The sequence below is a fragment of the Cibotium barometz genome, chromosome 51 (genome assembly GCF_041138505.1).
Source record: "Cibotium barometz isolate CiBa-2024 chromosome 51, ASM4113850v1, whole genome shotgun sequence".
Taxonomy (NCBI): Eukaryota; Viridiplantae; Streptophyta; class Polypodiopsida; order Cyatheales; family Cibotiaceae; genus Cibotium; species Cibotium barometz.
This window is the reverse complement of record NC_141096.1, coordinates 21,086,495-21,158,583: the sequence shown is the minus strand read 5'-3', so window position 1 is coordinate 21,158,583 and position 72,089 is coordinate 21,086,495. Positions and strand designations below refer to the sequence as shown.

At 43.2% G+C, this 72,089-nt stretch overlaps 2 protein-coding genes across 4 annotated transcripts; one reads left to right on the top strand and one right to left on the bottom strand.

Moving 5' to 3' along the window:
• Nucleotides 1-1,071: 1,071 nt before the first annotated feature.
• LOC147609415 (pentatricopeptide repeat-containing protein At5g27110-like) lies at nt 1,072-5,163 on the top strand. Its single transcript, XM_086787961.1, has 8 exons — nt 1,072-1,662; nt 1,828-2,294; nt 2,484-3,466; nt 3,602-4,049; nt 4,412-4,419; nt 4,515-4,643; nt 4,895-4,984; nt 5,126-5,163. The coding sequence occupies exons 1-8, from the start codon at nt 1,072-1,074 to the stop codon at nt 5,161-5,163; spliced, it is 2,754 nt and encodes a 917-aa protein (XP_086644087.1).
• Nucleotides 5,164-46,473: 41,310 nt separating this feature from the next.
• Nucleotides 46,474-60,516, bottom strand: LOC147609414 (uncharacterized). 3 transcript variants are annotated; one of them, XM_086787593.1, is made up of 10 exons: nt 60,369-60,516; nt 59,602-60,293; nt 59,455-59,498; nt 59,036-59,144; nt 58,810-58,862; nt 58,661-58,698; nt 48,188-48,292; nt 47,503-47,806; nt 47,099-47,409; nt 46,474-46,995 (listed from the first exon to the last, which is right to left on the bottom strand). In XM_086787593.1, the coding sequence occupies exons 1-10, from the start codon at nt 60,416-60,418 to the stop codon at nt 46,818-46,820; spliced, it is 1,884 nt and encodes a 627-aa protein (XP_086643719.1). In that variant the 5' UTR covers nt 60,419-60,516; the 3' UTR covers nt 46,474-46,817. The 3 variants fall into 3 exon arrangements, with proteins under 3 accessions (XP_086643719.1, XP_086643720.1, XP_086643721.1); XM_086787594.1 differs by having other exon boundaries at nt 48,215-48,292; XM_086787595.1 differs by lacking the exon at nt 48,188-48,292.
• Nucleotides 60,517-72,089: the final 11,573 nt, after the last annotated feature.

The window sequence follows — 72,089 nt, the reverse complement described above, 5'->3', positions numbered from 1 at the left end:
AGTGACAATGAGGAGAACATCCTCAAGCTACTAGACCCTTAAGGATTGGATTTCACGAGCATCCTATACCCATGCTAGGTGTAACTCTTGTGCTTGTCTCATTAACTAGCTCCTTCTTGTACTAATAAAGGTTAGACCTTTTGAAGTATGCACCAACATCTCAATTTCATTATCAGAAGCTCCCATAGACCCACCTAATCCTCCCTTATCTACACTGAACTATTTGAAGTACTTGGCATAATACACAGCCCATCAATTAGAGATGCAAGTATATTTACATTTAACTATATATATATATATATATCCTCCCCTGTGCAAAAAAAAAACATCCACAAGCTACAATATAATCCTTTGTGCAAAAAGAAAAATATTGGTATTGCAACCACATGAATATTGAATAAACGACTTTTTTCAAAATTGTATCCACGATTGGTTTGCTCCCCCTTACACGATCTCAATGAGAACCATTTAGGTGAATAAAAAAAAAGAATAGCCACTCTGGTTTTCTCTTCAGAGGTACCACAGCCTTTGCCCGAGGGCATGTGCTGCATAGGCAGTGGAGATGTCTTCTTGTCTGAGAGAGGGCGCTAATGGAAGCACTACTTGTTCAGGATCCTTGCCAGTGGTGGGACAACGGAAAAGAGCAAAATATGTGGTGGGTGCCATTTCATTTCAATTGTACAGAGAGAGAAAGATCCTCAGCTGTTGGTCGCTCGCCTCTGCTGCCGAAACTGAGCCAAGCCTCGGTTTCCTGCAAACATACCCACATCGACTGACGATGGACATGCTAAGACTCTATAAAGCAGACGAGCCTTATGGCACGAGGGCAGCGAACCGGTTGTGATGTTGGTTGTTTTAGTGTTCTCTGGGAGATACTTGGCTTAGGGGAGCCACTCCCTTCTTTCCAAAGAAGGGATGCCTCCCCTCCACCCTTCGAAGTTTGAGAACTTTGTATGCCTCTTGCACAAGTGCAGAAAGGAGAAAAACCTAGCCCATGCGCAACACTTGCATGCCTACATTCGTGAAAGTGGCTTGGAAGCCCATCCATCACTGGGGAACCACCTTGTCTCGATGTTGGTGGAAGTTGGAAGCATGTGCCATGCCCAGCAAGTCTTCAATGGGCTGGTGTGTCGGGATGTATGCTCATGGAATGCCCTCATCACAGGTTATGTTAAACATGGGGAATCAGAGCATGCCCTCACCCTCTACAATAAAATGCAGCAGGATGTTTCTCTACATCCAAATGGGTACACTTTTGTGGCCTTACTGAAGGCTTGTGCTACACTGAAAGATCTTGAAAGAGGTCGCAAAATACATACTGAGATTGCCACAAAGGGATTGCTGGAAACGAACGTTTTTGTTGGCAGCACCTTGGTTGATATGTATGCAAGATGTGGCTCCCTTGCAAAAGCACAAGAAGTGTTTGATAAACTCCCAGTTAGAAATGTTGTCTCATGGAATACACTACTCACAGGGTACGTGGAACATGGGCATGCTGAGGAAGCACTCAGCTGTTTCAAGCAGATGCAATCTTGTGGCATCTCTCCAAATGCTGTTACACTTCTTTGCAGCTTGAAAGCTTGTGGTAGCATTGGAGCCACAGACCAGGGCCGTGAATTACATGCTGAAATTTCCAGACAAGGCTTGGAAAGGGACCTTGTGGTTGGCAGCACCTTGGTCGATATGTATGCCAAATGTGGCTCCCTTGAAAAAGCACAGGAAGTGTTTGACAAGCTTCCGATTCGAAATGTAGTGTCATGGACGGCAATAATTGCAGGATATGCTGAACATGGGTGTGGTGAGGAGGCCCTGTGTTGTTTTGAACAGATGAAACACGAGGGAGTCTCTCCGGGTTCTGTCACATTTGTTTACAGCTTGAAAGCCTGTTGCAACATAGGGTTTGTAGAAAAGGGCCAAGAAATATATGCTGAAGTTGTGCAAAAAGGGTTGGAAAGAGACCTGGTGGTTGGCAGCACCTTGGTTGATATGTATGCTAAATGTGGCTCACTTGCAACAGCACATGAAGTGTTTGACAAGCTGCCAGTTCGGGATGTGGTCTCTTGGACTGCACTCATGGCAGGATATGCAGAGCATGGGCATGGTGAGGAAGCACTCTACTTTTGTGAACAAATGCAACGCGAGGGCATCTCTCCAAGTGCTATCACTTTTGTTTGCAGCTTGAAAGCTTGTGGCAGTATAGGAGACACAAACAAGGGCCGAGAGATTCATGCTGGCATTGTTAGAAAAGGGCTGTTGGAAAGAGACATTTACATTGGCAGCACCTTGGTTGATATGTATGCCAGATGTGGCTTGCTTGCAGAAGCACAGGAAGTGTTTGACCAGCTCCCAGTTCGAATTGTAGTCTCGTGGAATGCACTAATTAAAGGATATTCCGAATGTGGGCATGGCATTGAAGCACTAAACTATTTTCAACGGATGCAACATGAGGGCATCTCTCCAGATGCTGTCACACTTGTTTGCAGCTTGAAAGCTTGTGGCAGCATAGGAGCCACAGACAAAGGCGAAGAACTATATGCCGAAATTGCTAGAAAAGGGTTGGAAACAGACATTGTTGTTTCCAGCAACTTGATCAATATGTATGCAAAATGTGGCTTATTGTCAAAAGCGGAGGAAGTATTTGAGAATCTCCCATTTCGAAATGTTGTCTTGTGGACCGCACTAATTGCTGTATATGTAGAACATGGGCATGGCAAGGAGGCACTCTACTGTTTCAAACAGATGCAACATGAGGGTGCCTCTCCAGATGCTACCACATTTGTTTGCAGCTTGAAAGCTTGTGGCAACATAGGAGCCACAGTCAAGGGGCAAGAAATACATGCCGAGATTGCAAGAAAAGGGTTGGAAAGAGAGCTCCTCATTGGTAATGCCTTGGTTGATATGTATGCAAAATGTGGCTTTCTTGTGGCAGCACAAGAAGTGTTTGGAAAGCTTCCTGTTCGAAGCACAGTCTCTTGGACTGCACTAATTGCAGGATACAGTGATCATGGGCGTGGTAAGGATGCAATCTATTCTTTCGAACAGATGCAACATGAGTGCATCTCTTTGGATGTTGTCACTGTTGTTTGCATCTTGAAAGCTTGTGGCAGCATAGGAGCCCGAGACAAGGGCAAGGAAATACATGCTGAGATTGTCAGAAAAGGGTTGCTGGAAAGAGACATTTTTGTTGGCAGCACCTTGGTCGATATGTACTCTAAATGTGGGTTACTTGGCGAAGCACAAGAAGAGTTAGACAAGCTTCCAGTGAGAGACATGGTCTCATGGACGGCACTAGTTGCAGGATATGCTGAACATGGGCGTGCTGAGCAGGCACTCTTTTGTTTCGAACAGATGCAATCTGATGGCATCTCTCCAGGTGTTGCCACATTTGTTTGCAGCTTGAAAGCTTGTGGCAGCATAAGAGCAACAGACAAGGGCCGAGACATACATGCTAGTATTGCCAAAAAAGGTTTGGAAGAAGACCTTGTGATTGGCAGCACCTTGGTTGATATGTATGTTAAATGTGGCTCCCTTGCAACAGCACAGGAAGTGTTTGACAAGCTTCCAATTCAAGATGTGGTCTTATGGAATGCACTGATTGCAGGGTATGCACAGCTTGGAGATAGTGAAAATGTTTTCCTTATCTTTGACAGAATGATAGGAGTAGGTATAAAGCCAGATCTGGCTACATTTCTTATTGTTCTTAATGCATGCAGTCATGCAGGTCTAGTAGATAAGGGCCAGATGTACTTTGAGGCCATTAGCAATCACTATGGTTTCATCCCAACTCTTGAGCATTACACTTGCATGGTCGATTTGCTTGGCCGTGCAGGCTGTATTGATAAGGCAATTGCGATGATAAAGAAGATGCCATTGCATCCTGGTATTTTGGTGTGGCACACTGTGTTGGGAGCTTGTCGAAAGTGGGGCAATGTGGAGCTTGGAAGACATGCCTTCGAACATGCAATAAGATTGGATGAAAAGGACGTTGCATCTTATGTCTGTATGTCTAACATCTATGTGGATGCTGCCATGCAGGAGGTGGTGAACAAGTTTGAAGCAATGAGTGTGGAAAATATAGCATAAAAGAAGCCAGGACATGGTTGCTGCCAGGACACTAGTGTAATTGCGCATTCCTTCTTGATGCCATAATGGAGAGACAGATGAGGTGTAGGAAGTGAGTCAGATTTTGTGTTCGCCTATGTAAGGTGCTTCTTTTTCAAGATAATGATAAGATCTATCACGTATCAAACAAGAACCTTGCATGGAGGAAAGTGCAGTACTGTACATAAGGAATTTCATGCATAAGCAGCACTGCCATAAACAGTCCCTGGGTGGATAGACTATTCGCTGGACTCATTGAGTTGTATAGTATGTTTGCATTAGTCTGCTCTTTGTTACTGTGGTTCCACAGGCTGGGAGGTTTTTGCTCCTGCCCTTTGCAGAATATAGTGATAATGTCGGTTGCTTATGCAGTCAACCTTTTTTGTCATTATCGTGTTGACCCAACTGCTTAGGTTCCACACAGCTCTATCTTTATCAGGAATTTAATAGGGTGAACACTGAACAGGCAATTGTATTGGCAATTCAATGGATTGAGCAGGTTGACAGATTACAAGTTAGTACAGATCCAGATGGGAAAGGTGGTAGGTATTATTGGCTGCTGAAGTGTAAGTGTAATTGCCATTTCAATTCTTCCTCCTTTCCATTAAAAGTTGGCAACACCATTTGTTCTGCAATTTAAGGAGTGTAAGAAGCTCCAAATTGCCATTTCAATTCTTCCTCCTTTCCATTAAAAGTTGGCAACACCATTTGTTCTGCAATTTGAGGAGTGTAAGAAGCTCCAAATTCATATTGTCGTTTTATTCTCATATTGTGTGATATTGGGCATTTACAGAAAATTACAGGTTGCTGGAATTTCTGAGATTTCATTTTTTAGTGGCTCTCACACTCACATTTGGCATGCTTATTATGGTGGGATGGTTGGGTATGATGGATAGTTGGTACATATGCAGTTTTCAGCCCTTCACAGTCATATTTTCCAGCCATGTTTTGGGGTTTGTACGTATGGATATCATGAGTATGTTCTATGGCTTTTACTGGGGTGTTGTTTTGGCGTTATGTGCAGGAAATTACAATGAAGAGTTTATGGATGGTTACATATGAAGCCTGGAAAGACATGCTCATGGATTTTAAGGTGGGAAGGGATGGAATGTAATGAAGGGTTATTTTAATACCCAAAGTTGAAAAAATTAGAATAATACGCAATATTAGGTAGCACATATAAATACGGCTAAGGGCTTATAGAAGAAAAATTCTGAATCATTTGTATTTTCGACCTATGGTCATTTCTTGGATTATATTGGTACCACCATTTGGGCTTTCATGGGAGCTGGTGTCAGATGCACAGCGGAAATGAAGACAACTGCTGTAGAGAGCCATACACAGATGAAAGAGAGAGAGAAGCTAGTGTAACTCTGCTATATACACCAATAAAATCCCGGAATACAGAATACAGAAAGTGTGAGGGCAAGGGGCCATTTTATATGGCCCTTGGCTGCTGGTCGGCCAGCCCAAAGTCAGCCGATTGCTGCCCTGGTTGCCCACGACATGTAGAAATACCCAGTCGGCCAGCAGTATGGTACAGTCGGGCAGCACAGACTCAGTCGGCCAGACACCTGGGGGCAACCGACAGCCCACACAGCTCCAAAAAGAAAGGGGAAAAATACGGAGAGTGAGGAAAAAATTTCCGTCGAACAATAAAGAAGCAAGATGTCACCAGCCAAGATCTTCTCACGAACAAAGTGATATTGTATCTCTATGTGCTTGGTCCGGACATGGAAGACCGGTTTCCGAGCAATAGCGATACAGCTCTGGTTATCACACTGGATGACCGTGGGCTCCTTCTGTGGAAACCTAATCTCGCCAAGCAACCTCCACAGCCACAACCTCGCAAGCAGCACCACAAGCAGCCCGGTACTTTGCCTCTGTCGATGACAAGGCAATAGTTGGTTGCCTCTTGCTGCTCCATGAAACTGCTCCTGAGCCGAGGGTAAAACTGTAGCCTGATGTAGATCTCCTCGTGTCTAGATCCCCTCCCCAATCTGAGTCACTCCAACCTTGGAGTCGAACTCGTTCCTTCGTTTCACCTCTAGTGGTGTAGAAGAGTCTAAGATCCTTTGTACCCTGCAGATACCGCAAGATCCACAGTCTTGCGTCCCAATGAGACTTCAACGGCGTCTGCATAAATGAGCTCAACAGCCCCACAGGAAAGCTCAAGTCCAATGTGGTGTTCAGCAACCAGATCAATGAACCAACCAGTTTTCGGTATAGAGAGGCATGAATTGGCTCACAAGGATCATTCACCGTAAGTTTTGTGTTCGGGTCCATCGGTGACGTGATAGGCTTGCAGTTCTCCATCCCAAAGGCCTCAAGCAACTCATGAATATACCGTTTTAACATCGATCTGAAATACAAGCCACCGCTGAGAAGAAGCAAGGACAAGAACAGTCCGAATCGTGGTCATCCTTGCTGTCGGTGCAAAGGTATCCTCATAGTCGATGCCAGGCCGCTGAGCATAACCCTTAGCCACAAGTCTGGCTTTGTGTTTGTCCACCGACCCATCGGACGTATACTTGGTCTTAAAGACTTGACACCAATGATGGACCGTTTTGACGGCCTCGGAACCAACTCCCAAGTGTTATTTTTCTCAATGGCATCCAGTTTCACTTGCATGGCTTTCCTCCAAGTATCCTGTGCAAGGGCTTCCTTGACAGAAGTGGGCTCTTTGTCCCGCATGATACGAGACATCAAAACATAGTTTACCTGTAAAAGCTCCGCTGAATGACTTTTATCACAAACTCTATGCGATCTTCGAGGTCCGTCCTCTGTGGTCCATTCGGAGGGAAGCTTCGTGACACCTGACTCCCGAAGGGTGTCTACCAACCACTTGGGTACTCGAATAGAACGTGGAGCCTCCTGTTGCTGCGGAGGCTCATCCCCAGCTGCGGGCTCAACCTCCCCAATTGACTAAGGTTGTCCTGCTGGAACAATCGACTGGGAATCATCATTAGAATCATTTGGGTCTCCAAGAAGTGGTGGCTCATCAACAGTGGAAACCGGAACATGTTCATCAAAAACCACATCCCTGCTGACGACAACCTTGTTCCTCACTGGATCATACAACCTGTATCCCTTGGAAAGAGAGTTATATCCCACAAAGACAAGCTTTTGGGACTTTGAGTCGATCTTCCCCCTCTGCTTCTTTGGAATGTGAACATATGCATCACTCCCAAACACATGGAAATGGGAGACATCAGGTTTCCTACCAAAATATGCCTCAAAGTGAGTCATGTTTGGTACTAAAGTCGTCGGAGAACGATTGAGGATATAGACAGCCGTAGCCACAGCCTCTCCCCAAAGTGGACGAGGAAGATCACGATGCTCCAGCATCGTCCTCGCCATCTCCACCACAGTCCTATTCTTACGCTCAACTGTTCCATTCTCTGACGGCAAACCTGTATTGACCAGCTCCCGCTTGATGCCATGTTCCGCACAAAACCGCACGAAAGCATTGGAAGAAAATTATCCTCCTTTTTTTTTTCCCGAGAAAAGATCCTTTCATTAGTTATATAAAAACGCCTGTAGGGCTACAAAAGATCTCTCCTGCTCATAAGAGAAACAGAGCAGTGAATACAGCAAGGCAGCTCGGGAGACTCTCCCTAGGTGCTGCAAAATACAAGCATCAGTACTCAGGACTGAGGCGCTAAATCATACAATAGGGGGGGGGGATAGCCAAACAGGTGGCCTGTAATGCCAACGGGGGGATCCCGTGTGTAAGGTGTAGAAGGGGCCGCTGCGCCAGGTGGTGTGAAAGGCCTGGCGCCGCAAGATCGCCTCGTCCGAGTCACCCCGGATGCGGTCATACTGTCCTCGCAGGGTGTGGATCAACTCCTGCCAAATCCCCCGTACAGTCTCTGCTGGTGGCTCCAGTCTCCCCTCAAAAGCCGTGAAACACCGGGCCCTCCAGGTGAACCAGATGGTGAGGCTGCTGAGGAGCTCCCATCGTAAATCCCTCTCCTGTGTCCAGCTGGCGGACGAGAAATCCGGTGTCGGAACCAGGCGAGGCTGGCCCCTAATGAATCTGATGGCCTGACTGTCCTGCTCCATCTCTTAGCCCATAGCAGGCCCTAACGAAGTCGACCAAGCAGCTGCACCCCACGTAAACATACCCTCTGGAGAGAGGGGGGCCAGAATACGCAGCATCCGCAGCCAAATCTGCTGCGCTTGAGGGCAATCCCAAAGGCAATGTCTCTGTGTCTCCATAGGGTGGCCGCATCGGACACAGGCCGCCGGAAGACCGCTGTAAACAAGCCAGGTGCCAACTGCTAAGCCCCTGTGGGCGACCAGCCACCACTGGAAAGTCGAGATCCTGCGGGCCTGTCGACTAGCCCAGAGCCGAGCCCAGAAATCCTCCAGGAACTCCTGTGAGAGTCCCTATAGCTGCCAATGCCCCGCTATGCAGCTGGAGAGACCATCCTCCTCGCCGTCAAAATATGCCTCCCCAGCCGAACAGTATACTGGAAAAAGGTGATCTCTGTGGCCTCAAGGGATGCATAAGGATCATGCCACTCGTACTCCCCAGGGTCCCACTGTAACCGGGCCAAGGGGCGCGCTGCATATGCCCATATGCGCCAATCCGGGAGCACATCAGCAGGGTCGGGGTCAATATGCCACTTCCGAGAAGCGGCAGCCACTACCCGTATCCTTTGAAAGGTGCACTCTGCAACCAAGGGCGACTCCACCTCCACTCTCTGAAGTCTACCCTCATCCTGAATCTCATAGTAGAGGCATCTGCCATCCTCAATGCAAGCTCTGACAGCAATCAGGATCTCCAACTGAGTGGAATAAGAACCTCATCAAGTTCCTCCGCTTCCGTCTGAGCCTCACCACTGGCTCGAAAGGCGTGAACCACTCCTCTGTGAGTGCCTCCTGAATATCCTCGCTCATAATCAACCCCCCTCTGAAGTGACTCAGCCTCTCCACCTGGATCTCCTCTGGGAGACTGCAGAAGGCCTGCCAGACTCCAAAACTGCATGCTGGGCCTGCCGCTAAAGGTCCCCAGGCTAGACAAGGCCGAGAACCCAGCATATGACCCTGCTCTGTGCGAACCGCTGGGCTCCAGATGAGCGGCTGTCTCGCCCGCTCCTCAACACAAGAAGGAGGTCGCTGAGAGAGCCCCGGTCTCAGCAACTCCCAAGCTCTCAGGATACTCAAAGCAAATCTGTCCTCCCATCCTCTACTGAGGCCTGTCCTCCTCATCTCTATGAAGATCCAGCGAATCTCTGGTGCCCAAGTGCACCCTGTTGGGGGAGCCCGAGCCTGCAGCCGTTGCAAGAGAAGCTCTTTCCAAGGCTCAGCGCCTGGAAGCAGCCCCCGAACAATAAGCTTCCCCAATAAGGCTCTACTCTGATCGACTGGATCTATAATGCCCAAGCCTCCCTGAGCCAGCGGAAGTGTAATAACTGCCCATGCAACCTTTGCCCGGGCTGGCTGACCGTCCCGCCCAGACCAAAGAAAGTTCCTGATCAGCCTCTGTACCTGGCTGATGCAAGAGCTCGAGAAGATCCAGCAAGACGTAATGCACCACATGGTTGCTAACAGCACCTGATTTGCCACCACCACCCTCCCAGCCAAGGATAGTCGATCTGTACTCCAATACAAAAGCTTCTTCCGAATGCTCAGAAGAAGCGGGGCAATCTGCTGCTCAGGTGACAAATCTAGTCCAATCTGGCATCCCAAATACCGCACTGCTGTGCCAGGAGGAATCCATCTAAAACCGGGGTCCGGGCTCCATGCCGGAGTGGGAGCACTACTGATCCAAGAGGCCACTGTCTTGCGCCAATTGATCAATGCTCCCGAAGCTGCACTAAAAACCTGGAGCGACTGCTCTGCCCGAAGAAGATTGGCCTCTTGGCCATGCAAAAATAAGCCCGTGTCGTCTGCAAACTCAGCATCAAGCAGGTCCTCCCCCCGGACTGGGAGCTGGAGTCCTCTCAAACCAACCTCCTCTGCCGTCAAATACATGCTCATAGCCTCCGCAAAGAAGAGAAAAAGAAAAGGGGCGAGGGGACACCCCTGTCGGACTGATCTGGTCAGCTCAAAACTCGGCCCCCGTCCTCCTGCAATCAACACCTGGCTACGAGCTGTGGAGTATAGAGCCGCCACCCCTCTGATCCATCCTGGCTCAAAGCCCAGGCGAAGCATAGTGCCCTCTAAGAAACCCCAATCAACTCTATCGTATGCCTTCTCAAAATCGAGAAGCATCACGACCAAGTCCTCGCCAAGAAATCTAGCTCAGGCCGTCGCCTCCTAGAAAGTAAAGATGTTGTCAAGGATACTGCGCTCCTTGACGAATCCTGTCTGGGTAGCATGAATCAACTCCCCCAAAAAGGGCTGGATCCTCAAACTCAAGGCCTTTGCTAAGACCTTGTAGACAGTGTTGAGAATCGTAATAGGCCTCCAATGCCAAATATCATCTGATACTCCCTCCCCCTTGGGGATAAGAAAGATCAAGCCCTCTGAAAAGCTCTGTGGCATCACCCCAGTGTCCAAAACATACTGAAAGCCCCTACGGAGGCCTGGCCCCAAAAGGTCCCAATAGCGCATAAAAAAGGCCGGCGTCAGTCCGTCCTCCCCTGGGCAACTATGTCGCGGCAGGACCCTCAAGGCCTCGGCAAGCTCAATCTCTGAAAGAGGCACACCAAGAACTGTACGCATACGATCTGTGACCCTCCTCTGCACATGGGCCCACACAGTCTGTCTGCAAGCATCTCTATCCTCAGTGGCTGGCTCCGCTGAAAGCAGGTCTCTATAAAATGCAGTGGCAATGGCTTTGATCTCCCCGGGCTCAGTAGCTACCGATCCATCCGGTCTACCAAGCTGACGGACTCCTGCCCGAGCATGGCGGGGTCCAGTGATCTCAAAAAACTCCCCAGTCACTCTATCACCAAGCTGCGTCCACTAAGAGGCCTGACGCAGCTTGTTAGCCCTAAGAGTCTTTATCTGCAAGCCAGACTCTTTCTCCACCATCACATGCCACTCCTTGAAAAGAGCAAAGGCTTGGTCCTTTTGGGAAAGAAAATAAACCCATGTGAATCTGCTACAATCATCAAGAAGCAGCATAAAGTACAAAGAACCTCCCAAGGATGTTGTCTGCATAGGCCCACACAAGTCAGTTTGTACCAACTCCAAAGGTTTCGAAGCCCGCTTGGAAGCCTACTTCGGAAAAGATTCCCTATGTTGCTTACCAACGAATGCAAGAACTACAACGTCCTTGCTTGTTGACAACATCTGGCAAGCCAACCACCATTTGGTCTCGGAAAGCTCGCCGCAGTGCATCCACATTCAAGTGGCCAAACCGAAAGTGCCACAAATCACCAATCTGAGAATCTGTCAAAGAGGAGAGTGCGGAGAGTTTGTATATACCATTCTCCAGGCCGCCTTCCAAAACAACCTGGCTAGTCTCATGGTCCCATAGAGCAACAAAATGCTCCTCAAACTCCACCCGGAAGCCAGTCTTGCACACCTCATGCACTGACAACAAATGAAAATCAAGTGCGGGGACGTAAAGAACACGAGAGGAATGCTTTTCCCCTCTACCATCGAAAATGATATCCATCCGGCCCTCATTGTGAATCGGTATGGTGGAATTGTCACCAATGAAAATGCTACCTGATTGCCGTTTCAGATCCTGAAAGAAGTCATGGGAAGGAGTCATGTGCCTGGAAGCACCACTATCAAGAATCCATTCCCGAGTATTCTTGGCGGTGAAGCCAACTGCCTCCTCGCTCGAAGAAGATGAAGCATCGGTGTCGAACATCTCCAAGTGCACAAAGGCTGGAGTCTTTGCCAGTTGAAGCTGAAGAATCAGCACTCTTCCCAGTCCGCTTGGGACACTTCCTCCAATACTGGCCTTTCTCGCCACAATCATTACAGGTCCTCTCGGCCTTCAGTGTCTCTTGGTCTGAATTGGGCTTCTTCTCAGAAGACTTTCCTTTGCCCTTGTTGTTGTTGTTGTTGTTGTTGTTACGGCCTTTCGACCGTTGGCCAGTCAAGGCCTCAGAACCTCCGCCCTGTGGAGAGTTCGTGAATCGCTCTTCCTGGTACAAGACCATGGGCACAAGCTCCTCCCATGTGATGGTGCTGAGCCTGCCATTGGTGATCAAAGAGGAGTAAAAGGCTGAGTACTGAGAGGGCAAATGTGACAACAGCGTTATGGCCGTATCCTCTGTCGATATATCTTTCCCTACCTGGAGAACTTCCTGCTGAAGAGCCTGCAGCTTGTTGATGTGCTCCCGCATCGTTGACGACTTTGTAGGATTCATCACCCGCATTTGAACTTCCAAGGAGATTCTCTTCATGGGTGATACCCTGTTGTAGAGAGAAGCCAAATGTTGCCAAATCCCTCTGGCCAGCGTCATATGCTTTATGTGATTGATCACCTGTGGTGTGCAATTGAGGAAGATGAAAGAACGGACTTAGGCATTCACACGATCCCATAACTGTGCTTGCACCTCCCGTTCCTTCCGAATAGAGGGTAACTCCCCTCCTTCCAACTCCGGCCGTGGAACCCCAACAACAATGAAATCAGCCAAGTCATAGGACTCCAAAACAGATTCCATCATTACCTTCCATATGCCGTAGTTGTTCCCGTCCAACTGGCGGTCCACCGGGAACGTGGGGAGTGTTGGGATCTTCACGTGCTTCTCAGCCATCTCAAGCAAATCTGCCATCTCAAGGGTTCACAAGGTCTTGTCAAGGGAGGGTGGGTGGTGAAAAAGAAGAAGAGGCTGCAAATAGAATGCAAGGTGGCTGTCCAACGGTGATGGCCGCCTTCTACCTGATCTCCCAAGTCCCGTAGAGCCCAAATAGTCTCCAATCAGCACCTCAATCAGCAAACCCTCGACGTCCCACTATCTCCAAGCTTCAAGCCACCTGGGGCTCTGATGCCATGTCAGAATGCACAGCGGAAACGAAGACAACTGCTGTAGAGAGCAATACACAGATGAAAGAGAGAGAGAAGCTAGTGTAACTCTGCTATATACACCAATAAAATCCCGGAATACAGAATACAGAAGTGTGAGGGCAAGGGGCCATTTTATATGGCCCCTGGCTGCTGGTTGGCCATCCCAAAGTCAGTGGACTGCTACACTGGTGCCCACTACGACATGTAGAAATTGTCAAAATATGCAGCGGAAATGATAACCAAACTTGGGTCCACAAGAGCAAGTAGAGTGCAGAAAATAGACAGAACAAGAAACACTGAGAGATAGGCGTGTAAACTCTTCTCTATACACAAGATCCCGTACAAAACTGAATGAGAAAATGGTGAGGAGCATGGGGCCTATTTATATGCCCCATGGATGCAGTCGGCCAGCGCATGAGGGCTCTCCACGACTGCATAAAGCAGTCGGCCAGCAGAGAATATCTCCACGACTGTGTAAAACAGGTCGGCCAGCATTAGCACCTCCACGACTGCATCATAGGCAGTCGGCCAGCCACCAGGAGCATATGAGGTGCAGTCGGCCAGCACCATGGGCTCCTGCCAACATGTGGCATCCATCCACACCATGGAAAAATGGGGAAAAAATACGGGGAGTGAGGAAAAATGATAAAACACCTATACAAGGCGGGCACACCCACAACAGAAGCCCTGGTGTCTGATTAAGACAGGAGATGACTTCTAACACCCCCTCTCAGCTCTTGGCGGTGCAATCAACCCAAGGGAGCTGGAGTGCCGCCTGAGCGTAGCCTGAGGTAGAGACTTCGTGAAGAGGTCCGCCCGCATTGTCCTCCGTCGAACAATAAAGTAGCAATATGTCACCAGCCAAGATCTTCTCACGTACAAAGTGATACTGTATCTCTATGTGCTTGGTCTGGGCATGGAAGACCGGGTTCCGAGCAATAGCTATACAACTCTGGTAATCGCACTGGATGACTGTGGGCTCCTTCTGTGAAAACCCAATCTCGCCTAGCAGCCTCCGCCGCCACACAACCTCGCAAGCAGCACCACAAGCAGCCCGGTACTCTGCCTTTGTCGAAGAGAGGACAATAGTTGGCTGCCTCTTGCTGCTCCAAGAAACTGCTCCTGAGCCGAGGGTAAAACTGTATCCTGAAGTAGATCTCCTCGTGTCTGGATCTCCTCCCCAATCTGAGTCACTCCAACCTTGGAGTCTGACTCCATCCCCTCATGTGTAAAAGAGTCCTAGATCCTTCGTACTCTGCAGATACCGCAAGATCCGCAATCCTGCGTCCCAATGAGACTTCAATGGCATCTGCATAAAAGAGCTCAACAGCCCCATGGAGAAGCTCAAGTCCAATCTGGTGTTCAGCAACCATATCAATGAACCAACCAACTTCCGGTACTGCGAGGCATCAACTGGCTCACAAGGATCAATAACGGTTGAACTTTGTGTTTGGGTCCATCGGCGAAGTAATAGGCTTGCAATTCTCCATCCCAAAGGCCTCAAGCAACTCATGAACATACCGCTGCTGAGAGACAAAAAACCCCCTCTGGGTCTGCTAGATCTCCAATCCCAAAAAGAAGTGGAGTAAGCCTAAGTCGGTTATCTCAAACTCATTTGACAAGGCAGCCTTCGTCACACCAATGTGCTCCACATGACCGCCGGTGAGAATGAGATCATCCACATAAAGGATGATAATCGTGACCATGCCGCGTTCCCGAAAGAGATACAGGTTAGGATCTGCAACCGATCTCTGAAATCCAGTCCGAACAAAGAAGGAATCAATCTTCTGATTCCAAGCCCTGGGAGCCTACTTAAGACCATACAAGGCCTTACGTAACCTGTAAACCATCCCTTCTGATCCTGGAATAATAAAGCCTGGAGGCTGCTCAACATACACCTCCTCCTGTAGGTCACCATTAAGGAACGCAGATTTTACATCCATTTGATACACGGGCCACCTTTGAGAAGAAGCAAGGGCAAGAATGGTCCGAATCGTGGACATCCGTGCTGTCGGTGTAAAGGTATCCTCGTAGTCGATGCTTGGCCGCTGAGCATAACCTTTAGCCACAAGTCTGGCTTTGTGTTTGTCCATCGACCCATCAGACGCATATTTGGTCTTAAAGACCCATTTGACACCAATGACTGACCGTTTCGACGGCCTCGGTACCAACTCCCATGTGTTGTTCTTCTCGATGGCATCAAGTTCCACCTGCATGGCTTTCCTCCAAGTATCATGTGAAAGGGCTTCCTTGACGGAAGTGGGCTCCTTGTCCCGCATAATACGAGACATCAGAGCATAGTTTACCTGAAGAAGCTCCACTGTACTGCTTTTATCTCGGACTCTGTGTGATCTTCGAGGGCCGTCCTCTGTGGTCCACTCGGAGGGTAACTCCGTGACAGCTGACTCCCGAAGGGTGTCTAACAACCACCTAGGTACTCGAACAGATCGTGGAGCCTGGGGCTCTACTCCAGCTGCGGGCTCAACCTCCTGTACTGTCTAAGGTTGATCAACTGGAATAATGGTCTGGGAATCATCATCAGACTCCTCTAGATCTCCAAGAAGTGGCAGCTCCTCGACAGTGGTTACTGGAACATGCTCGTCAAAGACCACTTCCCGGCTGACAACAATCTCGTTCTTGTCTGGATCATGCAATCTGTATTCCTTGGAAAGAGAATTATACCCCACAAATACAAGCTTGCGGGACTTGGAGTCAAGCTTCCCCCTCTGCTTCTTCGGAATATGTACATGTGCATCACTCCCAAAAACACGGAAGTGCGAGACATCAGGTTTCCTGCCAAAGTATGCCTCAAATGGAGTCGTATGAGGTACTGAAGTCGTCGGAGATCGGTTGAGGGTATGGACAGCCGTTGCCACAGCCTCTCCCCAAAGTGGACGAGGAAGATCACGATGCTCCAGCACGGTCCTCGCCATCTCCACCACAGTCCTATTCTTGCGTTCTACAACTCCATTATCCGAAGGCGGTCCTGTATTGGCCAGTTCTCGCCCCCTCCGCGGTGCCCCCTCTGAGGGCGCTGGTGGCGGAAGCAGCGTCAACCTCACGCGTGGGGCACGGATCCACACTCAGACCTTCGCCCACAGATATCCGCACAAGAGACTAGTCCTGCGGTTCCTACGAAACCGAACTTGAAAAAACTTCCCTCGCCCAAAAGGCACGGGCAATGCTCCAGGGAAAATCTTCGAACGGGAGAATTAATCAGCACTCTTCCTAGTCCGCTTAGGACACTTCCTCCAATAGTGGCCTTTCTCGCCACAATCATTGCAGGATCTTTCGGCCTTCAGCTTCTCTCGTTCTGAGTCAGGCTTCTTCGCAGAAAACTTCTCCAGTGAAGCCTTCCCTTTGCTCTTGTTGTTATTCCGGCCTTTCGACCGTTGGCCAGTTAAGGCCTCCGAACCGCCGCTGTGAGGAGGGTTCGTGAAACGTTCCTCCTAGTCCAAGACCATTGGCACAAGCTCCTCCTAGGTAATGGTGCTGAGCCTGCCACTCGTAATCAACGAGGAGTAGAAAGCAGAATACTAAGCAAGCAAGTGGGACAACAAAGTGATGGCCATGTCTTCAGATGATATCTCCTTCCCAGCCTGGAGGACTTCCTGCTGAAGGGCCTACAGCTTGTTAATGTGTTCCCGCATCGTCGAGGACTTTGCAGGGTTCATAACCCGCATCTGCACTTCCAAGGAGATCCTCTTCATGGGTGTCACGTGTACACCCTTCAGGTGTACAGTGACATGGCATCATTTTAACATCATAAACATCATCAGGATTTATCAGGCATTTTATGGGCATTTAAATGAATGTTTTCAGCATGTACCACATGGTATGGGTTGGATTCAGCATTGTAGCATCACATTAGCCATCTAGACCAAAGCATTTGGGGCTTGTGGAGGCAGCCGACAGAGTTCGGACAGCAGCCGACAGCATGAATAAACCAGCCGATTGACGTTTTATAGCATTTATAGTATTTTATGGCAGTTGTGAGCATTCAGTGCTGGCCGACTGCAGCAAAGCTGGCCGACCAGCACCAGTCCCCCATATAAATAGAGACACATCAGCGTTTTAGTCCACAAGGGGCATCTGGCATCAGCGTTTTCAACCCATCAACGCGTCCAGATCAGTCCAGCGCATCTCCTCCAGTTCAGTCCATCAGATTCAGCCAACGCATCCATCTCCTCAGCGTTTCCTTCCCAGGCAACAAGAGAGCATCTGCGTTTTCAGCATCGCATCAGCATTGCATCAGTCCCAAAGCCATCCCTTCAGCGTTTCCTTCCCAGGAGACAAGGGAAAGACGGTGGGACAGCAGTTCATTCAGCATATCAGTATATTCAGCATATAGGCAGCATATTCAGCATATAGTTCATCATTCCTATCTCCTACATAGAGGGAAGCCGGCATCGAAGGGTGGACCTCAGCATTGGAGCAAGGAACAGTCCTCAACGTCAGCATTCAGCCTATCCCTCTCATCCCGAGAAGGATAGTCATCTAGGACAGCATCATAGATCTATTCAGATCTCATTGTAACCCATTCATCTAATATAGCTGCATTGCATTGCATTGACACTATCTGTCTTTCTTAAACATCATTAAGTGCAGTTTAGTTAGACTAAGGTTGTGTTTACGACGGTCAAAGACCTCACATGTCACAATGGGTGATACCCTGTTATAGTGAGAAGCCAAGTGCTGCCATATGCCTTTGGCCAGCGTCATGTGCTTTACATGATTGATCACTTGTGGTGTGCAGTTGAGGAAAATAAATGACCGGCGGACCCTGGCGTTGACACGATCCCACATGTGCGCTTGTGCCTCTCGGTCCTCCTTCATCGACAGTAACTCCCCTTCCTCTGCTTCCAGCCGTGGAACCCCGATGATGATGAAATCAGCAAGGTCATATGACTCCAACACAGACTCCATCATCACCTTCCAGATGCCGTAATTGTTCCCGTCCAACTGACGGTCCACAGGGAACGTGGGGAGAGTTGGGATCTTCACGTGCTTCTCAGCCATTTCTAACAAATTTGCCATCGCGGGGATTAAACTGAAAAAGGATGGGTGGGTGGGAAAAAAAACCTAAACCTGCAAGTGGCTGTCCAGCACCTTAGCCCGCCTTTCTCTTGCAATTTCTCTTCCCGAACAGTCCAAAACAGTCCACCAATCAGCAACTTAACTATCCCCCTCTTGCTCAGAAAACTCCCAAGATCTATCAAGAGCCTAGGGCTCTGATACCATGTCAAAATATGCAACGGAAATGATAACCAAACTTGGGTCCACAAGAGCAAGTAGAGTGCAGAAAATAGACAGCCCAAGAAACACTGAGAGATAGGCGTGTAAACTCTTCTCTATACACAAGATCCCGTACAAAACTGAATGAGAAAATGGTGAGGAGCATGGGGCCTATTTATATGCCCCATGGATGCAGTCAGCCAGCGCATGAGGGCTCTCCACGATTGCATAAAGCAGTCGGCCAGCAGAGAATATCTCCACGACTGTGTAAAACAGGTCGGCCAGCATCAACACCTCCACGACTGCATCATAGGCAGTTGGCCAGCCACCAGGAGCACATGAGGTGCAGTCGGCCAGCACCATGGGCTCCTGCCAACATGTGGCATCCATCCACACCATGGAAAAATGGGGAAAAAATACGGGGAGTGAGGAAAAATGATAAAACACCTATACAGGGCGGGCACACCCACAACAAAAGCCCTGGTGTCTGATTAAGACAGGAGATGACTTCTAACAGAAATACCCAGTCGGCCAACATTTCTGTAGTCAGCCAGTAGTATGGTACAGTCGGGCAGCATAGACTCAGTCGGCCAGACACCTGGGGGCAGCCGACAGCCCACACACAGCTTCATTGAGTATGGCTTAGACTCATTACACTTGTTTCTATCATCTTCATGTTTCTTGATGAATGCTCATGTTATGGCTATGGAGTTCTCACATGTTTTTAATCATGAGTACTTTTTGCATTTTATTTTATTATCACACACAATTACCTTGCTTACAAACATAATGATATGTGTCCACAAAGCAAACAAGTGTCTCAGTAATACTGACATGTAAGATTCTTTTCCAAGGGGTGTTGCAGCCCTGCAGTTGAATTCTCTCCTTGATCAAGTGAACTCTTTCCACGTTTGGCAATGTGGAATGTGGTAAAAAGTAGGGTTGATTCATAAGTAGGATTGTGAAATGTGGTAAAAAGACCTTGGTACCTCGTAACAAGTTATCCAGTATCTTTGGATTTTGAGGAAAGGTAACCATCAAGGTGATTGAGGATCCACATCCTCCTCTATGGGGATCTCCAATTTGGGATTTTTTGGGTGGTAGCCACCACTCTAATGTGGTCAATACAGCTTGCAAAATTCCATAAGCTCTAGAATTCTGTAGAAATACCTAGATTTGTGTAGATTTCTCAGGTGGTAGCCACCACACTAAGGTGGTGGATACAGCTTGCAAAATTCCATAAGCTCTAGAATTATCTAGAGGTACCTAGTCCCATGTGATGGTCCATTGCAAATGCAGGCATCTTTGGCAACCACTACTACGTTTCTTCCTTTGACATGGGTGGAGGTCTATCTGTAAAGACTCTCTCGCTAGGTTGTCTTGCTGCATGTCCACGGAAAAGTGATAGTGGGCAGGACTTGCAATACTATGATGTTTCTTACCATAGCTTTGCACATGAACTTCTTCATCATGTTCTTACAATAGGCACATCAAAGTGATGTGTGAGCATATGCTTTTTGGTGGGCACGGTGGGTTGAAGAAACTACTGCCATAATGTTATTCTACATGGTTTTATGCCCAACTGTAGAGGGTGGTCGAGATGGTAGTGGACCTTCTGGTAATGGGGCATGTTCCACATTCACTTCTAGAGGATTTGAATGCTCAGGCAAATCATGCATTGATGGACCTCCCAATTCTTGATATAAAGCATCTACTTGATGTAGTGATTGCCAAGTTTCCTCCAACCTTCTAACTTCTTTATCATCCTGTTTGTTGAGGAGATCTATTGTGAGAGCGGCATCCTCAACATATTTCTGAATGGACTTCACAAAAGATAATTCTTGCTGATGTGATGCCCTATGGCATGGTTTCCACTAAGAACCTACCAATGCGGCACTTTGGACACAGTGAATTCCGATCTACACTGCTCATGCTATTGCGTATGAAAAATCCCCCTAATCCAATAAGATTTGTATTTGGACAGTATCCCTTTGTGTCTCCTGCAAGGAGTCCACTCTCTTTACACAATTGTTCCATGACCACCCTTCTTTGGTAATCCAATGTGAGATGATGAGTATCATGCAATAGCGTATAAGAAATAGCATATGAAGAAATCCCCCTAATCTAGTAAGATATGTATTTGAACAATGTTCCTTTGTGTCTCCTCCAAGGAGTCCATGTTTCTTTACACAATTGTTCACGGCCACCCTTCTTTGGTAATCCAATTTGAGATGATGAGTATGGCAGTTCTGAAGATGACAAATGAAGTTGTGTAACTTAAGATCCACTCGAGGGGTTGGTGGCTCATGGAGAGTAGACAGGGGTTAATATGAGGACTTACTCCTTTATCTTCAAGGGCCATGAGTACATCATCAACATTGAAGCAGCTGCAACTTGTAACCTCAATTGACTTCCACTGGTTCTCCACTCTTTTTTAAAAATTTGCTCCTTGGCTTCATGTGACCACTGTGCATGTGGACAAGGTGTGCCATGTGGGGGCTTATTTGAGCTTTTACCAGTGAAGTATGTGCTTGTGCTTTCTTGAGCTCCAATATATCCATCAACTGTTAGTTTATATCAATATATGTAAACTTAATCATGAAGTATTCACAACTTTACTGAAACTAGAAGGCCATAAAGGCAAAGGTCCAAACATTTTTGAGATTGGATACTGTTGTGCATGAGTGCATAATTCATCTGATGCTTCAATGATTGGTTTGACTTAAAGCATCATGGAGTAAACCTATGCACACGTGCACCTTGAAAGTCCTGCTCCAGCCTATAAACTTAAAAAATTAGTTTTCATATATAGAATTTTGATAACCCCAGCTAATAATATATACACTGTATCATGCTTAGACCCATAAGCAATATCCAGTCCTCCCAAATATGTAAATTTGGCATTTTTGGCTTGTGTATCTTGTGCATGTAATGTCTGCTCTTCCACCTGTTGTGTTAATTCTTGGACTTGTGTTTCCAATTTGTCCGCATGTGCATGAAACTAATTCAGAGCTTCTATGTTTTCTAGTGTTCAAAATCCCATGCCATTTTCCTTCCACCATGCTCTCCAACCACTGCACCAATCTTATGAGTGTCAGAAACTGTGATGTTAATGCCATAGAGGTAGCATATGCTTGTGATTGCATGCTCAGCAAATGATTCACAATGTTGGCCAAGGCATGTGGGTTGGAAGCATTCATGTCATGATTTAACACTTGATGCATGATAGAGACTGAGTTTGAGCAGATGATGCTGATTTGCGTAGGACACCTTTGGGAACTACTTATCAAAAAGGATACCTTTGGAGCTAGAATTGAATGCAGACCACATGTAATGCCACTGGATGTTGTTCCAGCCAACTTGATTCTTTTGGGAGAGGGGGAGTAACATGTATGACACGTGGTTTTGGCCCCTGCATGGATGTGCCAAGCTATATCAAAATATGGGGAAGGGGGGTGGATGGGGGGGGGGCGGGGGGGTGAGGAATTACCCGTGCAATTATACCATGGAAAGGGGTGGTATCAAACATCTCAATGATGTCTGGAAAGGGGTGGTATCAAGCATCTAAGTGATATCGTTGGTTAGATCCTACACCCAATCAAATGTGTGAGTGATGGTGCTTGCTTGGTCATGTGTATACACCATCAAAAGGGCAGTTTTTCTATAAAAAATATAGATTAATGATGGATGGTAAAACTATTGAAAAGACAGATTAATGATACAAAACTATTGCAATAGTTGATAAGACCACACCATCAAAAGGGAAGTTTTTTTTAAATACAGATTAATGATAGATGGTAAAACTATTGAAAAGACACATTCATTTGCCTTTTTGTGTGAATGCATGAATGATATATGGTAAAGCTATTAAAAATACAACACATTTATTTGCATTTTTAGGTTAATGTTCAAAAGGCATGCCATGTGTTTACAACTTAGAATCAATGTGATGATGATCAGAGCAACCTAAGGAAGTTATCATTACATAGATTCATTGAATAGAGAGAATGTTCTTAACATATCAATTCTTGCTACTTGGTTCCTTTAACACGAAGTTTCTCATTAGCTTGTATCTTATACCAAGGATCCTTAACAAGGGCATGTGGGATGATCCTTACCATTCCCTCCTCGCATGTGGTGAACTCAAGCCCTTGTTTATTTCTTTAGTAACACAAGAGAAAATGCCTTGCTTAGAGGCAATTTGGGACTATAATTTGAGAAATTTATATATGCCACCTTGGTACCTTGGTGTAAGATTTGGTATGAGTGAAGCCTCTAGTATGGTCTTTAAAATGAGAAGTCAATCTCCCTCATAGGATTCATAATATTATAGATGTGAAGAACACAAAAGTGCCATAAAGGCACCCTACACACCATAGTGGTAGAATTTCGCATATTTTTGGGATTTATTTGAAGGATCGCCAAATGTCTGGATCATGGATTGGTATAGAGAGACTAACAATCTCTTCAACCCCACCTATCATCAAGCTCTTCCACACCGGCATCATGATGGTGAATATATTAACTTTCAAAAGTTGCTACTTAAAGTAGTCTTGTACATTACAGTGTGCAGATATGCGTTGTTGTACTTTTTATGGGATGTATTTTTTTGGCGAGCATTTTTTAGTGAACGCTTTTTGGTGTTGAGGTGAGCGGTTTCTCTCTCTCCCCTTCTTGTATTCATCTATTCCTCTCCCTCTACTGTCACACCTAGGAGATGTTGAGCACTTGACATCATGGGCCACTATCATTACAACTCATTTACAAAGACACCATATTATGATCTAAAGCTTCCATTGTATTCCAAAGCAAATTTATAAGACCACAACATTACATAACAAACATGTTGAATGCACGTAACAATACATGAAAGCACGTGTGTACACAATGTTCTTTACTTCCATGGGCCACTATCATTGCAACTCATTTACAAAGACATTATATTATGATCTAAAACTTCCATTGTATTCCAAAGCAAATTTACAAGACCACAACATTACATGACAAAACTCTGGCCGAGATGTTGAACACATTCAACAATACATGAAAGCATGTGTGTACACAATATTCTTTACTTCGATGGTGGGCCACTATCATTGCTACATCTTCATAAAGACACCATAGAGAGACACTACTTCCGTTATATTTCAAAGAAAAATTACAATATTGTAACACATTATGATAAACACCTACGAGATGTTGAACACATGCAACAATATATGAAAGCATTTGGGGCCTCAACTATCATCTTGTTCTTCTTCGTCTACCTCTAAATTTGTAATGAAGGTGGCAACTTCTCCTTGAAGAGGAGCCTCCTTTTTCTCTTCAATGATACCAAAAGCTCTCCATATCCCAATGGATGTTCTTGCTTTCACCTCTAGCATGTTCTTGTCTACAAGGTCTATCACTTTCTCTATTGTGAGCTTCTTGTAGAGGTCCTACACTTTAGACGTTGTTGTCCATGCTTCCATAAGGACATCCGATCTAGGTTCCTTTTCTTTGAGGTGCATGAAATATTGAAGAGCTTTACTTAAGATGCTTGCAAACGTAGTAGTATTAGAGGGATTGCTAGATGAAGCCATGATAATTGAGTTTATGCTAGCCTATTGCAATATGAAGATATAAGGGGAGGGTGGGGTGGGATGCGTGCCTAGAAGAAGAGTATTGGAACGTGGCAATCTCTATTGTATTTATAACTTCTCAAAAATAGAAATAACTATTTTAAGCATAAAAATAACTATTTTAAGGTCTCACTCAAACTCTTTCTCTCTCACACACACAATCTCTCGTGGCCTTGAGATCTCTATCTATCTTCCTCCATCTCTCTCAATTGTCAATTTGATTACCTAAACAGTCACAGTAGAAGCTGAAAACAATGCCATTGACATAATTTGAGTGTACAAGAGTGCATCACAATAATGCCTAAAACAAGATATTTCTTTCATTACAAGGGAGTTAAATACATTAGTAAGTACGTCGTGCGGGTGCTGGTGGAAGAAGGAAGGGTGGTATGGGGGGTAGGGAGCTCTACCAAATGGTGCATGTAGGAATAGTGGCCTCGCAAGTTTGGGACGTGGTTCCCATGATATGAGGGCATTGTAAAGAACCCACAGGGGATATCTGTGACATTACATGTCAATATTGGGGCTCCCTTGGAACACTAGGTGGCCCCATGACGAGGCACTTGAATGTGTTGGGTTCATGTTGGGTACTGGGGCGGGTGAAGGATATGGGGAGAAATGTGTGGAGACGATGCCCCCACGTCCCTTTGCTACTCCCATTCCGAGAGCATACTCACTGACCTCACCCTTGAAAAATTGTTGACCCAAATCATTGTGAATGTACATAAGTGGTCGTAGACATGAACTAAGGCACACCTTGTCACTCTCCACGCTGATGCAATGTCAATGCAATATCCTACATGCTCTAGCAAGGGTCCCAGTACGAGCAAAGTAATCTAGGATTGCATCCCCTCAATCGGTGAATGTCCAGAGTAATCACCCACCATAGTACAAGTTCACAATCGGCATATATAAATGGATAACAATATAAAAGACAATGACAATATAACTATTACACTACTCTAAGTAGATTGTAATGAAGTGAGTGTTGTAATTACCTTACGAAAGGATCGCTATGCTCAACAAAATCTGGGATGGGATTCCCATCCGCATACAACTGGTATAGCAAGGTTTCCTCTTGCGGTTTTGGCTCTAGGAAGATATCGTTGTCCACCACCACCTCCAAACTTGAATAATCTGCAGCTACCTCACATCCCCATTTGTCATACTTTACCGCACGTAGAGTACACACCATAGTGCCGTCAGCCTGTAGGAACTCTGTAGTAGCAAGTACAAAAGCTGACTCCACAAGTACCTCCCTAAAAACATTCCATTGAGGAACCACAACCTCATCCTTATAGAGAGAGAGAGATTTGTTGGAAAATCGGCCCACACTAAGCGCAAGCCTCCAAGGCTATCGAAGGCATCCATGCTTCCCTACCTCATCAGAGATCCCATGATTCGTTGCAATACTACAAGATTCCTAGAGGAACAACAAAGCATATAATTGGACTGTAAACTATATAATAATAACGAGTGGAGAGAGTTAGTAGCACGGGTTAGAGATCATACCTCACTTTCCCAAAAGTGCGAGATGGAGGTGATCAATGTTGGAGCCGAGAATTAAGTGCAGAGGGTCCATCACATGTGGACATTAGTCTTCATTTAGATAAGACCAAATACAAGTTATTACTGTTGTTCAATAAATGAACTAATGACTATTCAAACATGTTAAGTTCACTTACTGGATCCCAAGAGGGCTGTGTCATCTTCTTTTGAACTCTCTGATCCCTGCTCTTTGCTCTCACCATACGAGCTCACCTGCTCATCGCCTTGTGCGTGGGACTCATGCTCATCATGCTTAGAGTGGCCATCCTCAACATCCTCACATCAATGTCATCCCCTTCCCACTCTTGCCGTGACTTCTTTCTGAACATTGCTGTCATGGTCGTGGATGATGGAGGCTCCTTGTTTGTTGATTTCTTTCCCTTCTTCCCGATTGCTACTCGGTGCCATGCTTCTTGGCCTTCTTTGATTTTGCATTCAACCAACATAGGAACTTTAAACTCCCAAAAAGCAAGCTTCAGAGTTCATACATATGTGCTACTCTACACAATGAAACGTACTCTGAAACTGCTCAGCCTCCTTTGGAAGAAACTCCACCTCTGGATAGTCTATCCACCATGGGCACACTATCCAAGTTTCCTTACCCCGTAGCTCATCGATCCACTCCTTGGGGTACAATCCCATGTCCTCTGTCTTGGACTGTACCCATGCATCTGAAGGGTGCTCGAGAATATATACCCGATTACACACACTACTTCTCCACCACCTAATACTGAAGTATTAAAATTCTCCAACAAACCAATAAAATAACAATAACAACTTCTCCACCACCTAATGTAATAAAATAACAATAATAGTATTGTGGTGCAATGCTATTACATATCTATACAAGAGGTGTTGTGCCGTGCATGGAAGGTGTGGTTGTTGGTTAGGATCCAAGGCGGCACACATTTTTCCTTTCCACCTTACGAACGCCTTCTCAAAGTGAGTCTTCCTGTAAGACTTGAGGGCATCCGTGATACCTATCCCAGAGTCCACTATGGCTCTCTCGTGCATGCTGGCTATGCGGCGAGTGAGTTCATCTCCAACTTCGCGTACAATTGTAGCGTGTACTCGATCAATTAGAGCCAGTACATGTGACGATGGATCCACATGAAGAACTCTCGGTCGAGATGGTAGAATCTGGACATCCCTCATTGCAAACTCACCACTCAAGGAGCCTACATTTCCTATAGTGTGAACCAGCATTATGTTTCTACTTATGTATAAAAAATATTTTAATGCACCAAGAGAGTTGGAGATCTTACTCTCCATTTGGAATATATGCTCAAGCGATCTTTGCTAGCTTAGGAGTAGTGCATTTTCTTGTCTTAGCACCCCAGCCCTGGTAGGAGATCACTTTCTTGAAATATTCTTTGCTACAATCGAGGTTGGCAATTTGTGCTAGCTTATGTCCCCTCTTTGTAAAATTCACCTCCGTCTCCTTGTCAAACATTTTTGCATTCAAAAGGTATTCTCTACTCCCTCGCTCAGGTAAGCCACTGACTTTGGCTTGGTACATGGCATCGAACTTTCAGTGTAATGCATTTATGTCTAAGAAACATATTTTGAAATCAGAACATGGCTTTATTGTGGTTTGAGAACGAGGCACGCACATACCTTGAAAACCAGTTGTGAGAGGAGTATCATGGGAAGCTTCAGCCACTTCGATCTGTTAGGTCCCCGATGAGTAATAGCTTTCTTGGCCCATGCACAATCTGCGTCATTGAACTTTGACAGCAATAATTATGAATCGGCAAGGCCTACATGCTGCATCATAAATATATCATGTGCCAAACACAGTGCCATTGTGTTTGGCACATAAATAGTAGTGGCCCTGGCAATTTTGTATGCATATGAAATAAGATAAATGATGACATATAAGATGTTTGTTCATTTGAACCACAAAAAAAAAAGATATAATCCACTTACTTGTTTATCATGTGTAGCACCAACAAGAACTCTGCCTCCTCCTCCTCAAGGAATCAGACCACTCTACAAATTGTTAATCCCATTTTGGATTAACAAGTATGCTCCTCCGATTGAGGACATTAATAAGTGTCATGAAAAGGCACTATAAAAGTTGTACATTATAAGATATTGGCCACCCAAGGCCTAGTTAAGTAAGTTTTGGGCGCCTAAGTGTGAATAAGGACCAAACATATATAAGGCATTTTCTCATAATGAAAAGACACAATCCCCCTTTGTGCTATTGAGAGCTCTTCTTTGTGTCTTGAGAGAGATGGAGAGAGAGAATTCTAGCATTTGTGCCTCCCATCAGTGGTTCCGAATCCTCAAACCAAAGGATAAGGTTAACTTCACACGACTCAAGAATGTGTTTGTGCCCAGCTTTGCTAGAAGTGGTGACAGATGGAGCCCTGTGGCACAACTGCACAATATCAAACAAAAGGAAATGGAGTCGATGATGAGAGACTATGTGTCTTGACTTAAGCACTTAAATTCAAGGTGTAAACTACGGGAGAGGTTAACTGACAATCAGTTATCGCCTTGCTTCCGGAGAGGAGTTAGAGACCACAAGATGCATTATTATCGCCTTGCTTCCCGAGAGGAGTTAGAGACCACAAGATGCATGATTATCTGGTACCAGTCTGACCAGCCACTCTAGATGCATGTTGCAAACCGGCAATTGAATATGAAGATAATATGCTGGAATTGCCGCAACCAGTAGATGTCAGAATATCTTTGGCAACAACGACTTCTCCTGTCTCAATTTCAAGAGATTGGAACTCGGAGCAAGCAAGTCAGAAACATGACTGTGGAGGACAAGCTCATTAACGCAATACTAGAGAAATTGAAGGTAAAGGAGGGAAGAGAAACATCTTGGCATGGACATAACCATCTTTACCCCCGTAGGGAATCGGTGTGGTGCTCTATGTGCAGATTGAATCACACTACCACCAAATGTCCACAATTAAGAGCAAGGCCATTACTCTATTGTGCACACTATGTAAAATTAGGAAATCATGACACCTCAATGTGCAGATATCCAAGGTTCCAAATTGTTGCATAGCTACCGGCACCTAGAGCTCCATTGGCTTTACCACACCAGCACCACCTGGACAAATCACTGCAGCTGTAGGACAACCCAGCTCTTTCTATATACCTAGGGGGATGTTCCGAGTACAGGACACTTCACCTCTACCACCACCAGTTCTATCACCACAACCACCATAGGCTAAAATCAACCAAGTATTGATTGAAGGGCCATCAAAAGATATTGATATGGTACATGAAGTAGAACTTAGTGAAGGTCACACCTGAATTCTATGTCCTACAGAATAACACGCCAGTACCTACATTTCAAACCACGGTATAGGGGAAGGGTAAGGACATTAACTCGAACATGAGGAGAGGACATCTACAATGTTTTGGCTATGGAGGGCCGCATCGAATCGCTGAGTGCCCAAACAAGAGTGTGGTTCATACGCACCAACCCCAACAATTGACTGCTTCGCCCAATGACATGCCAATACTCACTTGTACTAAATGTGGTATTGATCATTTGATCCGGGATTGTCTATACCGTGCAAGTGGTTCGACTTCCACTTCTAATCAAGCCACTATTCGAACGATTAGTGTGCAACCTAGAAATATCACACCACTCAATGTCTTGACACGAGCCTAGTCCCAATTGGGAGACAAGGGGAAGAAGCGAGCAGATGCAGATGCGACCATTTCCAGAACTGGCCAGGAGAAGAGTTAAAAAAGTGGGTAAAGGTGACACTAGGGTCACAATCCAAGATGGATCCGAAGAAGATACGATCGACACTAGATCCACCCAATCGAGAGAGTAGAAGGGGATCAAGGGATCAACCACCCCACAGAGAGCCTGATCTAGAGGAGCAAAGGGAGAGACGATCAACCCCTAAAGGAGTCGTGAGTACCCAAATGCCGACTCAAAGATGCCAGAGTCTTAGTAGAAGAATGCCAATGGCTTCATGAATCCAAGCTAAGGGCTAACCGGGTCAGGGATACAATGTATCCACACACGAAACGAGCCAACACCAAGGGAAAGGGAATTGGACATACCTACTCCAATTCTATCCTTCCCTAGGGATGAATACGAGACACACACCTGGGGAGAACCCTCAATCTCTAGAGAACCCAGAGACATAAGAAGTCTCATGGCTGTACTGTCCACGCCTGTACAAATTCCATTGGGGAAACTGTTACGCAGTTCACCAACCCTATGGACAAACATAAAGGAATGGGTAGAAGGTGGACTAAAGCCAGTCGATACTGCGCAGAGAAGGTTTTGCTACCTCTGGCAAAAAGACCCCTAAAACACATAAGGGAAACTCGAGTCGTCAAGATATTAGTCAATCAATTGGGACGTCATTACGAAAGTGACGTAAAAAATGCTACAATCTCGATTCATCATGGTGGGTACCAAGCATTGGCTATCCTAGATGGTGGGCCGAGGGTTAGCATCATCACAAAATGTTGTTGGGAGAACTGGGGAAAACCTAATCTAAAAAGGGCAGATCTTATCGTCGTTAAAATGGTTGATGGAACATCTTCAAGACCCATTAGACTTTTGGAGATTGTGAAACTCAAACTCTTTACGTTTCGCTTGCCATCATACATTTGTGGTAATGGACTTCGTGCACCAACCCGACTCATATGACATAATATTGGGGAGACCCTTCATGAGGGACTCCAAATTGGTGCACGATTGGGCATTAGATCACGTGTACGTGCGTAGGGATTCGTAAATTTTAAAGATAGATCTGAGAATGTGGAAAGCACATCCCATGGAAGGGCAATTGTTTAGTAATGATTCGCTCACAATGGAGTGGACCACATCTGTACAAATATGCCAACCCACGGTGGACATTTCTAAGGAAGAAGAGGAAACAGAAATGTATGCATCACTTCCAATATGTGGAATCGAGAACTCTTCGTACGACCTCAGTCTGTATGGTTAATTGGCAAACCATTAATGAAGAATCAGAAGAGGAGGCCTCTAGCATAGAATGGACCGTAACACAAGGCCGTACCAATGCTCAACGCCTCAAAAGATGGCGACAACAGAAACGATATATTGGCTGAGATACCTTGAGGCCACTAAGGTACACCACCATGAGTTTTCCAAGGATTGGGGTGAGGAATTGAGTAAGATATCATTGGAGGGAAAACACAAGGAGAAAGTCACCCTTCAAGAGCAAGAAACAACTAATCTTGCGAAAGCTAGGTGTTGAAAATAAAACAAAGCTTTGATAGAAGCTGAACGTGAGGCTAGAAAAGTCATGGCTAAAACAAAAAGTGACAATGAGGATAAACCAGACTTGCTCTTAGTACCATACCACTTCAAACCTACACTATTGGACGAACAAAAAGTGGTCTGACTGATGGCAACAAGGGTTAAGGAGGATGGGCTATCCACATCATACAATAGCCCAGTGCAAAAGTCAAGGGAGGTTGATATTGCGGGACAAAGGGAGGAAGCCAACCATATATATTGCTAAGGACTTGAATTCAATTGAAGAAGATGAGCTCGTTTTCCTCGTTAAGGAATTTAAGGACTGTTTCGCTTGGAATTACAAGGAGATGAAGGGTGTACCACCTAAAGTAGTGCAGCATACGATTCCAATCATGGAAGGATCAAGACCAACCAGGGAGAAACTAAACTAGATGAATCCTAAGTATGCGGCAATTGTAAATGAGGAAATAGATAAGCTCATTGTTGCGGATTTCATCTATGAGATAGAACACACGGATTGGTTGTCGCCAATCGTAATAGTGCCAAAAAAGAATGGAAAACTTAGAGTGTGTGTTGATCTTAAAAAAGTCAAAGCAGCTACTAGGAAATACCATTATCCACCATTACCCTTGGAACATGTTTGGGAGAGAGTGGCTGCTGAAGAAGCTTACAACTTCTTGGATGGATTTTCATGTTACAATCATATGTCAATAGCACCAGAAGACTAGCATAAGACAGCTTTCAATATAACGTGGGAGACATTTGCTTACAAAGTCAGGCCCATTGGTCTCACCAATGCCCTAGCAACATTCCAACGATTGATGTGCACAACCTTCAAAGACTACTTGCAGAAGTGGTTGGAGGTATTCATTGATGATCTGTGTGCACACTCTCAATGGGTGGGCCATCTGGCTTGTTTAAGGAAGGTGTTCGAGTGATATCAATTATATCGTATATCCCTAAACCCTTTAAAGTGCCAATTTTGGGTCAAACATGGTGTGATATTGGGACACATTGTCTCAATGAACGATATATCCACGGATGATAGCAAGGTCAAGTTGATATTGGAGCTGCCACCGCCCACTAATTACAAAGGTGTGCAAAGATTTATAGGCCACGTTGGGTATTACCACCGCTTTATAATTTTCTATGCTGAAATTGCTAGGCCATTGTACAAGCTACTCATTGTCTTTGAATGGACTGAGGAATGCCAGGAAGCATATGATCGACTGAAGCATGCATTGGCTAGCACGCCAATTCTATGACCCCCCAATTGGGACCTCATATTTCATGTGCATATTGATGCATCAAACTTTTCTACGACCCCCCAATTGGGACCTCATATTTCATGTGCATATTGATGCATCAAACTTTTCTACGACCCCCCAATTGGGACCTCATATTTCATGTGCATATTGATGCATCAAACTTTTCTATTGGATGCGTACTAGCCCAAGCCTGGTGAGTTCAAATTAGACTGTCTAGTTTGCTTCGCTAGTCTCATCAATTGAATGAGGTAGAAGTAAATTACACCACCACAGAGAGAGAAGGATTGGCCATGGTTTACGTTGTCAAGAAGTATCGACACTACCTATCGGCCAATAATTTCGTATTCTTTGTGGACCATCAAGCCTTATTATACTTAGTGAATAAGCCTTGCACCATGGGAAGAATCACACGATGGTTGCTATTAATGTTGGAATTTGACTTTACAATTACGATAAGAAAAGAGACATGTGTTAGCTAATCGTATGTCAAGAATTCTAAATGGGGAACCAGCAAACTGGTGTTGAAGATGATCTCCCTGATGCTTGTTTGTTCAAACTGGACATGGTACTCGAATGGAGCAAGGAGATATCTGATTATCTAGCTCATGGTTTTCCACAAGAAACACCCTTGAACAAAGATAAAATGCGGCGGCTTATCAAGCTTGCTACACCTTATCAATTAATTTGCGGAGAACTATATAAGCTAGGTAAAGACAATGTCCTAAGAAGATGTGTGAGAGAAGATGAGTTCGTCTCACAATATTAGATGAAGCTCATTTACGGATAGCCAGAAGGCATTTTGCTGGCGAGATCACGACTTGCAAAGTACTTCAAGCAAGATTATGGTCGCCTACGTTGTTCGGAGATGCCATAGAATTTGTCAAACGGTGCAAAGAATGTCAACGATTTGCTATTCCACAACAAAGGGACAAGATACCGCTCACCCCTATTATTGTAAGACAACATGGGTAGCGTTAGATAGACCGCACCTTAAACCCACCAATGCAAAAGTACGTAGTGTGCACTTAATAACTACGAAAGCTGAGGGATTTTTAAGTGATAACATTTCCATCAGAAATAATTCCTTGGCTGGAAAGGTGTTCGGCATGCCTACAGGTTCCATGAAAGAGGAAATGATCCTAGGATGATCCTGGATTTGTGCTAGCAAATGTAATATCCAATGGGAGAAGAGGACAACCCTGCTGAATGGGAGAGACAGTCATGTCTGTACCTTTATGGAGCCTGACAAACACAGGAAAACATGCCATGATTGAGGAGATAGCGACACCGAGCACGGTGACATCAACTCATAAAATAAAACAAGCATCAGTTCCACAAACCCTACACAAACAATATCCAAAGTCACAGGGTACACACAGCTATGGGTGCCCAAGGTTCAACTTAGAAACTAACCCCACAAGGAGGAGAAGCAGGTTAATGCAAAAACAATAAGAAAGATTCAAACAAGGGCCAAAAATCAGAATTGGCCTTTACAAGCAGGTTGGCAGTACTCCAGACATACCAACACCCCACAAGGCATTCGTTAATAAGCAATGAGTCCAAAAGGATTTACTATGGGCGCAAGGATATCACCGAGGCAATACGGAAGTGTGGGTGCCCAACCCCGCTTAGTGGCCACCGTCACAAACTGTTCCGATAACAAAGGAAAGGGTAGTAAAAACATGCAGCACCAACTCCCAACTAAAATCAATGCTCAAACTGCACAAACATTGGTATGGAGGAAGAAGACAACTCAACAAGATGGGTTGAGGGTTGCCAAACCAATGTCAGTAAACCAAAGTAGAAATAAAGAAGTTCAGCAAAGGGACACGAATAAAAGCCCCCAACCACAGGACCCAGTAATAGCATTGTTCAGTTGGGTGGAAGGAATAATAAAAAATTCCCACAGAGCTAAAACGCCTGCAGAGCAGCAACACCTACCCAAAAGTGCCAAGGTGTCACCTTGGCTTTCATGGCAATAAAAGATGAAGGTATCCATTTGTTGCCCAATGGATACAAGGTAAACTAGGTATCATTCACTCATTTAATGCATGTTTGAATGACTGAGCATGAAGAAAAAAAATAGAAGATCTCAATTGTTAAAACCCTAAGATCTCTCTAGATAATTGTTATGCATAAACATGCATAAATCAGGCATAAACTCATCCACCCGACCACCCCCGAGCCCAAGGGATGCACACATGAAATATAATAAAATACATCATACCTTTACCTTGATGTCCCATACCATCAAGAGGTATAACTCCAATCCAATAGCATGTAGCTATAGTCATGTAGCTATAGTCATGTAGCTATAGTGTGAAATGGTAGGTGAGTAGATATGATCCTCTGCACAAGAGAGCATAGCCTAAGCCTCCAAGCCTCAAGCCTTCCTTGAGTGTGCCCCATGCCCCTATTATATAGGAGGGCCCTCAAGTGACTCTTGACTCTCTATTTCCCATGTGTGACCCTTGGATGCCTGACCCTAACCTTAACCCTTAAGGTTAGTCCTAACCCATGCTCCACTAGAGCTTGTTCCCATGCTCCCATGCTCACAAGCCTAATGTGGGTTAGCCTCCTAGTATATGCACACATAATGTGCATATAACATACTTTCCCTCTCTCAAAACATTGCACTCTTGCAATGAAAAGAAGGAGAACTGCGCTGAACAATCTCAACCAACTCCCTTGTCGAATCCTCTATTTCCCTATCTTTCCACCTAATTTTAACCTAAGGGATTAGTCAACTACAAAGTTTCCTTTCCCTGAATTCAAGTACCTTATCAGGTTCATGTGGAACATAGGATAAAACTTCGACTTCAACGAGTTCTGGAGGAGGGAGTAACTATGTTATCCTCACCTCCCAGTTTCCCTTTCAATCTAATGATATAAAAGACTGGATGAACTCTAACATGTGGAGGTAGTTTAAGTTCATATGCAACCATGCCAATCTAATGTATAAATCGAAATGGACCACAATATCTAGGAGATAAATTCGAGCATTTTCCTATTGAAAGTCTAAAAATCTTTAGGAACTTTTAAATAAACCAACGCTCCTGGTTCAAAAGACCAAATTGAGCGTCCTCTATCAGCATAGAACCGTGCCCTATCCTGTGAGCACTCTTGATAGAATCCCAAGCTTCGGTCAGCATTTCCTGCATATCATGCAAGAAATCCCTCGATGCATCAAGCTCGATGTCCTTAAGACCGACATCCAATAGGTGCCCTGGGTTGATACCCATACATAAGCATGAACGGACTAAAACCAATAGCCGTATGTTTAAAACTGTTATATGCGAATTCCATCATTGGAAGATATTTTTTTCAATTTGATGCTTTTCCAGAGACATGCATGAAGCATATCCTCTACAATCTGATTCATACGCTCTGTTTGCCCATCAGACTACGGATGATCAGAGGAATTCATACTCAAAGTAATTTCCTCGTTGTAAACCATTCGGAATAAAGTAGGAAAACATGGCATTATAACAGCAGTAACTAGGGATTCCTCGGTGCCCCGACCCACATTTGCACATGGAATAATCGACGTCCCGAGTTACCCATATCAACATAGAGAGTCATCAGCATCTCGATGAGTCACATATGTCCATCCGTAAACCATCCGGTTGACTATATAAATCACCTAAAGTACGGAACTAGAGAAAGAAATGCCAACAAAGGAAAAATCCAAATTTCCTTAATCCGAACACAAGATAAACTCGTTGAACTCTAAAGAAAGAGATTTCAATGAAAGAAAATGATGTGGCCATAGTGGGTTTCTTCTTGCTGAGCTATGATATACGTAAATCACTAAGGCGAAAGCAAAAACTACTAGTGGACACTCAAGTGTCATAACATCCAGCCCAATCTAAGTCTATAAATGTATGAAGCTATAATTTACCCCCCTTGGGATAAAATAACCCAAAGTTCTTACTACCTTTTAAGTAACGGAACACCCGATTGACAAACTGCCAATGCTTTGTTCTTAGGCTATGCATAAATCTACTCAATATTGAGATCACATACTGAATATCAAGCCTAGTGTTACACAGAAAAATAAGGCATCGAACAGCTTCTTGATACAAGCTAACATCAAAAGAGTCACTTGCATCTTCAAGACTTAGTCGTAAACTTGGCTCCATAGGTGTAGCCACAGGTTTATAATCTTCAAGATTGAACCTCTTCAACAATGCATCTATGTATTTCCTCTCTACAGCATAACAATGCCATCATTACACTGTCGAAACTCAATGCCCAAATAATAGTGTAACGTTCCAAGATCTAACATCTCAAAAGACTTCTCTAAATCAGCTATAAAAACTAAAATATGATCATCATTAGGACCTATGAGCAGCATGTTATCAACGTAAAAACATCCTTAGTCCCCTTAGAGGGTACTGTCAGTTCGGCTATTGCAGAACCCCAAGGATGCATGTAAATTTTATTAAAATGCTCTAGGAGCCTACTTAAGACCATATAAAGCTTTCTTCAAGGTGCATACTTTTGATTCCTGACTTTTCTAAACAAAACCACGAGGCTGAGGTACATAGACCTCCTCATGCAAATCTCCTTTCAAGAAAGCAATTTTGATATCCAACTGGCATACATTCCAACCTTTATGTGTGCAAATGCAATAATAGTTTGCATGGTAGTCATACGACATGTGGGTGCAAAGGTTTCACTATAGTCAATGCCTTTGTCTTGTGGATAATCCTTTTGCACAACAACAAGCCTAGCTTTGTATCGCTCAACACAACCATCCACTCTACATTTGAGCTTGTAAACCCATTTCGTACCAATGGCCTTCTTTCCAAGAGGCAAGTCTACCAAATTCCATGTATCATTGTTGAGTATCAAATCATACTCAGATTGCATAGCACTCATCCAATTTTCAGATTCCTTTGCTTCATCAAAGGAGACGGGTTCCTCATCATCACATAAACTAGCAATAAGAGCATCAATGTGAGATGCATGATGAGAACTTGCACATGTTCTGCTAGGCAAAGGAGTGGCCACTTTGCTGTCACGTAGTGTTTGCACCAGGCATTTTGGTATACTTTTTGACTCCACAATTTTCCTTCTTTCCTCAACGACTACATCATCCACATTTGCTTCATCAATAGGCTGATTTGTGGGCTGAAAAAGATGCTGATTTGTAACATGTGTGGGCTAATTTTCACCATTTCTTTGATTACCCAAATGCTCTACATCAATGTGTCCCGCATTAAACAATGGAAGGAGAGTGTCAAATATGTCCTACACGAATATACATTTTGATTTTTTTTACATGAAATCAAGGGCTCAATTGCATCTTCCACAAATATAATATCGCTACTCACAAGAATCCGCTTTGGGTAGTAGCAGGATGATAGAGACAATAACCCTTACTTTTCGAGTTGTACCCCACAAAAATACATTTAAACAGCCTTAGCATCAAGATTGCTTCTGCGAAGTTTCTCAAGCACAAGTGCATAAGTAAGATAACCAAAAATGTGAAAGTGAGCCACAGAGGACTTTCTATCATTCCAAGCTTCAAAAGGCGTAAATGTATGCAAAGCCTTTATAGGACATCTGTTCAAAACATATGTTTTACACATGGCTGCTTCTAAGCAAGAAACCATGAAGTCCAACAACGCATTCAAGATAGAAGACACCAATGAACTGTCAAGATATATTTCATCAACACTGGCCAACTGCTCCTTACAATCCTTGATTTTTGTAAGGAAATTGTCCATGGAGTCCTCCTCATCCATATGCTCTGACTCTAATTGCTTGCGTATATAAGCAACACATGCTTCATTATTACAAACCTGATACAATGATGCAAGTGCATCAAGCATGTTTAGCAGTCTTGCATAACCGAATGTAAGGAATGATACTCCTATTAACTGACAAAGCAAGCAACGCATGTGCTTGCACATCTCTTCCATCCCACTTTATTTGTTCCTATGTTAGAGGGTATGCTATGTTGTGATAATGCAGCATGTGAAACTGAGTCCGTGTCTACAGATGTGCCTTATGCATTATGTTCATCAGAAGAACCAAGACGTTTCTTAATGCCAACCACAACATTCCATAACCCTTTGGCTGCCAATACATGTCGCATCATATAGGACCATAACGAGTAGTTGGTCCCATCAAGCTTATCCTCAGGGAGCGGATAACATCCAAAATACATCAATGTCTACCATTTCTGATAATGCCCAAGAAAGTAATCACGCAACCTGCAAAGTGCTGAGTGCTCTTTGATGCAGCCAAGGTAGCTACTAAATAATAAGGTCATCAAGACCTACAAGCTGTATGAAAGAAATACAGAGTATAGTGGATAGAAATTTTACTTGTAAGATTCAGATATCGATGTCATTAAAATGAAGCCTGTAGATTCTTTCTCTTGTATCTGCACACCCATCTGTAAAACAGATCAGATAAAACTACTCCAGAATCTGATGAAGAACGGTGCAAATCCGGTCCCCGCCCGAACATGTCTGCAGAAAACCAAAAACCGTGCGAATGGGCCCCAAAACAAAAATCTGACCCAAGAAATTTAGTAACATGTACTGCACACTACACGGTCCTCTATCTTTTCCCAGAAGAGCTCCTTGATCTAACTCAAGAAGACAAACGACTCAAGGTGAAGGGTAGGTAGCAGCACAGAGGCGAGGAGTATATGCTTTGATACCAAATGTTAGAAATAGGATTGCAGGAATGTGCACGCACACAAACACACACACACACACACACACACACACACAGTGGAGAAGCTCAAGAGAGCACACAATGAGATGATAGATAGATAATGAATGTGTGCTATACAAAGATGATAAGTATACTCCAAGATGGGTGTATACTAGCACGAGGGAAAAAACTCCTAAAGAGGAAAAAAGTGCCCCGGCTAGTCCTAGTGTGTTCACACACATCACTACCAAATATGGCTACGCATTCTCTCATATGACCAGATTCGAAAGAAGAACTTGGCCCCTTCAAGAGTAGACATGGGGAGCAACATAGTTTGCTTTTTCATAAAGGTAAATGCTTTAGGTGCCAATAACGGGGCCACCTAAGGGAAGATTTTCCAAATTAACAGGACCTCTCCCCAAACTTGGGAAGAGAAAACCCAAAGAGATGAACCCATATCCAGTTAGCCACTTTCAAGATTAATGACTTTTCTAATAAAAAGAAATTTCTACATCTAGATCCCTTCGTTGTATTTAAGTAGTGATAGAATAAAGGAAAGTTTTGTTTCCTAAAAATAAGTTTCGTTATATATTATATTGATAGAGAAATATACCACATGATTATCTCGTACCGTAGGGTACAAAGAGCTCGAGACAAGGACGTCTTGATTTTTTTAAGAGGGAAAGGATGTAAGATACATCCTATTATTTCAAGAAATAAATGAATACATAAATAAAAATATAAAGTGGGTTTATTTTCATCATTTATTTTAAGAGAAAAAGATTAAAAAGCAGGGTCAAAAGAGGAACACCTATGAGAATATTGATTTGAATAGCAAGCGTGAGAAATAAGGCTAAATAAATATTTGAGATTATTTCCCAAGCAATCTAAACAAGATTTGGTTTGTATAAACTTTAATGGAACCCTCTCATGTGCACACGTATAACCCCAACATCACAAGAAGTTTAGAAAGAGAAACATTAGCTAGCCTTGTGAAATAATTAAATTATAACCCTCTCGTGTGCACACGTATAACCCCGACATCATCAAAAGTTTAAAAAGAGAAACATTAGCTAGCCTTGTGAAATAATTAAATTATAGATTAATAAAATGCAAGGAAACAATAAACTATATCTCTCATTAAATGGAAAGTGTTTCCCTCCTAGAGTAAGAAGAAATTTCTTTGGAAAATAATGGGTTAATATCATAAGAAATTTTCCAGGGTTGAATTAAAATATCAAAGAGATATATTGGGAAATAGAGAGAAAATTTAAAATATATCCTTAAGTTGTGGAGATGTTTGAATGTATCTAGAACCATGTGTGTTTTCTATGGGAATAGGTGCTATAAAATTGAGGTATATTTATGCTTAGTATGAAGGAGGCATTTTAAGGAGGTGAAAATTATAAAATAAGAAAATATACATATATTTATAGACTTCACGTGACTCAAAGACGAATTTGCATGGAGGCTCTAACATAAGTAGCATGGAGGCTAACATGAGTGCATGAAGGATTGCATGAGATCCCTTTTTTACACTTGGAAGTCCCTCTCATACATGGTGGGCTACCCCTTTGCCTATATAAGAAGGCTAGAGAGAGGGCAAAACACAACATTCTTCTTCTCTAGAGAATGTTGTTTTGAGACACCCCTCTAATAACGTGCATTTTTGTATCATTGTATTAGTCAAATTTGCTCTAGTTGAAACCTAAAACATTGTGAAGCTCTCTTGGGCTTTCAAATGCAAAAAAAAAAAACTTTTGGATTCTGAGTTTAGGAGCTGTAGTATGAGTAAAACACTAAACGAGAGATTTCTGTAAAATTTTGCAAGGTATGATTTTAGTAGTTCTTCAATTGTTTATCATTCTTCGAGGTTGAGGGGCCCTAACTTCTCCATTTCTTGTTAATTATGAGATAATTGATTGATAAATTATTAATTAAATTTTAATAAATAATATGTTAGAGATTATCGATTCATTAATTATTAAGAACATGTTAGGAATTATGCTAGTGATAAAGATAGGAATTATTAATTAAAGCTTAATTAAGAACATGTTAGGAATTATGCTACCATAAAGATAGGGATTGTGATAAGGATTATGTTAAAAACTATGATCGAGATTATGATAGGGATTACAAATGAGAGATTATGGTAAAGATTAAGGTAGAGATTTTGATAGGGATTATAAATGAGAGATTATGGTAAAGATTAACCTAGAGATTTTGATAAAGAATATCCTATGAATTAGGATGGGATTGCTATGTACTACAATCCCTAAATAAGGGCTAATAGAAGCGATCGAGAAGAAAATCCCTAGTAAGGAGTGATACCATTCATAGCAATGGTTAAGCCCCTATTTAAGAACCTCATAGGTCATAGATAAATTATAAAAAGATAAGAATTATTTTTATGGGTTTGATTATCCATGATGAATGGGTACCCAGTGCATAGATCGTGCACAATTGGGACGAAGATTGAAAAAAAGGAAACGACCCTAGCATTATCTATAAGGTTGCACACATACCTAAGTGTGCATCATAGTAAAGATTATATGGATGATGGATTGAAGATAGTCCAATCTTACATGTGTTTCTATAAGATAAAGCAGATAATTTTTCCACATGGTTAATTTTATATGAAGTCGAAGAGGGATGTGAAATGTACACGTAAATGCATGGATGACGAATAAAGCCATATATGGCTTTGACATTAAGTGTTGGACTTAGGGAATCATCATATGAAAGATTTAATATGTCATAAAGGTTAGCTTGTATAATAGGGAGAGAACAAGACCCTTACCTCTGTATTGTGATGCATACAACTTAATGATGTGACCCAATAGATAGGATAATAATGATTTGTGATGATAATTGGAGTGACTGGATATGAATGATCTTCATCATAAGCACACATGTAGGATATGAGAAATGATGATATATGTGATGATCGATAGACGTATCCTAGGGAATGATACTAAGGTTATGCATCTTGTTATCTTAGGTTAAAGTACATAAGGGTTGATCTCCTTGCATTTGCCCATGATACTTTTTGGATAGTCTATTACTGAATTCATCCTTAATCCTACCTTACAAATGCCTTACTTCATACGCCCACGATATAAGTGGGCCGAGCAACTATGGGTGCTACGCTGCTGCCTCTTGCAATATTGTGTGCACACCAGTGTCAAAAAAAAAAACCGTCCTTTAGTGTAATTTTCACGGCTCAAATGGAGAAAGTGCCCTCTCTGGATCTTCCTATCATTCCCTCCTATGCACTTGTCTCACGTTCCAAAGATGAAAGTCTGCAGTAGCCTCTCTCTCCCACTCAACACGTGTTAAGATCTTAGAGTCTCTAGAGTCTAGTGTGCTGCTTATCATCATCTTGTCCCTATGGTGCTATGCTACGATTGAACCCACACTCCCCACATGCATTCTTATTGCGGCTCGTCTCCATCGCCTATGCCTAGCATACATTCTATGGTCTATGTTTTCCACAGTTGTGCCTCTACTTACATGTTTTCTATAGTTGTGCCTACGCCTATCATTATAAGATCCGAACATTCTGTCGTCTATGTTTCCCACAGTACGTGTTTGCCTATGGCTTCCGTAATTGCCAAAGAGCCCACAGCTCCCCTCTCCCTCCCCTCTTCCACCCCTTAGCCTTTGGCCTTTTCCTTTCATACACAGTTCCCTTTAGCATGGAATCATGCACCCCTCTCATGGAGCTCATTAAGTCTATTGATCAAGAGCGCTGAGCGGTTTGTGATAGTGTGCACACACTATACTCCACATTGTTACTCCACATTGTGGCATGTCTTGGTACTATACTAGCATTGCTACATAGTCTTGAGAACCTGACTAATGTGGAGGATTGTGAAGCTAGTCAGCCACCTCCCAAGGCCTTACTTATCACTAGATATCTACGCTCCCTAGGATTTGGGATACAGTCTTAATCTTTTTTATAGTTAGGCTTGTTATTTGGCTGCCCATAGTCTGAATGCATCAAACTATATATCAAGAAATGGTAGAAAGTAGTGGGCTAATCGAGTTGCACACCTGGGTGTTTACAAGAATATTATTTCTCAATGCCTATTTACTCAATATCAGTTCTTGGTATTGACAAGAATATTATTTCTCGCTAAAGGGTTAATGCCTATTTACTCAATATCAGTTCTTGGTATTGACATACCCGATGTCCACTACGTAACTGAGTGCAATGAACACCGTTGTAGTTGATTCGCTTTTTAGATGCCTTAGTGAGTTGCATGACAGTATGCAATTCCAAATTCTTTCTTTCATCCTTGAATCATACACAATCTATTCATTTACATGGTACAAGAGTGATGGGTAGGAGAGAGAGAGAGAGACGGACACACAGAGATGGCAAAGCTCTAGAGTGAGAGCTAGTTGATTGATGTGATGAACCTTCACCAAGTACATACACACACTCTCTCTCACTGAAGCCTTATCTTTTGAACCATAGAATTCTCACACCCACACTCACCGAAGCCTTATCTTTTGAACCATAGAATTCTCACACATACACTCACTTAAGCACATTTATCCTATCCACACACACACTCTCTCTGTCATTGAAGCCTTATCTTTTGAACCATAGAATTCTCACACACACTCACTGAAGTGATGACTCATAGCACACTTATCCTATCCACACATAGGAGGTGTTCACAACTACAGAGCCTCGAATCCCAACAAAGCCCCCCTCTACTGTTCGAGAAACCTTTCATGGTGATTTTGACTCTAGAATGTATCATGTGCTTAAAAGAGACACAATGACACCAATAGCATATGAACTCTCATATCACACTTGATAGAAGAGCTTGACCATTCATGATAGCCTACATCAGTTTACACAACGATTGGGCCTTGCTCTAAACAGGGGTATGAAGGAAATGATGGAGCCTTTTATAACAAGGCATTACAAAGAGAAAACACACAAGGATTATTTAACTCAACTTTTGGAGCAAAGAACCCTTGACACATATATAGGAGAAATCAGAAAGCCCACCAATTGTAATCTTTCTCATTGAGAGAGATTTTCCACTGATGTGATATGCTTGTCTTCTGATGTTATGGATGCTTCTGTTGCACTTCCAAATGTAGCATAAAGGCCACCCATCGTATAACTGTCAACTATTCTGTGACAAAGCTAAGCCTTTCAGCTAAGGTGCAATCCCCAGTAAGCTAACAGTGAAAAGATAGGCTTGTTACAAACCAAGGCCCTTTATGAATACAAACACAACCGCTACAAGCAACCACTAAATCTTGCTTCCGCTTAAGACTCAACAACTGCTTTTAATGTGTGAGCGTAAAACCAGTTGCTATGTAACGACCACTCTAGTTGTAAGAGTGACCACAGCATAAACATCCTTGACAATTCAATACATCATGTAGCTTTGTAAATTTTTGAAATTTCATTCACTCCAAATCACTCGAACTCGCCTTGAGAGACCATCTTGTCGACAATTTTGAGTTCAAGATCAAGATTTCGAGACATCTTGTCGACAATTTCGAGTTCAAGATCATCATCTATAAAAGAAGTTCCAAGTTACCTTGAAAATCCTTCAAGTTTCACCAAGGCTAGAATTTGAAAGATACGAGTGCCTCGAAGGCACGGCCATCTCAATGTGATCCTCTCTGCTATAGATACATTTCCTGGTTGCATCCGCCTGCATAAGGCTTGTGGAGCAAAATAGAAGGTATGCTTCTTCTTCCTCTCCGTTGAAGGCAACAAAGCCATCTCCTCTTCTCTTTCTGCCTTTTGTAGTAGAGGCAAAAATCGAAGCTTATCAAATCGAGAAGGCTCAGAAGAACAAGGTCATGACCAAATCGTGATTTCCACAAGTAATCATGGAGGTAACATCACCCATTTCCAGCAAAGAAAATTGTACCTCAATATGTGGTGATGACACAGTGACAATGGACGAAGGCTACACAAGCAACGATGGGCAAAAGAGAGAGAAAGAAAGAAAGAAAGAAAGTTGTATTAACGTCTACTAGAGGCCGAACTCGACCTATGAGACAAATCAATGTACAACTATTGATGTCCTTTGGAGAGAGAGAGAGAGACCGATAACCAAGAACATTCAGTTTTCTTTCAATTTTTTCATGTGGACAAATGTGTAGCATACCTGGTTAACTAGGAATGCCTTCATCTTTGATACAAAAGTTGGTATTACAGCTCATATAGGTCGTATAAAGAGACTACTATTGTGATAAGTCTCTTCCTTACGCTCAATTCATTTGGTGAAGAATGACACATCTATATATTGGATGAGGGTACTCCGAGCTACACCTGTGGCTCATAGTAATTAGTGAGGGAAAGCTAGTACATCATATGGCGGCCATGTGGCCATTTGTAAAGTAATTTTGGTAATATATTTTCTATTACAAAAGAGAGAGAGAGAGAGAGAGAGAAAGAGATGACAAAGCTATACAGCAAGACCGAGGATTGTACGAATCTCTCTCACACACACACAAAACTAATGACACATGCCACACTTATCTTATCCACACATAAGGGGTGTTTACACCTACTACTAAGCTTCAAAGCCCAACACAATCGATGACTTTCAAGGCATTGTCTTAACCATAGACAACCTACAATAAGCACATGGGATTAAATGCGGAATGAAACATCTTCTCTATATCCATCTTGTTTGCATTTTCACATTAGCCGACTACATAATATTCACAACCACGATGTGCTATATGCAAGACTAGTACTACCACAAACTATCCCAGTCTCTAGGTCATTAGCTTCAAGGACTTTTGGTACTGCAGCTTATCAACCATCTTCCCTTTACTTGTGATAAATGTGACAGGCTAAGAGTGGCAGCGCAAAGAGCCCCCAGCTGGTGACAACGACCATAAGAGGCTAACTTCTTGAAGAAGAAAGCAAAACGCACCCAAAAAAAAAATATATAGTTTTTGTAGCGGCAAGCGACATGAGTCTAAACAATGCCCGAACAAGTCTCTTTTACACAAGTCATCCCATCGATCTAAGCATAATCTGTACACAGTTGAATGACAATTTAGATACCTGATCATTGTGGTTTAAATACCAGATATGACAATGGCATAGATATATTAGACATTTATGATCAACTAGAATGGTTTGAAAAGCATGATGTTTATGATCAAATAGAATGGTTTGAAAAGCATGTGTCCACATTTCCAGTCTATATCCTTGGATACACACGCCTATTAAGAAGCTTGAAAAATATACAAGCCAACATATGGCGCCTTAACCCTTCTCCAGCCATCGGTGCCACGATACAAGGGCTTGTTTCTGGACCATTGATGACTCATTAAGTCTCTCATCCTCTTTAGCATCCACTTAGTATCAAACATGTTTTTCTTTGTTTAGTACAGGGAACTCTCTATGGTGCTACTCAATGATGTTCTTTTTATCGGTAGGTTGTCAATGTCACTTCGTGAGGATACCGTAACCAAAGTGTATACTACAAAGCTGACAAGGATACCCTCCCACCCTGCTTATCCTCTATGATGGATCCTTCATCGTGGCATCTATAGTAGTATATAGGTCCTACTAGAGAGTGAGCAATGAAAGTGCGAGGGCATCACATATGATGAGTAGCGAATGATGGATGTTCAGCATGGCATTTATAGGAGTATATAGGTCCTACAAGAGAGCGAGTAATGAGAGTACGAGCATAAGGGCATCAAAAATGATGAGTGGCAAATGACGGATGTTCATCGTGGCATATATAAGAGTATATAGGTCCTACTAGAGAGCGAGTAATAGGAGTATGAGCATAACGGGATCAGCCATGATGAGTCACGCTAGGAGGGACCCAGAGAGGCGCCCAAGGTGGCGTCAACAAAACATTCAAGGTGATACATAACGAGTAAATATGAATTTAAAGTGAGAATCTAATAAAATATAATACAAGCACCACATGCTAAATTGAAAAATAGAGGCATCCTCCAGAGGTAGCTCCCTGGCTTAGGACAACGTGAGAATAAGCACCACGCAAGTAGAAAGCAGTACAGATGTACATGTTGTACTTTTAATTGACAAGGACCCAATCGTTGGGGCTCAAAGAGCAACTATGACTTCTGTTAACCATGGCAACAGCCATGCTACTAATAACCTTCACACACCCTCTCTGATAGGATCAGAATGGCAAACAGATTGGTATGCATCAGATAAAATCGCTCCTGCTTGTGCTTGAAAACCTTCATTCACCCTTAGAGCGCTGCAAATAGCAGTCTGTTTCCAAACCTGCTGTCTTGAACGACTCTGCAGCCTCTGCTAGAAGCCTTCGTGCTTCTAGAAGCGGAGCTAATGCATTCTTGTCCTTGGCTGCTGCAGCTTCAAGAGCCCTTGCAGCTCTTTGTGCTTCTGCCATGAGCGTTCTGGATGGGGAAAAAAAAAAAGACAAGACCATGAAGGCAAAACCAAACTCAGCCAAAACCGCAAGAAGAGGGACCAGACAAACATGATCTACAGTGTAAATACCTAGCTCTCTCTGTCGCCTTATTTCGCCTTGTCTCTTTGGAGAGACGGCTGGCACGAATCTGCTTCAGCTTTTCCAGCATCTCCCAACTCAAAGGGTTTTTGTATGTAGGTAGATCCTTGGTTCGTGTGGGTTGTAAAACCACAGATCCAATGCCAGATGCACTATCTGCATCTGGCACCACTGTATCATGGGATTTGTTGTCCTTAGATGCAATCCTATCTACCTTACTTCGCCTTTGGCTTTTGCCACGTGCTACACATTGCTTTGCCCGGTGTGCAGGTAGGGCTGCTTCCACAGTTTCTTGATTATTCTGCACAACCCAAAGTGTAGTGTCTATTACTATGACATGACACGAGACCGCCTTCTAGAGAAGAATTCTCAAGAGATTTTGGAGGGCACTTACATGATCAGCCCATTTGCCTTTGATTGCATTTGATAAATTTATCCCATGAGTTGATGATACGGCAGCCCTTGAGTCTTTCTTTTTTCTTCTCTTTCGATTCACTCTCCAAGCATTCTGTCGCTCCTTGAAGATGGTGTCATAACTGTTCCACTCATACACCACATCACCATCATAGCCTCTTCTAGCTGCATCAGCAATCGTTTCTTCCCAATCTCCCACACAAGTCTCTTGAGCCCGCTTCACCTTTCTCTTTGCACCCCACACAAGCGCCAAAGCAGTGCTTATTTTTGACTTGGTCTCACCGCTGCAGATTACAGTTAAAATATTAATGTATGCACCCAAAAAACAGCTTGAAATAAAAGCATGTGAAAGCCTTCTCCTGACTATTATTATATCCAACATACAAAGTGAAACTTGGTTAAGAGATACATGGAAATCCGACAAAAAAATACTTTCTACATGAAAAGACAAACGATAGCACAAGCACAAAATCCCTATGTGTAGCATAAGCATAAGAGCTTTAAGTACATCAGTTGCACATGACTGGCTATAACAAGCCCATGATCCCAGTAGTCAGTCAAGCCCATTGGTGTACCGTGTATGGGACACCAGCAAGTGCCATTATGTATCTTGTTTTTGTAGAATAAGGGTGAGCTCTAGTTGAGGCAAGGCCTAGGGACTCTACAATTGAGCGGCGAAGTGGTGCCCATACTTCATCATCATGTGTCCATACTCCACCGTTTTTTTCAACAAAGCAATTACCCCTTTGTAGTAGGGTTTCCATAGAAGTCTGCACCAAACAATAGCAACAACCGTTTGCACATGGATGTGTCATAAAACCCACAGAATTCCATTAAAAATGCTAACCCTTTATTACAAAAACACACAACAATTTCTTGCACACATCATCAGAAATCTATACAAACATGAGGCATAACTTGTGCCCTAATCTCTTATGTCCATAAAATAACATGAGGCAATATTTATACCTTCTACCTGCAAAAATAAGGATGGTTGCACATTATGCTTTTAATCCTCGTCACCTCAGCATGCAGCTGCATATGCCATGATGAAGGAGTTGACCCACATTGAAAGGGGACAAGCCTAATTATAAACCCTATTCTATACAGGAAAGGCCAATCCACAATGCTCAAAAAATGTGCACTTCCCAGCAAAGGGAAAGTGAGGACTGCTTTTACACCTACATATGTGCTTAGACTCTCATATCAGAAGGCCGTGGTTGGAAAAATCAAGCCCTATTTTCTAAGGAAGAGACATTATAGAAGGTTACATCTTCTTTCCATTAATTTAACACACATGAGGACTCTGTTGCTGCCATACACTGAAATCCTTTGCCAATCTATTTCCACACACGCGTTAGGGTGTCAAGATACATCACTCTTCACAAAACATGGCAATTCAGTGTGCATGCAAAAAACAACCAAAAACAAAAAACAAAAAAAACAACCAAAAAAAAACCAAAAAAAAAACTTTGTGATCACACGATTACAAGGGGGCATAAAGCATTCTAGGTATCCCTGATCGATTGTTACATGCTAATGCAGAAGCGTGCTAATTATACACCTAATCAGCTCTAATTAACACAAATTAAGATGCATAAACTGAATACAGAGGTTCTCTCGAGAGAGGTGTCAAAACCTCGAGGATCTCCTCGTAGGGCATACTTGCCAACAAGACTCCAAACCTGCAAAACAAAGCCATAAAACCATAAAGGGGTTGCAGGCCTAACTCACCACCCAACCACGATAACCGTGGGCAAAGCCCACAAGTCTTGGCTATCCCTACCGAGCCACAAGCTGAGCTAACTAGCTAGATGTACCGACCAGCCTCTACCCCATGACGTCGGAGTCCCCATACCGCCATGGAGCTACCCTTGTGGGCTGCCGGCCTCAGCTGCATGAAGCACGTACACGTCTGCACTAGATCGAGGCTCCTAACCGCAGAGCTCTCACATAGCCTCGCGAGACTTTGACTGACTGACTGTCACTTTTAAACTTAAGAGTCCCTATCACTGACTATGTCCTACGGTAAACCATACAATCTAAACAATTGCTCGATAAATTGCCTTGCTAATTGCGTAGCTGAAACGGTTTGCCGTGTAGGGAAAAATCTAGCTATCTTTGTCAAGCGGTCTACCACAACCCAAATAGAATCATGGCCTTGACATGTTCTTGAATCTTGGCAATCCTGTAATAAAATCCATCCCACTTATTACCTAGGATTTGCAAAGGATGCAACATCCCAGCCTCTCTAAAGCATTCAGCTTTATTCGTTTGACAAATTTGACACTTAAGGATGTAATCTTCTACATACCCAAATCAGAGAGGTGAATACTTTGTCATTCAAAGAGATTTCCACTGATTTATTTCAGTCATTGAGAGAGCTTTGCAGGACTGATAGATATTTGGTCCATATTGGCAGAGAATCCAAGACGGGAGCGCATTGATTGACAAAGACTCGGTGACTGAGCAGCCTACGATTCAGGTTGTGGGAGGCCAGTGGATGATTCAGAATGGTTTACTGTTCCATAATGACAAAATTTGTATACTGCATGTCCCCGACATTAGGTCCAAGATTCTCAAGGAGTGTCACGACGCCCCTTTTGATAGACACTACTCATAGACCCCTTGCGATAGCGTATCTCAAAATCAAAATCTTACATTAACTCTACCCATCTAGCCTTTCATCCTCTCAAATCATTTGCATCACACACATACTTAGATTGATTGATGATCAGTCAATACCACAAACTTGGAGCCATATAAATAATGCCTCTAAACCTTGAGAGCGTAAATGACAACGTAAAGCTCCTTCTCGAGGGTTGACCAACGAGATTGAATGTCGTTCAGCGTTCGACTCTCGAAAGCAACAAGTCTACCATCTTGGAATAGAGCATCCCCGGTCGCATAGTCACTCGCGTCGGTCTCGAAAGGAGAAAAAAAAACGTACGGATCGATCCGTGCGTACGAAACCCTGTACGGTACGGATTGGATCCATACGTACGTTTTGATCCTACCTTGTCCAAGACCATAGAGCTCTCACAAATTCGCGAGACTCTCTATATACCAATAACTAACCTTGGCCACCCTTTTATAGGCTCTTAGCCGATCATCGGGCGTCCACACTTGGGCGCCTGCCTGTCCATACTTGGGTGCCCGCCCGTTAGTATATCCCTAACTCAACTCGTCAATCAGCCTGCCTAGCTCCAAGCTTCACTAGCCTTGAAACTAGTCTTGCGTGCGTGTAGCACACGGAAGATACATACTGTGCACATGACAAATGCTTCCCCTAGTGTAGAATAATGCATAATCTCCTCTGGACAGACAAATGTATGGCGAGGCTCCTGTCTCCTCCTCCTGTGGCATGTCCTCTGTAATGACATAGGAGGATCCTGATGGAGGAAAGTAACATAGGGCTATGTATATAACCCTGTCCTGTGAGAGCTGTAAGCTGATCCACATGTATCTGGCCTCTGGATCCTGTGCTACCACTCTCAGTCTCCCCTGTAGCTCCCGTCTGAATAGAACTGCTACTCCCCCCGACCCTCTCGAGGTACCCTGGCGTGTGGTCCTCCTGAATGCTGACTCCCACTGGAATCCCTCTACTCGAGGTAGCCCTCTCTCTGGGCTCTGATGTGTCTCTATCAGAAGTATGATGTCTCTCCCCACCATAACATGCTCCAGTCGTCCAGGCTGCACCCATAGTGAACCAGTACAGTTCCATACTGCCATGTGTATCTCTGTCAGTGGCCTGGTCTGTGTCCCATAGGCCCCAAACCGCTAATCCATGGGCCAGCCATCAATGATGACCCGACCATCTCGATAGAAGGCCTTCTTGCCTTCTCTCCTCGCGTGTAAGACTCGTGGCATGCAAGCTCTCCTATGCTCAAGCTGCATCCTCGTGAGATCATCATCCAAGAAAATAGCAGCTCCCTCTAAACCTCGTAATATGACCCTCTTCCTCATGAAGGTGACCCTCTCCGTCTCCTGTAAACTATAAGATGAGGGCTCGCTTGCGTGTTGAGTCTTTCCCGGCTCTCCATGCTTTGGTGAAGGGGAGAGGGTGCTCTTCCGTGTAGCCGAGCTTCATGCATAGAAGCTGTCCATCTTTCTCGGGAGTGGAGTCAGGTGTCTCGGCTATACCTGTGACTCGAATGTTGAGGCGGCGGGCATGCCTCATCTTCTCCTCCTCAATGGTGGTGTGAATGATTTGGTGTTCTTCCCTTGGAGTCTCCTCCCTCACTTCTTTACGGATGTTCTTCTTCACCACCTCAACCCACATGACTACTTGGCTTCGAGTTTTTCCTCCATGTCCTTTGTGATCTCCTGGGAGACCTCTTCTTTAATTGATCTCCCCTTCTTCCTTCTCAGTATTCTTGATGGCTACCAGTTCCACTTTCAATGCACTCACCTCCTCCTTGAGTGCCATGATCTCGTGTTCCAGGTGTGACCCGTGCTTCGAGAGCCATGATGTGCCAATGTAGTTTGTTCTCCACCTCATTGAGGTTGGAATCGGATGTCTTCTTGTTCTCCTTGATTAGTGCCTTCATTGCCGTCTCGAGGGCCTCGAGTTTCTCTTGGAGACTCGGGGCCATTCCTCCAGATCACTCTGCAGTCCTTCCCACAGGCAGGGAGGGGAGAGAGAGAGAGAGTTATGTTGCTGCCAGAGTTATGTTGCTGCCTTGGGGGCCTGAGCAAGGGTGGGTGGGGAAAAGGGCGGCGGCGAAGCGAACAGAAGGCGGTTGCCAACAGCAACGCAGCGAGTAGTTGCGGGCAGCGAACAGTAGCGGAGCGTGGGTGGGAAAAGGGCGGCCAACAGCAGCGCAGCGTGGGTGGGAAAGAGCTAGAGAGGGCAGCAGGCGGGAGAGGGAAGCGACACGGTTCGAAGAGAAAGAAAGAAAGCAGCCGAGGCGGGGGTTACACTTCAACGCGTTGCGGACCTCCGAGCCAGACGGAGACCGAGCACCGGGCTACCAGACTCCCAGACTACATCAGAGGGAGATTACAGAGATACGGACTCGACATCAACACCATATCCAGGAGCGGCTAGCTCGAGTTCACCACTTCTACACTGGCTTCGACAGCCATAGGCATATTATGCAAGGAGCATGCAGAGAGCACTTCCTTTTGGGAGGATGTGAAACGCATTGATGCTATGGTGAGGCCTATTGTCCACTTGTTGAGGCTTGTAGATGCTATGCAGCCATGCATCGGGAAGGTGTATGAGGCGATGGATAGAATGATAGAGAAGTTGCAAGAGTTAGAGCCCGATGAGGACAGATACGAGTTCGTTCCTTATGTGTGACGAGCTGGAACTCCTATGCCTCTCCTTGCATGCAGCTGCATATATGGTGGACACCAAATAGGAAGCCAGCAAGTAGGGGATGATATCTAACAAAACTCAGGGTCCACCATATATGCAGCTGCATATATGGTGGACCCTGAGTTTTGTTAGATATCATCCCCTACTAGCTGCATATATGGTGGACCCTGAGTTTTGTTAGATATCATCCCCTACTTGCTGGCTTCCTATTTGGTGTCCTATTTTAGCCTCTAGGGCTGACCATGTTAGTCTGAGGGGCTGGTCACCCCTCATGTATTTTACCCATATTTATTCCCCATTTATGGTCCTGGGTATTTGTCCCAGTCGTGGAGATATTTATCACCAGTCCGCTGCCTTCATGTAGAGGTATATTTAACCGGCATGCCTCCCTCATGTTTCATTGCTTGCCTAGCTTGTCTAGCTGCAGTCCCTAACTAACGAGGTTCTCCCCTCTTGCTCGGGACATGTATTCCTTTTGGTGATGATATTGAGAGCAGGTTCTCACCTGTGTTTCCTCTCCATCTCTCTCTCTCTCTCTCTCTCTCTCTCTCTCTCCTTCTCCAGTGTTTCCACTTTCCCTTCTTCTGCTGCACATTCTATCATGGTATCAGAGCGCCGGTGATTTTCAGTGTTGGATGCTCCCTCCTATACCTCTTCATATCTGCATTTTTCCGCCCATGGACAGATCTGCGTTTTTTCTCCAGTTGAAGCTTGCGTTTCAGATTTTCAACGGCTGATTCATCACCACTTCAGTGGGCTGCAGTTTCTTCTCTTCAGGGCGTCAGTTTGCAGCCTGTAGGCAGCCTGACAGGGGTGTTTTTTCTGGACAGCATACCTGCCCATCTTGGCGGCACCTTCCAGGGGTTCTCAGGCATTTTTTTTCAGGTCTGGACAGCAACATAGCTGTCCCAAACAGGCTGCGTTTTTGGCCTGTTTGGGCTTGCTTTCCTAGCCCTGATCTTGGAGCTCTCTCGGCTCCCTTTTGCCTATCCTTCCTAGTTATCTTGTGCCATCCCTCCCCCCCCCTGATTGTTCTCTGCAGCAGTTCTTGGTCTGAGGCTTCAGCGTTTCCATATTCAGCCCTTTATACCTCTGCGTTTTCAGATTTACAGCCATGGTTGCTGCGTTTTTCTGAACCGATTTTGTTGTTGGTAGCTCTACCTTCACTTGGGCTTCATCTGTTGGACCCAAAGGTACCTTCTCTTCAGCGTTTTTCCTCATAGGAGGTGTGGACACTGGTTGGCCTGAATTTTTAGGTTTGTAGCCCTTGTTTGGCTTCGTTTTCTTCTCCAGCGGACACAGATCACTTGCACAGGGGGTTTCTTGTTTGGATTGTGGCTTTGGAGGCAGTTTTGTACTTGAGGAGGATTCTGAATTTCAGATTTCAGTCAGTGTTTTGCTGATTTTGGAGCATCTCTAAATGTGTTTTGTTCCTCACCTACATGGTTTCCCGGTTTCTACATGTTCCTTGCCTTCTGTTGGCGGTGGAGTGCTATTTTTTGCTGGACAGCAATGTTTTGGCTGCGTTTTGCTTCCCCCATGAGTTTTCTACACTCAGAGGGGGCCTTTCTCCAGCTGCTTCGCTTGAGGATCAGTTTCGGGAGCTATGTTGTAGCTGTGGAGACTTTCTTCTTTAACAGGAGTTTACAGTTATTTGGAGGAGAGCAATGATCTTTCCAGAGATCGTAAGCAGAATTTATTTTGTCCAAGCTTGAGTTCTTTGCAGTATTTGCAGAACAAGGAGGGTGTTTTGCCCTTTTAAGGTGTGATCCTTTCACATAGATCTTTTATCTGTTGCTGATTCTTGGGATCTAGTTCTACTTCTGGAACAGTCTTCTGCTATCTGTGAAGCTTTTGAGGACTTTGTTGCCACAACACTTTATATTCTTGCTTCCTTTCCTCACTCTGAGGAGTCTATCTCTTCATCTCTTTGTGATGCTTCTGAGGATGCCCCTCCCCCTATCAGTTCTGCTAGCTTGTTGTTTAGGAAGATGGTTTTTTGGACCCGGTGGGATGCTTTGGATCTATGGTTGCTAACCGTGCCTCTGGCCCAGTGGTACTTCCAGAGTTTTTTGGATTTGGATCAGAATCAGGTTGGACTTATATCAGTTCGACGATATTTTTTTTCAGAGGGGGATGTGGAGTCCTTTCATCTTGCGATGTCCACCTCAGTGGCGTGTACTTATGTACAGCATTGGGGAAATATGTTATGGAGTTTGAGCGAATGGACCCCATCTTTTCTACAGAGTCTTTACATCTTGTGATGCTGACTTTTTCAGAGGATGCTTTATACATCATTTGGCTACTCTTGGTATAGAGTTGGGACAGATTGACTCTATTTCTTTTGAGGGTTCCAGTGAGGAGCAGTTTGCTTCTCCCAGGATTGATTAACTACAGGATCTGATCTTGGTTGGTTATGAGGTTTTTCATACCTTCTCCAAGCTGGATACACGACATTCGACTTCGGGGAGTGTTCTTACACTTGGGATTTGGAACCATTATTTGGAGCAGCACGTCTTTTCTTCCAGAGGAGCGGTGTACCTGGCAGCTTGTTCTGTTGCTTTTGTAGCTGAGTTGCTGAGGAGATTGCTTGTGGAGCTTTCTTGGTACCTGTTTTTGCAATCTTTCATCTTTGATCGAGGACGGCGTCTCTGGCTTCTTGGAGTTTGCTCAGCATCCGGTGCTGAGAGGGGGTGTTAGATATCATCCCCTACTTGTTGCTGGCTTCCTATTTGGTGTCCTATTTTAGCCTCTAGGGCTGACCATGTTAGTCTGAGGGGCTGGTCACCCCTCACATGTATTTTACCCATATTTATTCCCCATTTATGGTCCTGGGTATTTTTCCAGGTCATGGAGATATTTATCACCAGTCGGCTGCCTTCATGTAGAGGTATATATAGCCAGCATGCCTCCCTCATATTTCATTGCTTGCCTAGCTTGTCTGGCTACAGTCCCTCACTTACGAGGTTCTCCCCTCTTGCTCGGGACATGTATTCCTTTTGGTGATGATATTGAGAGCAGGTTCTCACCTGTGTTTCCTCTCTCTCTCTCTCTCTCTCTCTCTCTCTCTCTCTCTCTCTCTCTCTCTCTCTCTCTTGTGTTTCCACTTTCCCTTCTTCCGCTGCACATTCTATCAAGTTTCAGGGTAATGGACAGGAGAGTGACAAAGAGTCAGTGATGGTTGGAGTCGCATCTTGGATCGTCTAGTGCTAGATGGAGGCATTAGGCGCAAAATCAGAGACCAGCTTGCTGCATACAAGTCCTTTCGTGGTGCTTTTGGTTGTGCGGATGCACAGGAGGATAGATTTAAGGTTGGGACTACTTTGTGGTGGGAAGACTATGGTTCAGATGGGCCTGCGCAGCAACACTTGGCTATCCGCATTCTCAGCCAAGCTGTAAGCTCCTCTTGTTTGGAGCAGCTTTGGAGTTCTTACAGCCATATTGCATCAAAGAAGAGGAACCGCCTTGGTGTAGAAAAGGCCAATGATCTTGTCTCTGTAAGCGCAAACTTGCGAATGCTTTGCAAGGGTGCGACTGCAAAGGCAGATCCCTTTACTCAGTGGGAGATAGAGCAGGAGGGGGGAAATGAGTGGAGACACAACAGAGCCCAGAGGACGATGCCACTACCTTTCAAACTGGTCATGTAGGCAACCATGATCATGACGCCAGTACTTCTCATGCTCCACCCTCCGATTGAGCATTGCAGGCTCTATGATTTATCCTTTAGCTATGTTTCATTGTTTTTACTTTTGAGTCTTGACTCAGCACTTTATGTGCATTGTAGACACTAGTCTTTTGTTATTTGATAGTGATCATCATTCCATGCTTATATATTGGTTTGAACTTTGTCAGTGTACTTATTAGCACCTTTTCGGTGTTTGCGCCATGTATTGTACATTTAAAGTGATGCCTTGAAAGTTCAAAGTGTAAAAACATAAATGTTATTTTATTTAGTGTGCTTTGTAGTCAATAAATTGCATATTCCATATGCCGTCCCTGTCCCCCTGTCCCCGTTCCCTGCCTTTTGCCATTCCCCGTCCCATGTGACTATGACCATACCTCAAGCTTTCCCATGTGGACCGTAACCAGGTGCTCCGATATGATTTGCTTCAAGCACAAAATAGGGACACTTGGATTACCCCGGCACGGCCCTTGCCCGTCAAGATGCAGTATTATCAGGATCACTTCCTTAGGCTCACTAAGGATGGGTTCGTACAAAGACCAAGCTACATGGATATCTTTATGTCTCATGCCATGAGGATTGCCATTGGTCAGCCCCGAGTTTCATCCCATCCCCTAGAGATCGAGGCCGGCAGAGCAGCGAGGATACCCAAGGAGGACACGATTTGCACATTATGCAGTAGAGAGGTGGAGTCTGAGGAGCATTATCTATGTCAATGCTCAGTCCACTATGAGATCAAAGGGAGATACCATTGCCTTTTCAAAGAGGGGTTCGGTCCTATTAGCCGTATCATGGATTATCCAGACCACAGATGCCTGGGCTTGTTCTTGCTGGAGCTACGACAACACAGAGAGAGCCTAATCAAAGCACAGACGTCACGAGCTAGTTCAACCAAGCTCAGGATCACCAACTTCTTCCAACCCCAGCAGGCTATGCCTACTTCACCAGCAGATCCGGCACTTCATCAGACTCGGACAGTATCCAGGAGCAGAGGGGTCACTCTACCGCGAGCCACAATGCTCCGAGCTATGAGACGACCTCGGCCCCCTGACCACGACCACCACCAGTCCATCAAGCCCAAATCGATGTGATCCTTACACATCACCGACGCACGATGGAGGCCTCTTCTTCTCAGCCTCTCTTCACTATTTCAGATCTTGCGGCCACCCTCTCCTGCCCAATGATGGATCTCCTCCATGGACCCTTCCCCTCAATAGATTCACGATAGACTGCATTCTGATCATTCTTGTATACTTTATAGCATGCTCCCATGTTTTTTCTGTGCATTTACCCAGCACTTAGCTTCAGTTACTAGGTTTCCAGTTTCAGTTTGAGTTTTCCAGGATGATGATATTCCATGGATGATACTTGTAATCATCTTTTGTCCCATAGGCCCATCGGGCCTTTTGTAAGACGTAAATATAACTCTCTCTCTCTCTCTCTCTCTCTCTCTCTCTCTCTCTCTCTACATTGTGCTAGTCATCATCAATAACCAAGGGCTGAAAGTATTTATCAAAGTATAATCCCCATCTGTAAAATTCCGCATGTTGCACATCATCATTGCCAACAAGCACAAAGAATTGAGCGAACTACACTGATCATCGAGACTGAGAATCAAGCATCGGAAAGCTGTGATCATAGGCAACATCTTTTTCAGCAGTAGAAGAGCAAAAAGATGAATAAAGAGCTGTAATAAGTGATTATTGAGGAGCTGTACACTGATTAACTTGAAAGAAGAATTGCAGCATATTTCTGAAGAATTTTGAAGACTATGATTTCTAGGATTATAATGATTTCCTATCATTGATTTTTGATCCTCTGAAAAAAGAAGATTTGGAAACCCTTGTGATCGCAATTGAGTGTCTTTAGGGACGCGAATGAGTAAGAGAGAGAGATACTTTTGCAAATTTGAGTCTCCTTTAGAGATGCAATTGAGACCCTTGTGGCCGCGAGTGAGTGTGAGCATGAGATACCTCTACAGCCAGCCATTATGGGGCTTATTTGGGAACCAAGACTGACATTTTAAATATGTGGAATTAAACAATGCAATATACTAGCAGCTTACTGTGAGAAAGGGTTTAGCTTTAGGAATTATATTGTTCCATTCTCCAAAGATATAGACAAGATCCAAACCTCAATGTAGATCTATGACTGTGCAGTTTCTCAAGGACCTGATACCAAGAAAAATCAAAAAAGAACATAAGAAACCTCCTTATTTTTAGTGGTTAGAAAAATGATTAAACTAGTAGATGTTAAGAGGCAAAAGTTTATGTATATCCCACCTTTGGATTTTTCATTGCCTCCATTGTCCGCTCTCTGATTCGTTGTCTCGTCTCTAGAACAAAGTAGCTTACATGTGAAAGCAATTCAAAACTCAAAAATTCCATTTCACATTACAGCCATCTGCATAACTGGCATAGTCATGTGGAAATAGAACAGAAATGGAAACAACTGAAGCCTGGGCAACAAAAATGGCTATGAAACAGCAGGTCTTATATGCATTCGTACCTTCAGTGTGCTGCCGTCCCTTATTCCAGGGAACTTTTCCTCTATTTGCAGCAGCTAAACGTTGCCTTCTTTGCTTCTCTTTTGCCAAGAGGTCAGCATCACCTACGCCCTTCAACAAGCACATTACATGAAGTGAGAAGGGAATTTTAAGAACTGTGTCATTATTTTGAGGTGGCTAAGGTTTTTCCAAAGGCCAAAAATTAGTGTTTACTCCAGTATCTTCTACTATGAGGCTAGTTACATGACCACTTCAACCATCAGAGAGGAGACCATCTTGTCCACCCAGGCCCGGAGGCATTAATCGGGCAACCTGGGGCAGGGAACATTCACCAGCCTGAGACAGATGAGTTTCTTTTCCAAGGGACCAGAAAAATGTTACTTACTGTGAGAACGAAGGGCAAGAAACTATTGTTACTTACTGTGATGCCTTTGTTGGACACTGCTGCATAGATGCATTTCATCCCTGCAAAAACAAGCCGGTGGATCAAGCTTAACATACGACCATCACACGAGTAGCAAAGTCACCAGATAATCTAACAGAGAGAGAGTGAGGAAGGCCTAAATACCTAGAGCATACTTTTTACCCTTGTTCCAAGGAACTTGTCCCTTGTTAGCCTCGCTTATCCTCAACCTTCTGAGTTTCTCATTTTTTATGATAGAGACTTCCTCTTCTAGAGTAGGAGCATCATGACCCTGTGGGGTAGAAAGAGCCTCTCCAGGTGCAAGCGTTTCTATGGTTTCCTTGTCTTCTGGGGACTGCAAGAATGCTTCTATGGTTTCCTTGTCTTCTGCGGATTGCAAACATGCTTCCTTGTCTTCTGCAGACTGCAAGCATACTTCTATGCTTTCCTTGTCTGGGAAGGCTAAGTACACTTCTTCTTCTTCTTCTTCTGCAAGGGGCAATGCAGCACCAGTCTCTGCAAAGCACTGCAATGCCCTGGCCAAAACAGTTATGTCTGCATAATCTCCGCAAACAGTGAACTCCGTGTTTTGTTTGATCCTTTCAACTGCGGCAGAGTTAGCAGCTGGCACTGCTACAATTCTACTAAACGCTCTTGAGCTTATCCTTTTCCCTTGCAAGAGAGACGATCTGCTCCAACTGCATTCGGAATTAGAGAGCGGATTCCTTCTGCAGCAGCCTGTTGAGCAAGACTCTGATAGCCCTAAGAGGCTCTGAGAAAAGTTTTCCGCAGAAGAAAATGATGAAAATGACGGCGGACCATGCCATACATCGGACCCCGGCAGCACTTGAGTACACCTGAAAAGAAGGCTTTCTAGTTCAATCAAACGACATGAAAGAAGACTTTTAGTTTACAAGATTAAGAAAACAGACCTGAACTGAAGCAAGCATGTCTCCTTCTGCAAGGTGGGAGGAGTAAGCATGTCTCCTTTGCATGTCTCTGTGTTCTAATGAGCAAGTGGAATAAGATAATTTTTCATTACCGCATACAGTAACCTACTAGTTTTTTCTATGGGGTTTGCATATGAGGGTCCTTTGGTGAGCTATGGACAATCTATCTATATCTATACTTCTTCTATACGTCCATACTTACTTATCTATACCTATTATGAGATACACATATTCACTCTATATGAGATACACATTAATTAATCAGGCCCCATAACATATTCACTCTATATGAGATACACATTAATTAATCAAGCCCTATTGGCCTGATTAATTAATGTATACCAAAAGCGAAGGTTCAACCTTCGTCTCTCTCCGTAGTCTCTCCCCCTCTCTCAAGCCATTGTCTGTCCAGAGAGAGAGAGAGAGAGAGAGAGAGAGAGAGAGAGAGAGATTTCATGAACAAATGAAAAAAGGGGGAGAAGAGAGAGTAGACGTGGTTGAATTTTTATATATTTTAAGTGGTTTTAACTTGGCACTTTCTGCTTAGCAAATTTAGAATACCCCTTATACCTCCTAATTTGCAAATGCAAGCCCAAATTTTATTCCAGCTAGGCGCACTATGTGTTATGCCCTCACATTTAAGGGTCAACACCTTTTTAGTCAACAAGCAAATGAGGTATAATTTTCTAATAATCAAGGGTCGAATCTTTAGCTTACAAAAATTCTTGAGGTTTTTTTTTTAAGATATCTAAATACCTTAGAATTTTCATTAAGACCTAAATTTTGGAGTTCTAATTGATTTTTGAGCCTACGATAGATTATATTACACCATAGATATGTTTGTGTAGCAATGCACATCCAAAAACTTTGGAAAGCAAGGAGAAATTGGCTAATTAAAGCCTTTGATCCAAATATAGCCCAAGTAGCTCTACGTTACATATGTAATTTGGCCTATGAATTTCTATGGAATTGAGTGTAAACATATCTCGAGTGCCTAACCCTTAGTGTGATGACACCACCCATAAGAGAAAGAAACCTTTGCAGAGCCTTTAAAAAGCCTAGAGGTAACCAATGTAATCCCATAAAATCCCAATTCTCCTTCACTATGTACCTGATGATATGAAAAAAGAAAATCTTTTATTTTCACTATCCATGTATTCCAAATAATTCCAAAGTTGGTTAATAATGAAAACATAAATATGTCCACGGACACATTTCTGTCCTATTACCAAACTAGTATTAGTATAAAAAACCAATCCAATTAGTGTATTTAAGAAAATTTAGAGATCTTTAATGTTTTTTAAGATTTCTTTGATGATTAAGCTAACTAAAATCTATGTAACACTCTAATCTAATCAAATAGGGTGTGTTTGTGGAGCGAGCGCGAGTTAGCGAGAAGATTGGGTTATTGACAACTTACCAGTGCATGAGCGAGCAAGAGTGAGCCAAAAGATGTATGGATGTGTACAAATGTAATTAATTACAAAGGAATACTAAACTACCTATATTTATTAATATCAAATAACAAGTTGCTCATGAATTGACAAGCAATTTACAAATAATATAACATAAAAATATATACCAATGGTAATACTGAGGCAAGAACAAGTAACATTATAGTGCTAGTTTTTAGGAGAATCTGAGACATATGGCATTTCATGATAACTTCAAAAAGTTGAAATTTCTACCACATGGAGATGCCTATGCTGGTATTTCTACCATCACAAAATAGTGCTATACTAGGTATTCCTAGTCTACCAAAAGGAGGCACAAGAACTCTGGCCTAATGTGAAGTGGAAGGGTAACTCGTTACAACTTTTGTGAGCATGTCCTTCAAAACATTTTGAGCTATTTTTGCTTGATGGATGTGCATATTTTTATTCACATCTTGCCCAAGCACCATCAAAAACACAAATATATATATGCCTGCAAGCAAGATATGTCTTCTTGTTTTTTACCCTTTAACAAGAGGGTTGCTTCTATATTATCACTTCAAATTGTGGCATCCCCTGCTCATCAGCACCCTTTATTTTCACATAGAATGTTTCTTTGACACCAACCTTGTATACGACTCCGCCAATAACCTTTTCTTTCATGTCTAATGCTTGCTGAATCTGTTCAAATGCAGCTTTAGATATACCTCTTCTATAGAGAAACTTATGGCTTTTTTTTCCCCAAGAAGGCCAGTGTCACCATGTGAAGTTGTGGATGTTGGGAGATCCTCAAGTGAAATACCAATATCAAAACCTGCACAAATAAGCTTTTGTGCTTCCCCAATTTTCAAGGGGGTGCCCTTTGCAATGGGCCATACATCACGAACACTAGGGGGTGGATGTAAAACTAGTGTCTAAATCTTCCATGTATGTCTGACATCAGTATTGCAAAAATAGCACATCTTATCTTTTGTCCATTGTGACAACTAATAGTCACTTAAAAAACAAGGAACGACATCCCCACCTCGCAATTGTACTACATCACATTTATGACCCTTTGCCCAATGATGGCACTTTACCCTGCTTGTCTTTGGAACTCTCCTAATAGCCACTTTGTATTATGAATTTCTTTTTTCATTTCTACTAGTTGTGTGACGTGCGTGTAGCACCACTGCGGGTGCCCTCACAACGGAGGGATCGGCGACTAGTTCACCACCCAGCCATAGAGGAGAATGAGGATTACCTCCTCATTCCCGGGCTATAAAGTGTGTGGCCTGCCGTCCACACTAGCCCGGCCGCCCATGTCTCCGCACGGGCGTCCTCTCCCACTGAACCCCGGATGGCCTCGACACTTCGGTCGAGCGCTGCCATCCGGTCCGCCGATGGTAACAAGCATTACAGCATACGTGACAAGTTGTTTGTCTATATCATGCTCCAAGTCTATCGTTGCATCCTTTGCCTTTACAGAGTCCACCCGGTCTACTATCACGGCGGAGATGAATTCTGGTCTATGACTACAATAAGGAGCATTTTCCTCTTCTCCTTGGTGAAGAGGTCTCTTTGCTCGAACAGTCTTCTCCTCCCCCTTGAATTTTAACATGTCTATAAACATTGGAGTTCCCATCACTGCATCACCAACTATTCTTGAAGTGGCTCTAGGAGATGGGCTGGTCTTTTGCCTTGACAAAGTTATATCTATTAGCATTTGAAGATTGGGTCCACTACCAATGTATTTTCCCTTCATGAAAGCTAGTTGTCAAGGGCATTGCAAGTTTGCATTTATCATATCTGTGATACAAGCATCATAGAGACTAATTTTGTGCTTATAGGCCTCTCCTGCTAGCCAACTCCCTTGTTTTGATTCCAATATATGTCCTGGGCACAAATGCATTATTATGGGATCCCCACCCTACACACAAATAGGATTCTTAGGTCTTGACACTGTATGCCTTCTCTGCAGGAGTGTTCAAGGTGACTGTTTACATGAATTCATCTAGTGAATACAATGATTCACTTATCCAAGGTCCACCAACAAAGACAACATCATATTTAAGGGATTCTAGGGTAACATGGAATGTAAATTCCATGTCGCCATCGATTATTTGAGTAGTGTATCTAAAAGAACTTGGAACTTTAATGTTTTGTCCATTAGCTCGTCTTGCAAGACTATTCCTTGTAGGGATGAGTTTAGTTGTCCCAATGACACCCAAGTGTCTATTGTCACGATGTTATGACTAGCTCAATGACACCCAAGTGTCTATTGTCATCAATGACACCCAAGTGTCTATTGTCATCACGACTAGCTCAAGGGTCTAATTAATGCGTGTTTGCGTTGAACATCATTGCCTGTAGGGAAATCCAACCATACCATGATAGAATCTTCCAAAGGAACCATGGATGTTTCGATTATTGTTTCAGCTTCAAATCATGTTTCTGTTTCATATTCCCATTCATTTTCATCCTCTATTTGGGTCTCAGCTTTTTCAACAGTACCCAATGCGTACACTAGCACACTTGGCCCTCTGACAATTCTTAATGAGGGCTGTTTGGAAACTTGCAAATCCTCAGTCTTATTTTATGTAGTTTGTTATGTCCTTGTATAACTCAGGTTGAGCTATTAAAGGTGCAAGTGTTGATGTGTGATGAGCATTCCTCCAAATGAGGTTTTGAGAGATTGTTTTAATCTTGTAAGAGAATTATCGAATTCCTCACGTGCTTTTTTCTGAAGCCTATAGTTCGTACAATCTATCTCAAATGACTCTTCTGTAGAGAGTATGTCTACCTCTTGAAAGAGGAAGCGGTACTCATCTAGGCTTTATATTTTGGTTGCTCTTTTAGGATTGGCATTATGAGGCTCAATCACAACCGATGACCCTATAAGACATTCAACTAAGCTAAGCATGCTCTCCTGAGCTTGCTTTTTGCGTTTCTCATATGTCATGTGATTATCATTATCCATTTGGGGTGGTTAGGTGGGTTCTAGTTTCTTGATTGGTCTATGTGGTGCACTGAGTGAAGATTAAGAACTTGTTTCATCCTCGCTTAGTGATGTACTAGAACTTGTTTCATTCTTTGACCTCCTTTGGTTTGTTAGTTTTTCATTATGTTTACCCATGCGACGAGATCGAATTTTCTTTTGGGTTTTTGTATCATGTGTCGCACTTATGGGTGTCGAGGTTTGTGTGGTGGCCTTTGATGTGGATGCTTCTGCATCCTGTATAGATTTTGGCTCTTTCGTGTTTACGTCTCCTTTTGGGTTTATGTCCTGTATAGACTCCTTTTCCCTGTCTTTTAATTCGACCTTAAGTTTCGATAGTTTTTTGTCCTTTGTTTTTCTTGGTTTTATAAGATTTTGCTCCTTCTTTTGGGTTCTGTTTTGAAGCATGTTCTTTTACCCGTGTTGATGAGGTGTTGTCTTGTACATTCTTTTTTATTGTTTGTCGTGCCTCGGCTTGTAAACGTGTTAGGACATTTAAGATAATTGCCCGTTTTGTACACTTACGATGTTAAGAGTTGTGTTTTGTGAGACAAGTTATATTGAAGCAACTCGTCTTGGGCAATCTTGGAACATGTGATCAATGCCACATCGTTCACACATTGGTCGCAAGGTGTCAGTGACTATGGGCATGGAAGTATTCCAAACTGTGCAGTCTGCCACCTTGTGAGGTCCACGACAATAGAAACACTGAAGTGTCCGATTAACTGCTTCCTGAGTAGTTTCTACCCTTTGGACTATTTCTATTTGGTGCACGAAAGTTGGAGGTTTTGAGTACATTGTGGATGAAGCGGGACACTTTTTAGTGTCATGGTCAAAGGTTTTTTAGTATAGTAGAGCAAGTGCCTTGTATGCACAATGAGGATTGCGATGGTCGTAGTGATTGCATTCAACACAAGGCATTTTGCTCATCACTTTTATAGGCATTAAGGATGTTTAGTTTTGAAGGTTTTGATCCTCTCTTACAGATGTTGGCTGTAAGGTTTTAAACAAGGATGCATAAAATTCTGGGAATGCCAATTGTGAGACCAATCTTTCTTTTGCCATTGCTTCACTTGGTTCAGATGTGATCCATCCTAAGCATGTGCAAACACAGTTGGTCAGTCTGCAAATTCGCATCATGACTTTCACGTCTTGGATCTTCACGTCTGTAGATTCACGTCATGACTTTCACATCTTGGATCTTCACGTCTGCTCATTCACATCGTGGAGAAAAAAAAATCGAGGTCAAAATTTACAAATTCAAGGAGTTCCATCTCAAGGCTTAAGAACCTACACTTTCACGATTTAAGTCTCATCATGGATTAAGCCACATCACACAATAGCCACTATATATTTGTTAAGCTTATTGCTTATTATTCTTTTGGCTAAATTAATATAGCAGCTGCTCCATAAGAGTACGAATCCATACTCATGCACTGGAGAACATTTGCATCAATGCCTCACTATCAATAACTTGGTGGGCGAAAGCCTGGTCAATGGTACAACCCATTGTTTGAAATTTTCCTTCAAATTATAAACCTCTCCAAACGATGCCACCATCTTCACAAATCAATGATCTCCAATCCTTAATGAAGATATCTATATTAGCTTACAAGTCGATGTAATTCTTTCAAGCCTCACCAACAAGTGGCTACTTCAACAAAGAGCAGTTCAATAAGAGTCTATATGACTCAATTCTTGTACTTGATGTAAATCTGCTTAATAAGAGCACTTAAATATGTATAAAAACATAAAAAGCACATGGGTAGAAGAAGATAGGATCAGGTGCTACTCAACAACATTTGACAAGAATCCTGCCACACAAAGGGAATACGTTCCTCCGGATCCTTCTCTCTCTTCTCTCTCATTATTAACATCTCTTAGTGTCCCCACTAACAAAAATCACATGTAACCTTGCCGATGATTGCCAATAACAAAGTGAGCCAAAAAGAAAAAAGAAAAAAAAGGGCTCTCACAAATATAAAAATGCAATCATTCACAAAAACTACCCACCTCGTTAGGAATTCCCAATACACCACTAACCTCTTCATTCATTAACTAGCTTTTCTTATTTCTTTCGGAGGAGGAACACAGACCATTGAACGTCATTCAACATCAAAGCCATCGACAAAGCTTGTTCATTCTCCCCACACAAAAGTCTTCAACATGATCACGAGGACGCGCATCAAGAAGGGGGGAATGTTAATCCAATTCTAGGATTAATAAGAGCTACCACCATTATCTTACATCAAGGATTCATGATAGATACACCAAAGGGTCATACATTCAAGATATCAAGCAATAGTGTCCAAAGCTACAACTTGGAAGGGCGCTTGTAATGGTGTGACGGAGTATTTATGGCAATTCTCGCTTCAAGAGCATGTGGTAGCAAGATAGGATGAAGTCCTAAGTGATATACTTCATGTATATATTATGAGAGTAGTCATTGTAATAGCATTAGGCCTCTTATGAGCCTAAAGTGCCTGACCAGCCACAATTTAAGTGAGTGTGAACACTTATAGCCATGTATATAAGTGAATTTCTCTCATAATAGAACATACTCTCCCATTGTGTAATTGAGTCTTTCTTTTGCTAATCTCTCTCCCTAATGCATGCTAGTGAGTGTGTGTGAGTGAAGTGAGGTGAGAGGAGGGACGAGGATCCGTAGTGCAACGCGGCGGTGTGACAACGCTCACGGCGGGAGACGCGGTGGAATTGCTTCTCAAGGAGTTGTAGAGCTTGGAGACCTCGAGGGTTACAAGCTTGGCCATTGGAAAGATCCTCATGACAGTTGTGGTTCACCAGGTAAGCTCTTTTTGGATGTGTTTCAAGGAGGGTCAGGGTGAGCCTTAACAACCCTTCATAAATGACCCTCAAAATGGACAAATTGACAACTCATGAGTATCTACTCATTCGCCGGTGGTTTGCTGCACTGATTCGATGGGCTGGAGCACCAATGAAGTAGCTATGTTGGGCTAGAAGAGTTTGGGATAATTTGATGTATGTAAGGAGATAGAGCTCCTCCACCAGCTGGGGGTACAGAGGGTTAGTTGAAAAAGAGGAAAAAATATTAATTATCTACTAATCCTAATTAGCTTGGTGATTAGCAAGATAATGGGCTCACAAATTGATGAATTCTAGGCTAGGCTCTGATACCATGTTAAAATTACAGCAATGTGATGAGCTATGGTGGATCAAATGCTAGAATCAACATCATTAACAAAGTGATTAGACGATAATTAAGATGTAGGCATGATAATTAAGTGATTAAATGATAATTAAGATGTGATTAGTGAGTAATTAACTAATAGCTTAATGTAGGCATGGATAATAAAAAACGAGCAAATTCTCATTAGGCCAATGCCTCAATTTATAGAGTTTACATCCAAGCATCTAATCCCACTGATTTCTCCTTGATTCACTCCACCTCTTTTGCTTGATTCTCTCCACCCCTCCACCTCTTTTGCTTGATTCTCTCCACCTCTCCAAGAATATCTCCACACCTCCTAAATCTTCTCATGCTACCCTTTATTCTCTCCCAGTAGATTCTTCTCACCTTTTCACAGGTTCTCTCACATTTACAGATTCTCTTTTACAGCCTCTAGCCAAGGGCTTGTTCCCGCACACACCCTATTCACTTGTATATTTCAACACTAAATACGTCCTATTTACCAAGAGGAATGTTCATGATGCATGATCTGATGCCATTACCGCCACCTTTCTACCACCACAGCCACCACAGGCCAAGATCAACCAGGTGTTGATTGAAGAACCCTTGGAAGAGGAGGAAGCTATGTGTGAAGTAGAAGTGAATAATGACTACTACGAGGAACCACTCGAGATCGCACAAGAGTATTATGTCCTATAAAATAGCACGCCAGTACTAGTGTTTTAGACCACGGTACAGTGGAAGGGAAAAGAAATAAACTTGACTATGAGAAGGGGACCCATACAGTGTTTCCATTGTAGTGGAGCTCATTGAGTAGCGGAGTGTCCTCTGAAAAATGTAGCTAACGCTAGTGAACTTCAGCCGATAGCAGCACAAACCAACATAATGCCAACTCTTTCCTTCTTTATCAAGTGTGGTGTTGATCATCTCATCAAAGACTGCCCTTATCGCACCAATGGTAATGCTTCTACATCTAACCATGCCACCATTAGGACTATAAGTGTGTAGCCTGGAAATATCACGCCGGTAAATGTCTTACATGCACACAAGAGAAATAGGTGGACAAAGGGTGTTAATCCCATTTTGGATCAACAAAGATGCTCCCCGATTGAAGACATTAATAAGTGTCATGTAAAGGCACTATAAAAGTTGTACATTTTGAGATACTGGCCACCCAAGGTCTTAGTTAGTAAGTTTTGGATGCCCAAGTGTGAATAAGGGCCAGTTGTATAAAAGGCAATTCTCATAACGAAATGACATGCTACGAGAGCTCTTATCTTTGGAGAGAGAGAGAGAGAGAGAGAGAGAGAGAGAGAGAGAGAGAGAGAGAATATACTCTAGTGCATGTTCGTCCTTCATGCATGTGTGAGAGGTAGATTTCCTTGCATTGTGGTGCGAGTGACTCCATAATGACAGTGTGGAGGTGGAGATCGGAGGAGTGGAGCTTCCAAAGCAAGCTTGGGGAGCCTCAAGGGACGCGAGCTCGAAGCATTGGTAACTACCCAAACAATTTTTGTATCTATTGCTTCTCCCATTTGCAGTTGTGTGGAGTTCCCTCTTGGGAGGTGTGGTAGCCCATAACATTTTTGGCGCCGTTGCCGGGGAAATACCTTTGTTTCTTCCATCCTCTTAGAGCTTCAGCTCCCACTATGCAAGATTCACCATTGCCTTTACATTTGGAAGGTGCAACGAGAAGAAACTATGTAGATAAGGTTTGAATGGTAGAGAAAAAATTATAAAAAATCATGTGTTAGAAGTGTGGGTGAATACTTAAAGGAAAGCTACCCTCAATTTTACATTCAATTTTATTATTTTTTGCTAGCAATTCCTATAGCATGAGCTAGCAAGAGGTGACACATTTTGTTCTGTTTTTAAAAAAATCACAAAAGTTACAAAAACAAAGAGCCATTAGTTGTGTTTATGACTTGCATTGCATTCCTCATCCTTGGCACAACCATTCGGGATCATTTGGATAGGGAAATCACCCTCTAACCATCATTCTGTCAATGTAGTTAACACATGAAAGTGCAGGAAACGTTTTACTTCATGAACCATTGCCTGGTACTTCACGGCATGAAACACCTTCCACAATCAGTGTCGGGAATCTCGGGATTACCTTACTAAAATTATGTCGTCTTATCTTGACACATCTGACATAACGAAATTGAAAAATTTGATCACGTGAAATAGCAACGAAGCATTTCACAATGTGAACCACACTCAACAGTGAGTCATGAAAAATGACAACAAAATCATGCAAACGATAATTTTTGAAAAAAAAAACTAAAAAATGTACCTTTTTTTCAAATTCATGGAGATAAAAGACACACTTTCATGTCAAACATTTAAAAAAAACACTACTTTTGTGAAAAAAGAATGCATAAAACATTACTTACATTTTACTCTAAACCCAAAAACGTCCAATTAAAAAAAGAATTATAAGGGAGAAGAAACTATTCCAATTAACTAGGAGAGTCATTGGACCTTTTGCTTAAAAATATCAATTATTTTTTGGTGCAAGTCTCCAAAAGTTTTTTTAACTCAAAATCCATATACAAGAATTTCTATATCATGCAAATTAAGCATGTCTACATGTCGACAAATTTCACTTTTCTCTCCTTTTTTTCTTTGTTTAAGCATCTCTAGATCATACTTTCCCTTGAGCACGGATAAGTTTTGTACCAAACACACATTTCTACACTACATGTTGTATGTAGCGTGTTATAAACTGCTAGGTGATAAAATTGGTGTTACTTTTAGACCCAATATAGTTTGATGAAACTCTCTTACATGGCGATAATGCGTTGTCTAAGAAAATAAATTTTATTTGTATACAAAGTTGATCCAATGGTTGAATTTAAGCATAGTTTGATATTAAGACAGGTAAGTATATGGAGTCCATGGCCATAAAAGAGGTTTATTGTTGAAAGCAAAGATGTCTCTAGATTTAGATAGAAATCCAACAATCCAAATGGTTAAATTTTAGATGGTAATGAGTACTATAATTTATTAGTTAGCTTTATTTTGATCTAATAGTTCAATTTAGACTTATAGTCTTTGTAAAAACACAGTTTTCGGTTTATAACAGTTAGATTTTAAGCCATGAAAATGACAACAGTTGTTGTTTTGAAAAATTGATGAAAATTTGGATTCCAGAATCCACTTTGTTGACAAAGTGGATTATGGAATCCAAAATTCCGTTGACTGATGTTTCTATCGTGACATCGAAATTTTTATCCAAAAATAGAAATTTTGGTTCATAAATGAATGAAAATTTCACTTTTATTGGACAAAAATTTAGTTTGTCTCGATAGAAAAAATTCCATTGAAAAGGCTATCGACGATGGAAAAAATTTTCATTGACAGAAATTTGGATTCCGGAATGTAAATTTCCATTGATGGATTGAAATTTTTGTCCGACGGAAATTTTAATCCGTCGTGAAAATTTACATTCCAAAATCCAAATTCTTTTTGACGAAAATTTATTTGTCGATGGACTAAATTTTTTCATCTTATAAAAGTAAAATTTTCGTTCATTATGGACCAAAATTTCTCTTTTTTTTAAACGAAAATTTTGCTATCATGATAGAAACGTCAGTGTGTCTGGAATTTTGGATTCCAAGATCCACTTTGTCAACAAAGTGATTCTAGAATCTAAATTTTCATCAATTTTTTAAAACGATAGCTGTTGTCACTTTCATGGCTTAAAATCTAACTGTTATAAACTAAAAACTGTGTTTTTGTAAAGACTATAACTCCAAATCGAACTGTTAGATCAAAATAAAGTAAATTGATAAATTATAGTACTCACTACCGTCTAAAATTTGATCGTTGTTAATCCAATTCTAGGATTAACAAGAGCTATCGCCATTATCTTACATCAAGGAGTCACGGTAGATATACCAAAGGGTTATACATTCATAATATGAAGCAACAGTGTCCAACTTGGATGGGCGCCCGCAATGGTGTGACGGAGTATTTATGGTAATTCTCGCTTCAAGAGCGTGTGGTAGCAAGATAGGATGAAGTCCTAAGTGATGTACTTCATGGATATATTATGAGAGTAGTCATTGTAGCATTAGGCCTCTTATGAGTCTAAAGTGCCCGGTCGACCATAGTTTAAG

Excerpts from the sequence above, each read along its gene's own strand:
- LOC147609415 (XM_086787961.1), top strand. The coding sequence starts at position 1,072 with ATGTTGGTGGAAGTTGGAAGCATGTGCCATGCCCAGCAAGTCTTCAAT. Across the intron at positions 3,467-3,601 it reads TGCTAGTATTGCCAAAAAAG|GGTATGCACAGCTTGGAGAT; the intron begins GTTTGGAAGAAG and ends CACTGATTGCAG. Across the intron at positions 4,985-5,125 it reads TATTATGGTGGGATGGTTGG|GAAATTACAATGAAGAGTTT; the intron begins GTATGATGGATA and ends CGTTATGTGCAG.
- LOC147609414 (XM_086787593.1), bottom strand. The coding sequence starts at position 60,418 with ATGCTTACTCCTCCCACCTTGCAGAAGGAGACATGCTTGCTTCAGTTC. Across the intron at positions 59,499-59,601 it reads GGGTAAAAAGTATGCTCTAG|GGATGAAATGCATCTATGCA; the intron begins GTATTTAGGCCT and ends TTGTTTTTGCAG. Across the intron at positions 47,807-48,187 it reads CACCACTTCGCCGCTCAATT|CGGTGAGACCAAGTCAAAAA; the intron begins GTAGAGTCCCTA and ends TGTAATCTGCAG.